This window comes from Halichoerus grypus, chromosome 5 (genome assembly GCF_964656455.1).
Source record: "Halichoerus grypus chromosome 5, mHalGry1.hap1.1, whole genome shotgun sequence".
Classification (NCBI taxonomy): Eukaryota; Metazoa; Chordata; class Mammalia; order Carnivora; family Phocidae; genus Halichoerus; species Halichoerus grypus.
Window position 1 is genome coordinate 163,630,664 of NC_135716.1, and position 72,089 is coordinate 163,702,752.

A 72,089-nucleotide genomic window follows, 5' to 3' on the forward strand; every position below is an offset into this window, starting at 1 on the left:
GGGACCAGACAGGCATTCTGAGATTGCTCTCCAATCCCCTGGACTGCTTCTTTCCTGGGGGTAGTTGTCCATTATCTTTGGCTCTTCCTTTATTCTCTTTGTCTGGCCAGGTGCCAGGACCTGACGATCCCCCCCACAGGACTGTTATCACCTGAGAGGTTGTTCAGAGCATCTGCCGAGTTTCCTCCATTGGGATTGAGGCTGGGGGCTGGATCTTTAATTTTTTTCTGTTTCCAGCAACTTCTGCATGTTTAGTTCAAGTAAACAATAGTGACCATTGATTCAGAGCGTCCCGTGAACCCGTTACTTGATTGACCATCAAATTCGATCCTCACACCAACCTTGTGTTACAAATGCCGTTTTTACCCGTTTTACCGAAGAGTTGGGTGTGGCTCTGGGAAGTTAGGTGACTTGTCTAAGGTCACGAGGCTAGCAAACAGCTGAATGGTAAGCTAGTAAGTAGCATGGACCTCTCTCCTGAATGCCAGAGTCACATGTCCAAATGCCTACTGGACACATGCATTTGAATGTCCAATGGGCATCTGAGAATTAACATGTCCAAGACTCACTTCCTGATGTCCACTCCCCTCCCATCTGCTAGGCTAATTGCAACTGCATCTTTCAGCTGCTCAGGGCAAAAACTTTGAGTTATCTTGGACTTCTTTCTCATACAGCCTAGCTCTAATCCATCAACACATTCGGTCAGCTCTTTCTTCAAAATACGTACAGAATTGACTACTTCTCACTATCTCTGTTGCTCCCTTTCTGGTCCAACCCATCATCATCAGTCACTGTTTTCCCTGCTTCTGCTTTTGCCCTCTTAAATCTATTCTCAGTGGATTCAGATGTCAGCCCTCTGCTCGAAACCCTTCAATGAGCAAATTGATGAGTGAAAGCCAAAGTCCTTACTCTGAAGCCACGAGGTGGTATCTGAGCTGGTTTCCTGAGACTTTCTCTTATGTCATTTTCCAGTCTCTCTCCTCGGCCCCATCACTCAGCTACACTCGATTTTCCTCGGACCATGCATTCCTACTTCACAGCCTTTGCATGTGCTGGTCACCCTACCTGGGAATTTCTTGCCTCAAATACCACATGACTTGCTTCTGGGTCTCTTTCAGGTCTTTACTCCAATGCCACCTTGTTGCTGGGGCTTTTCCTGGATACTGTATCCAAAATTTCACACCCTACGCTGATATTTCCTCTTCTCCTTCCCTATGTTATTTATTTTTTTTCTCCTTAGGATTTACCATCATCTAAGATAATGCATATCCTGGTTTATTTTCAGTCTTCCTACTAAAATATATGTTCCATTATAACAGTATATGGTCCAATATATGGTCACTTTTTTTCACTGCTGACTCTCCAGCTCCTTTAGCAATGGCTGGCACATACTAGGGGCTCAAATATCTGTTGAATAAATGTATGAATGAGTGAATTTAGAGGGAGAAATGAGGTCTGTTGCCTCAGCCCATTGCTCCATGCTACCGCTCCAAACTTAGTGTCTCTGTGATATACAAGTAGCTATTGGATGGTGCTCAAACCAGGCTGGGGTTCTTGGGGAGTCAATAAATAGCACCCTCTGGGCTTCAAAAAGTTCTGGGCCATTTGAGAAATAAGATGAGGAAATAAGGCATATGGAGACCAAAATAGCAACCTTAGTACTGATAGAGCTGATATTGGAGTTTTGTCTGTGGATAGGTGTTTCCTAATTTTGACCCCAGAATTGGACCAACTTAACCACACATTCACAGGCAATGCCTGATGTTGCAGAATTTAAGGCATAGAGAAATAAGGAGAATGCCTCCTCCAGGAAGAGAGGAGCGTGCAGAGCTGCATATATCCATTCTTTATTTCAAATGCTCAGAAAAATTAAATAACCTCTCTCCTTTAGGGGAGGAATGAGTTGCAGGCAGAGAGAAGCCAAGAGTATGACACTCATGGATGCCTTTCTCGTGGAAGGGAAATATGAGGAGGAGGCCATGAGTATTTCCCATGTAATAATCCCCACCTTAAGAAAAGTAATAATAGCTTTATTGATACATAATTCACATACTATAAAATTCACTCTTCTAAAGTATACAAGTCACTGGTTTTTAATATGTTCACAGAGTTGTACAACCATCACCACACTCTGATTCCAGAATATTTTCGTTGCTCCCAAAAGAAACCCCATACTTACTAGCAGTCACTCCCCAGTCCCCACCAAGCCTTGGCAGCCACTAATCTACTTTCTATTTCCATGGGTTTGACTATTCGGCCATTTCATATAAATGGAATCATAAAATACATGACTTTTGTGATTGGCTTCTTTCATTTAGCATCACGTCTTCAAGGTCATTCATTTTGTAGCATGTGTCGGTACGTTGTTCCTTTTTATTGCCAAATAAAATTCTATTTTTTTTTAGCTAATGGACATTTTGGTCATTTCCACCTTTTTGACTCTTATGAATGCTGCTGCTATTAACATTAATATACACATTTTTGTGTAGATATGATTTCATTTCTCTTGGGGATTTCAATTCTTAGGGGTGGAATTGCTGGGTCATACAGTAACTATGTATAACATTTTGAGGAGCTGCCAAATTATTTTCCAAAGTGGCTGCACTATTTTACTTTTCCACCAACAGTGTCCAAGATATATGAAGGCTCTATTTTTTCACATCTTTACCAACACTTGTTATTGTCTGTCTTCTACTTCTTGCCATCTTAGTGGGTATGAATTGGTATCTCACTGTAGTTTTGATTTCAAGCTTCTTTTCATGTACTTATTGGACATTTGTATATCTCCTTTGGAGAAATGCCTTTTCAAATTCTTTGTCCATTTTTAAATTGAACTGTTTGTTTTTTATTGTTGAGTTTTAAAACTTCTTTGTATATTCTAAATACAAATCCCTTATTTGGTATGTGATTTGCAAGTTCTCCCTGCTGTGGGTTATCTTTTCACCATCAAGAGATGGTGTCCTTTGAAACACAAAAGTTTTTAATGTGTAGAAAGTCCATTTTATCTATTTTTCTTCTGTTGCTTATTCTTTTGGTGTCATATTTAAGAAATTATTGCCTGACCCAATGTCATGAGGATTTACTCCCGTCTTCTTTTAAGAGTTTTTGGTTTTAGCGTTTACATTTAGGTCTATGATGCATTTTGAATTAAATTGTTTATATGGTGTGAATAGGGGTCCAACTTCATTGTTTTACTTATGGATATCCAGTTGTCTTCACATTTTTGTCTAAAATTAATTGACCATAAATATAAGGGTTTATTTCTAGACCCTCATTTCTATTCCATTACTCTGTACGCTTATTTTTATACCAGTACCACACATTATTTTAGCTATGTAGTAGGCTATATAATAAGTTTTGAAAAAATTTTTGGCTAGGGGCGCCTGGATGGAGCAGTCAGGTAAGTGACTCTTGGTTTTGGCTCATGGTCGTGGTCTCAGGGTCATGGGATTGGGCCCTGCATGGGGCGCCGTGCTCAGCATGGAGTCCGCTTGAGATTCTCTCCCCCCTCTCTCGCTGCCCTCCCCCCCCACCAGTATGCGTGCTCTCTCTCTCAAATAAATAAATCTTTAAAAAAATTTTTTTGGGCGCCTGGGTGGCTCAGTCATTAAATGTCTGCCTTCGGCTCAGGTCATGGTCCCAGGGTCCTGGGATCCAGCCCCACATCGGGCTCCCTGCTCAGCGGGAAGCCTGCTTCTCCCTCTCCCACTCCCCCTGTTCGTTTTCCCTCTCTCGCTGTGTCTCTCTCTGTCAAATAAATAAACAAAATCTTGAAAAAAAAAAACTTAAACATTTTTTTTTTTTGGCTATTCTGTGTCCCTTGAATTTCCATACAAATTTTAAGATCAGCTTGTCGATTTCTACAAAAAAAGCCAGCTGAGATTTTGATAGGCATTGCATTGAATACGTAGATCAGTTTGGGAGCCATTACCATCTTATTCCCCACAATGCCATCTGTTTATTCCAATCCATGAACATGAGATTTTCCCCCATTTATTTAGTTTTTCTTTTTTAAAATGGGGGGGAGGGGCAGAGGGAGAAGGAGAGAGAGAATCTTAAGCAGGTTCCACGCTGAGCATGGAGCCTGACATGGGCTGGATCCCACAACCATGAGATCATGACCTGAGCTGAAATCAAGAGTCAAATGCTTAAATGACTGAGCCACCCAGGCGCCCCTAGTTTTTTTTTTTTTTTTTTGCAACAATGTTTTGTGGTTTTCAGTATACAAGTCTTGTATTTCTTTTGTTAAATTTATTCCTAAGCATATTCTTGTTGTTGTTATTGTAAATGAAATTATTTTCTCAATTTCATTTTTAGATTGTTCATTGCTAATTGTTATGGATTGAGTGCTTATGTCCCTACAAAATTCATGTTGAAATCCTAAGATCCAGTGTGAGGAAGGAGGACCCTTTGGGAGGGTGATTAGGCTCCACCCTGATGAATGTGTTTAGAGCCCCTATATCAGGGACCCTAGAGAAAATCGCCATCAGCAACCTGGAAGAGGGTTTTCACCAGAACCCAACTATGGTGACCCAACCCTGATTTCAGACTTCCAGCCTCCAGAACTGTGAGAAATTTTTGTTTTTTTGTGCCAGTCTATGGTATTCTATCATAGCAGCCCGAGTGGACTAAGACACTAATGTATAGAAATTCAGCTGATTTTTGTGTATTGATCTTATATCCTGAAAATTTGATGAACTTATTTATTAGTTCTAATAGTGTGTGTGTATGTGTGTGTGTGTGGGTGTGTATTCCTTAGGATGTTCTATATATAAGTTCATGTTATCTGCAAATAGAAATAGTTTTACTTCTTACCTTCTAATTTAGGTGCCTGATCTCCAACTCTTATCCTGTCTTCTTTCTCCCACATAACTTTTAGGCTAATCTCCCTAGTGTTTTGCTTTAATTTGGAGTAGGAATTTGGAGACCTATGTTTCAAGCTAAGTTTGGCTGCTGATCCATTCCTGTTTCTTTCTTTTTTTTTTTTAAGATTTTATTTATTTATTTGACAGAGAGAGAGAGACACAGCGAGAGAGGGAACACAAGCAGGGGGAGTGGGAGAGGGAGAAGCAGGCTTCCCGCCGAGCAGGGAGCCCGATGCAGGGCTCGATCCCAGGACCCCGGGATCATGACCTGAGCTGAAGGCAGATGCTTAACCATCTGAGCCACCCAGGCGCCCCCCATTCCTGTTTCTTTAGGTACAAAATTCTTTGAAGAAATGACAACTTAAAATGAAATTGTATATGAAAATTATAAGTTTTTCCCCCTGTATCTACTACATATCAGGCCCCGCATTCAACAGGGCTATCACAATGTTCATCTCCAGAGGGCAGCCATCACATAGAAGGTAATGTGAATAATGCCCCCTTGAGGTGTGCAACAAGATTGTCCTGATGCTAAATGCTTATCTTTGATCCTCACAATAAAGTCATGAGATTGATGTTACTAATCCCATTGTAGATATGAAAAATTCAGAGTAGCTAAGTGATTTACTCAACGTCATACAATTGGCAAATCTCAGAGACTAGCTTTGAACTAAGTCTTTCTGATGCCATTATATCAAACTGTCTTTCAAAAAATATTATTTTAAAATTAAAAAATTACCTTGAAAAAGTAATACACGTACACAGTAAAGAATTTAACATTACAAAAAGATAGAGCGGAAGTAGTTCTCCTTCCTATGGCCGTGATCCTCAGTCCCTCCTTCCCCAGAGGCAGTCATTTGTATTAGTTTCTGCAGTTTCCTTCTGATTATATAAAAACTTACTTCTATAATTATACAGATATTTATTTCAGACACATACACTCGCACTTATTGACTCATACATCTTGCTTTTTCTTTTTAAGATTTTATTTATTTATTTGAGAGAGAGCGAGAGAGAGAGCTTGAGCAGGGGGAGGGAGAAGGAGAGGGAAGAATCTCCAGCAGACTCCACTGAGCACGGATCCCGAGGTGGGACCTGATCCCACGACCCCGAGATCATGACCTGAGCTAAAATCAAGAGTTGGATGCTCAACTGACTGAGCCATCCAGACACCCCACATCTTGCTCTTTTTTTAACTTAATGAATCTTGGAAATCATTCTATAGCAGCACATACAGATCCACCTCATTTTTAAAAAAAGTTTATTTATTTATTTATTTATTTATTTATTTATTTATGTTAAAGTAATCTCTATACCCAGCGTGGGGCTCAAACTCATGACCCCGAGATCAAGAGTCACATGCTCTTCCGACTGAGCCAGCCAGGTGCCCCCAGATCCACCTCACTTCTAAAACAGCTGCATACGATTCCATTTTGTCCAAATGTTCCCACACAGAGGGATATTTAGATTGTCCCAGCCTCTTGTTGTTCCTAACGATTCTGCAGCAGACATTCTTACATGAATTTATCTGTACATGCCATACTGCTTTGGGAAATGCATTAAAAAGCGAAAGGAACCATACAAGGATAAGGGCTTTTATGATCGGGATGATTGCAGTTGTCTTCCTGCAACGCTGTCTTCTACTTTCTCGAACCCCAAACCCATCAGTGCTTTCTAGTGGACAGGAAAGCTCTCCATCACGGGCTCTAGCAGTTGGAATAGAGCATCTCCCAGGATCCTCTGGCTTGGAGGGGACAGCACTATTCAGATGGGTTTGCAGTCGTTAGGCTAAGCCTGGTTAAGCCCAGGTCATGGTCTGTTTTGGGATGAGGTGCTGAGCTACTGATACTGTGGGCAGCACATTGATGACTGCAAGGGTAGCCAGAAGTCACACCTGGGAATGACCTTGGAGGGTGCAGTGGGTGCGTGGTGCAGCTACATCAGGCTCTGATCCGTTCTGACCAGGAGAGGGCAGTAGTGACCTGCCTAGCGCTTCTGCCGGACTTCTGGAAGGCTTAGGCTTAGGCTCCTTTCCCTATAACAAGTTTCTTCTGTTGGGAGCCCCTCCACGGAGGACTGAGCAGCCAGGTAAACCTCTCTACTCTTGATGAAGAAAGATGTGTTAGAGGAAATCTGGTAGACCGTGTGTCGAGGACAATATAGGAGAAAATAAAATCAAGGTAACCTCCCCTGCCCCATGAAAATAGCTTTATTTTTTTCTCATAAATATAATACACATACATTATAAAAACTTCAAACAATATATAAGAACATAAAGAAGAAAAAAAACCTGCCTGAAATCTTATGGCAAGAGATAACCACTAGCCACAATTTTTACAATATTTTTGTAACCTGTCTTTTTCACTGGGAACACGTTGTGGACATCTATCCTTGTCAATACCTTTAATGTTAGAGGCCTCAGGACTTGTGCTTACATAAACGCTTCTTAAATTTTTCCACCCAAGTTACCCCAAAGGCAGAGAAGATGAATGAAAGCATTGCTGGGTGGTTGGTGTGTGAGACCGTGCTTGGAGTGCTGGAATATTGTAAGAAACAGGGAGAAAATCCTTTGACATATTGGGCTTTTACCTGAAAATTCAGACAAATTTTGCACTAAATTCCGAAACATTTTTAATTCCACTCCATGTTTGCTTTTTATTTAAAAATATTGTTTTTTCTCTTCCAAATCTTCATAATATTCTGTTGTATGTATGTATGCACCATCATCTATTAAACAAAACACAGTGTTGGACATTTAAGTCACTTCCAGTTTTTCTCTAATATAAACACCACTGCAGTGAGCATCCTTATGCATATATATTTTCTCGTCTGACTATATGATTAGAATAGAGTTCCAGAATGGACACGTTGAAAAACAAAGATATTTCTTTCCTCCTCAATGCTTTTGAAAAATTGGTACAAATGAGTTGAAAAGGGTGCTGATGGGGAGAGAGGTTGCACCTTTAAGCTCCTTTGTTGGTCCTGAGGGGGACCCACCAATGGACTGGCTCTGGGCTCCCGCCCAGTCTCTCTCCTGCATTCAGCTCACACCAATTACGTGGCTTCCTGGTGCCCCCAACTGTGCTAAGCTCTTCTTTCCACCTTATCTCCCATTCGGTCTTCACAACCAACCCAGTAGGGTAGGCATTATTATTCCCGTTTTACAGAGGAGGAAGCCAGGTCAGTGAATCCAGGTATTTTGGCCACAGTTACAGGTAGTAATTGGATGTGAGGGGGGTCTTGATTCAGGGAGCTAAGGTCTTTGTCAGCCTAATGAACAGGACACTTAGCAGCAGACTTGTTCCTGGGATTGTTGTCTAAGGACCATTTAGTTACAAGTGAAAACAAAGCAAAACAGGGACACCTGGGTGGCTCAGTGGGTTAAGCGTCTGCCTTCGGCTCAGGTCATGATCCCAGGGTCCTAGGATCAAGCCCCGTGTCAGGCTCCTGGCTTAGCAGGGAGTCTGCTTCTCCCTCTGCCCCTCCCTCTGCTCATGTTCTCTCTCTCTCAATAAATAAAATCTTTAAAAAAAAAAAAAAGCAGAGGTGCCTGGGTGGCTCAGATGGTTAAGCTTCTGCCTTCGGTTCAGGTCATGATCCCAGGGTCCTGGGATCAAGCCCCACATCGGGCTCCCTGCTCCGCGGGGGGCCTGCTTCTCCCTCTCCCTCTGCTTCTCCCCCTGCTCATGTTCTCTCTCTCTGTATCTCTGTCTCAAATGAATAAATAAATCTTAAAAAAAAAAAAAAGCAAAACAAAACACAAAAAGAGCTATTTTAAGTTAAAAAAAGGTGGGGGGTAGGTGATGGCAGGGGAGAGAATTATGAACACTGAGAAATCTCATGGAACCCAAAAGGAGAAATAATTAGTCTCAGGAGGGATGAGGAAGCAGCCCGCTCTCTCTCTCTCTTTCCCGGCTCTGTCTCTCTGGGAAAACATGGCCTCCAACCTTGGCTTCCATGCTTGTGGCAGCCTTATTCTCCTTCAGCAGGTCAGCTTCTCTGCTGCTCTGTGAATGTGACCTTCTCCCAGCTCCCAATTTTACATCCCTCAGTTTAAGCATGCAGCTCTCTCAGTTCTAAACCAAATCCCCAGGAAAAGAATTTGATCTGATTACGCTGCCATAGTGTCCACTTCTGGGTCCCACCAGTTGTGGCCTGGGGTCAGAGTTCCATGGTACAAACATGGTGGTTAGTCTGGTCTGTGGGTAGGGGCCAGTTCTTAGAGAAAGGGGATCCTTGTGGGCTTGGCAAACTCCTATAAGCGTGTAAGTCTATGTCCACTATGATTGCAACAACAGAGGAATTTACTGTCTCTAACAGACTAGTCAAGGGCTTGGCTTCAGGCACTGCTAGATCCACTTGCTCAAAAGATAATGTTAGGAACCTATCTCTTTTCCTTTCTCAGACCTTTTTCTGTGTTATTCCTAGGTAAGCTTTCTCCTCACGGTGGTAATATGACCACTAGCAGCTCTCGCCTTATCATCTCATGACCTAGCTTCCTGTGTGGAAGGCAAATTTCTCCTTTCCAATAGTCTCAGCTCTGATTGGCTTTGATTGAGTTATAAGCCCATACTGAACCAATCACAATAGTCAGGGGACAGCTGTCTCTGATTGGCTAGCCCTGATCATATGACCTTCCCTAGAGCTGAGGGGGGTCAGCACAAGGGGGGGGGAGGGGAGAAGGACAGTTCCCCAAAGGGAAAATGGGGTGTTATTAACAGAGATTCTAGAACGTACTGTTTTAAGCAGTAGATTGAGATTTGTACCAGTAACATCCAAGGACATGTTAAAGAATCCTGGTGGAGGGCGAAGAGATGTCTTTCATTCTTTTAGTCAATATACGCTAATTGAGAGTTCTTTTTTAAAGATTTTATTTATTTAGAGAGAGAGTGAAGGAGTATGAGGAGGGGGTGAGGAGCAGAGGGAGAGAATCTCAAGCAGACTCTGTGCTGAGCCTGACATGGGGCTCAATCCCACGACCCTGTGATCGTGACCTGAGCTGAAATCAAGAGTCTGAGGCTTAACCCACTGAGCCACCCAGGCGCCCCTATTTACATGTGCTCAGCATTGTGCTAGGCTCAGGGGATACAGGAGTGAATCAGATAGACAAGGTCCCTACTTTCACAGAGCCTAATTCCAGTAGTATACTAACAAATAAACGTTTCTTGAGCACCTACCATGCACAAAACATACACTTCCTTTCTCTTCTCAATACAAAGAGAGATGGGGCGCCTGGGTGGCTCAGTCGTCAAGCGTCTGCCTTCGGCTCAGGTCATGATCCCAGGGTCCTGGGTTGGAGCCCGTATCAGGCTCCCTGCTCAGCGGGAAGCCTGCTTCTCCCTCTCCCACTCCCCCTGCTTGTGTTCCCTCTCTTGCTGTGTCTCTCTCTGTCAAATAAATAACATCTTTAAAAAAAAATACAAAGAGAGATAAAATGTGTTTTTTCCCTCTAGGAATTTACAATATACCAAGGCAGATAAAATAGTAATAAGAGCAAATGGTAAAAGCCCAGAGACTTACGCGAACAAGTGAGAGCGAGGGCTGCTGGGTTGAGGCAGGATGCTCCTGCTGCTGACGGGAATAATAATATTGGCTAATGTTCATTCAGTGCTTACCAGGTGCCAGGCACTGTGCTGCTTCCTGAGTAATATCTCCTTCAAACCTAATAACACTATTAAAAATGTACCCCATGTCACAGAGGAAGGAACTGAGGTTCAGAGAGGTGAAGTGACTTGCTCAAGGGCACACAGCTAAGGAGTCACAGAGTTGGAACTTGAACCCAGGTCTGTCTGACTTCAGAGCCCATAACTTTATTATATTGTGCCTGGCCTGGGAAGAAGGGCAGGTGATGTTGGGCCAAGAGATGTGGGCGTGTAGTACACCCGGGACAAGGAGTCAGTAGGAACAGGCTTTGTTCTCTCTATGCAGAGGGCTTTCTCTGCTTCTCCATACCCATGACAGAAAGTGGCTGTCCCCAGCTTTGGGTCCAGTGCCTAAACCTGACTCCCTGGTGCTGATTATAAACTGGCAGCCCTGTAGGCCAAATATCATGCACAAGGTATGCTTAGCCAGTGGCATTTGAAAGAATGACTTAGTGCCCAAAATTCAAAAATTGGTAAATTTCACATTAAAAAAAAAACCCTGGAAAATGAGAATATCTGACAAGTCCGGGCTTATATTCCCATGGCAACCGTCTGTGAGCACAGAGTAGCAGCTGCTACCTTTAGACAAGCACATACTCCCCATTTGCCACAATCGCCCATTCCCCATTGTCTCGCCTTGGGTTGTTGCACTCGTTTTTATTACTGATGCAACCCTTGGGGGTGTTTGGACTAGAGTCATTGTATCCCAGGCCACAGTCCCAGGAGATAGAATTCAACTCAACTTGGGTCAGATGCGCACCTCTGGTTCAAAACACTCTGGTGATAGCAGGGCAGGCTTCAGTGAGGTCAACATGGGGGCTTAGGGGGACCTCTTCAGCAAGGTCTGTGGGCAACAGTGGGTCCTCAGGAAAAGGACTCTAGCTGGGCAGACACTCCAAGACAAGTCTAGTACAAAGGGGGTAGAAATGAAGGCCTAGAGCCCACTTATAAGACCTGTAGTAATTTAGGCTTCAGGTCTTATTGAAGGCCTGAACAGAAGCATTAACCCTGGGGATGGAAAGGAATAGGGAAGAATGAGAAGATGTTAAGAGCATAGTGATTTGTGGACAGGGAGGGGGGCCAGGGTGACGTGTGAACCTCTAGCTTGGGTAACAGGGTGAAAAGGTGGTGTCATTCATCAAGGGAGCACATTCATCAGGGGAACACAGGAGGAGGAACAGGTTTGGGGGAGGGAGATAAAGAGTTCACTTTGGGGCCTGTGGGGTTTGCTGTGCCTGGAGTCATGCAAATAGAGCTGCCTGGTAGGCAGGTGACATGTGGGGGAAGATCTGAGCTGGAGATACTGGGAAGTCACTAGCAAAGAGGTGGAAGTTAAAGACTTGGGCACAGGTTAACTCTGGAAGGGGAATGCAGACTAGGAGGGAAGAGGGCTAAGATCAGAACCAGGGAGCAACTTTTAAAGCATGGAGAGCAGCCAAGAACCCAGACCAAAAAGTGCTGGTTGCAGAGCGAGGAGGAGAACCAGGCAGCTGTGGCCTCAGAGAAACCCAGAAAGGGGACTTTACAGAATAGAGTGGTCAACAGTGCCGGGTATTTAGAGAGGGCAGGAAGGAAAGGCCTGGAGATAGTCTTTGTCAATTAAGAGGTCATCGCTGAGTGTGATGGCAGTGGAGTGGCTGGGTTAAGTCTCAGGGGCTGAGAAATGAGTGGGTGGGGAGGATGGGAGGACAGGGTGTCGACTCTCCCTAGGATTGGGGTGTGAAGGGACGGAGGAGAAAGTTTGTCCAAGATCTTGTGTCAAACAAGATTCCATGGGAAGGCCTGGCCATGGGCTGGAGACCCAGGTGCAGCCAATGTCTTGTTCCGGCACCAGAGGGCCCCGGGAAGCTCTCAGGTGGCAGGTGCTGTCTTGTTTGTGGAAGCTGCGCAAAAGGAAAGCTCATCCTAGGGGCCGACAGAGGGAATTGCCCTAAGAGGAGGCCCCGACTTTGTGGCTGGGTTTTCCCCACTCTGCATCTGGTTTCCTTGATCCACCGATTACCTTGGGCCGGTTTTGCTGAATGACTCAGGAGCCTGAGCAAGTTTTGCTACTCGGTTTCTGAGCTCTGGGGGAGGGGAGGTCAGATTCTTTCCTGATAACCGGGAAACAGTCATTAGATATTGAAAGGACAATTAGGCCCCAGCTTCAGGAAAAAAAAAAAGAAAGAAAGAAAGAAAAGAAAAGCTCTTTAAGCACTAGAGAATTCTAGGGCTTGGATCTGGAGCAAAAAGCTGATGCTGGGATGCTTTTTGTCTCTGCTTCCCCCCAAGGTCTGAATAAAAATAACAACATCTAACAGTCATTGAGCACTTTTACCATTGCCCTGCACTGTTCTGTGGGCCTCTGAAGTCGACTACTCTTATTATCCCATTTGACAAGAGGAAGTTGAGAGGTAGACGTGAAGTGGCTTGCCTGGGGCATTCAGCCAGTAGCTGGAAGAGCTGAAGAATTGACTCCCCAAAGCCATGTTCTTTACCACTCTGCAACCCTGCACTTCTTAGGATGTCTCTAGGTGACCCAGCAAGGCTGAGGGATTGGTGAGGGGCCCCCCAAACAAACATCCTACGCAAATGATTGGAAAACAAGCTTCTTTCCAGCTAGGATTTCTATTGGGAAGGAAGAGACAGGATCCTCTGAGCTTGTTCAGAGGCTCCATGTCACCTGAGACCCCCTTCCGTGGCTCTCTCCCTCTCAGCTTCTAAGTTCAAGGATAAAGGGCCTATTCATCAGGACTCAGGGAGCTGGGTCTGGAAGCTGGCCCTGGCATCAGCCGGGGATTAGTCCCTCCCTCCTGGAGCCTGCCTTCCCTGCCTCTCCCTCAGGACTCACACCTGGTATCTCTTTCCTGTGTCTCTGAGCCAGGGCGCATGAGGCCCAGGTGGGCACAGTATGGCTTTGTCACACAATTTTAACTTCGTGTGCTGCTTGCCCCTGCTGTCGGCACACACTTCCTGGGTTCCTGTGGAATCCAGGCTCCCATAAACACCCAAAGAGAAGGAAGTGGGCCAAGCAATGAGCCTGTGATTGCATCAGGGCTGACGTACTCCCTGCCTCTCCCCACCTCACTCTCAGGGGAGCCCCATGGGGGCAGGCCCAGGCCCTCCCCACTTCCTTCAGCCCCGGAGAGAGGCTAAGGCTAAGCTGATAAAAGGGAATGCTGGGGAGGGAGGGATGCAGACCTCAAGCTGTATCCTTCTTGGCCTGGGAGAGAAATAGCCAACACTTTGGAAACCTAGAGAAGGCACAAATGTGGAGCGGCTGGAGAAAAGGCTCCAAAAAGGCTGGGAAAAACAGAATGCAGACCAGGTGCCATGGAACAATAACAATGATATCTGACTTAGGACATATCAGGCACTGGATCAGGAGCTCGACTTCTGTAATGAGAAGTAAGCAGCATTTTGCTACATGCGGATGCTATGTGGTTTACATGCGTTATCTCATGTAATTCTAGCAATACCCTTATGAATTAGAATGATTATGGTTACACTTTTACAGGTGAGGAAACTGGCTCAGAAGGGCGGAAGTTCAGAATTATCCAAGGTCACTCAGTTCAGCATTGGAGAGTCGAGGTTTGAATCTGGGTCTATCTGCTTTTTGCTTCATCATTATATATTAACGACTGTAACTTTTCTCAACGAGAGTCAGGTGGTTATCATTAGCTTTGGTTTACAGATGCGGAAAGTGAGGCTCAGGAGAGTGAATTAATTTGCCTGGGGTCATAGTGGAAGTCTCAGTTCTTGTCACCCTTAATCTGATGCCTTTGTGCTCAAGGGGAAGCAATCCTTGCCAAAGCGTTCCTAAGAGTGCTTCTCAATGCCATGTGGGTTTCATATCGTTTCCCCCCTCCCTAGAAGGTCATCTCTCTGGGCGGTGATAGAGGGGGCACCTGCTTCTGGGAAGTCACTCATACTGGCTCTGCTGTCTCAGCTCCCCATCCGGACTGTTGCCTCTCTGAGGGCCAACTCTGGCTGTTCAGGCATCTCTCTGTACTTGCTAGTGCTGGCGCAGACGAGGGCTCATTTGAATGAACGAGCGGAATCATCAAGGAGCTGGGACTTGAACTTAGGTCTTTTGGGCTCTGCCAGAGCCATTTCCACTCCTTGCCCTTGCTGCAGGCCTCTCTCACCTAGTGAGGCCCTAGTTACACAAGCTCAAAAGCAAATAGCCAAGGGGCGCCTGGGTGGCTCAGTCGTTAAGCGTCTGCTTTCGGCTCAGGTCCTGATCCCAGGGTCCTGGGATCGAGCCCCACATCGGCCTCCCTGCTCAGAGGGAAGCCTGCTTCTCCCTCTCCCACTCCCCTGCTTGTGTTCCCCTCTCACTATGTATCTCTCTGTCAAATAAATAAAAATCTTTAAAAAAAAAGCAAATAGCCAAGGCAGGCCAAGCTGACTCAGAATCCTTCCCTTGCCTCCCCTTTCCTTTTCCAGAAGCCAAGGAGAAACATGAAAGCTCAAGTGCGCCCTGAACCACTTTCACCCCCAAGTCAAGGAATGCAAAAGGTGAGGAGTCGCCATGGCAACAGCAGGGCCAGGTGTGGTGGTGAATACATAGCCCGTGCCCGCAGCATCAGCGGGGAGGGCCTGCCCAGTGCCTGTCTGAGGGTTTGCATTTTCTGGCTGTAGGGGAGCTGCATTTCCTTTGTTCCTCTTAATGGGGGCATTACAGGAGACTTTTGCTTTTCGTTGCTTCCGTTTTCTTAGAAGTGGAAGGGGAGAAAAAAACCCCATTTTCCTCCCCTTCCAACCCATTTGGAGAAATGCCAGGAAAACACCAGCCTTCCCATCAGAGGCTCTGTTGCCACTGGTCATGAAACCCTATCATCTGGGGCACCTGGTGGCTCAGTCCTTGAGCCTCTGCCTTGGGTTCAGGTCATGATCCCAGGGTCCTGGGTTCGAGCCCGTATCAGGCTCCCTGCTCAGCGGGAAGCCTGCTTCTCCCTCTCCCACTCCCCCAGCTTGTGTTCCCTCTCTCGCTGTCTCTCTCTCTCTGTCAAATAAATAAATAAAATCTTAAAAAAAAAAAAAGAAACCCCATCATCACCTAAATTGCTCTATTTTAAAGGTTTGTGAAAACAGCATCAAATTGATTTTTCCCATATCACTTCTGTTATTTCTGTGGTTTCTCTTCTTCGTGCTGCATTTCCTGGGAATAGGAGAGCCAGTCTAGATGAAAACTTGAGGCACTCTTATATGCTTTGGGAAGCAAAAAATGAAAATGTTTGAGGGGGTACCAAATCGTTTTTCTTTCTTTTATTTATTCAGGTATTTATGTATTTATTTTTTACCTTGGGTCTGTTGAAAAAGATTTGGTTCACAGATACCAAACTTAATTTAACTTTGGGACTTAATCACTGTTGAGCAGAGGATCTTTTTTTTTTTTTTTTAAAGATTTTATTTATTTATTTGACAGAGAGAGACACAGCGAGAGAGGGAATACAAGCAGGGGGAGTGGGAGAGGGAGAAGCAGGCCCTCCACTGAGCAGGGAGCCCGATGCGGGCTAGAACCCAGGACCCTGGGATCATGACCTGAGCCGAAGGCAGACGCATAACGACTGAGCCACCCAGGTGCCCCAAGCAGAGGATCTTTTAACCACAGGGATGGAAAGAACCTTAGAAGTCACTTGGCTCAGCTATAACACTGTATGTTAATTATACCTCAATAATAATGATAAAAGAAGTCCCTTGGCTCAGAGGTCCCCAGACTTTTAGATGTCATCAATAGTCAAAAGTTTGAAAAATGAGGACGATGTCCCAGCTGTGGTTGCCAGCTTTTAGTTCAGTCAGACAAGAATATTAAAGAAAAACAACTATCATGTACTACAACCACTGCTTCATAAAAGAAAAGACATTTTAATACAAAAAAAAAAAGGAAGGGTGTACTCTCAGAACGACTGTCTTTTTTTTTTTTTTTTTTAAAGATTTTATTTATTTATTTGTCAGAGAGAGACACAGCGAGAGAGCAAACACAATCAGGGGGAGTGGGAGAGGGAGAAGCAGGCTTCCCGCTGAGCGGGGAGCCCGATGCGGGGCTCGATTCCAGGACCCTGGGACCATGACCTGAGCCGAAGGCAGACGCCTAACGACCGAGCTACCTGACATCTTTGGATAATTGAAGCTGTTACTTCTTTCTCATCATCCCTTTCCCTTCTTAAGACTGGTTAATGTCCCTCCTCCAGGCTCCCTTATCTCCCCTGTGGTTACCACCCCTGGAGTGTTTACCTCATGGGGTTGTAATGGCCAGCTGACACATCCCTCCACAATGAGACTGTCAACGTCTTGAGGGCAGAGCTCATCAGGAACTGTTGACTGAAGGAATGGATTTCTCCCCACGAGACCAGTGATTTTGTGAAACAAAGGAAATAATAATCATGAAAATAACCAACAGTTATTTAATGTACACTATTTCTGGGGCGCCTGGGTGGCTCAGTTGGTTAAGTGTCTGCCTTCGGCTCAGGTCATGATCCCAGAGTCCTGGGATCGAGCCCCGATTCCGGGCTCCCTGCTCAGCGGGGAGCCTGCTTCTCCCTCTCCCTCTGCCTGCCACTCCCCTGCTTGAGCTCTCTATCTCTCTGTCAAATAAATAAATAAAATCTTAAAAAAAAATAATGTACAATATTTCCTAAGGACTTTTATGAGATTTTGATCAGGAACAGGCTGTTATGTCAAGGCCCTTGGAAGAAGACGAAAATGGTAATTTATAAAGCCTGCTGTTGTAAAAGGAACGGTTTCTCTGGGAATTTATCATACAGAATTCCCCTAAAAGGGCTCCGAGATGCATGTACAAAAATGTCCATGGCAATACTGCTTGTAATAGCAAAATATTGGAAACAACCCAAATATCTATCACTAGGGAACCTGCTAAGTAAATTATAGTTCGTCCATACTATGTAGGCAGCCTTTCAAAGAATAGAGTAGATCTAAATGCACTGACATGGAAAGACATTGACACTGACATTGTTAAGAGAAACTACCCCATTTTTGTGAAACATACACATGCGCACAGGTGTGTGCATGCATGTGTAAATGAATACACTGAAAAAAATATGAATGTGCAGAGAAAAATCTAAAGGAACCATATAATACAAATTGTTAAAAGTGGTTCCCTCTCACGGGGCGCCTGGGTGGCTCAGTCGTTAAGCGTCTGCCTTTGGCTCGGGTCATGATCCCAGGGTCCTGGGATCCTGCGGGAAGCCTGCTTCTCCCTCTCCCAATCCGCCTGCTTGTGTTCCCTCTCTCGCTGTGTCTCTCTCTGTCAAATAAATAAATAAAATCTTTAAAAAAAAAAAAGTGGTTCCCTCTCTGGGTATGATTGTGGGGGACTTTTACTTTATTAAATATTCATCTCTATAATTAAAAACTTTTTATAAGAAGCATGTCTTATTTTTTAACAGCTTTATTAAAGTATAACTTACATACCATAAAATGCATATATTATTTTTAAGGCTGTGGGGAGAACAGATTATTTATTTATTTTTAAAAATTTTAAAGATTCTATTTATTTATTTATTTGAGAGAGAGCAGGAGCGGCGGGGCGGGGAAGGGGCAGAGGGAGAGGGAGAAGCAGAATCTCTACTGAACTAGCAGGGAGCCCTACGTGGGGTTTGATCCCAGAACCCTGAGATCATGACCTGAGCCAAGTCAGCCGCTTAACCGACTGAGCCACCCAGGCACCCCGAGAACAGATTTTTTTAAAACACCACCGGAGGGGCAGCTGGCTGGCAAGGTGATGGAGCATGCTACTCTTGATCTCTTGGTCCCGAGTTCAAGCCTCACACTGGGCGTAGAGCTTGCTTGGAAAAAAAAAGAAACCACCCCTGGAAGGAGAGGCTTCTGACATTGAGGCTAATATCTAGTCTTTTGTCCCTTTGCCTGTATTTCTGTTCCCTTCCTCACAATGGTTCCCCCTACCCCTTCTCAGGATCTCGGTATCTCTAAGTGGCTTCGGACATTCCTTTTCTTTAGCTGGGCTTATAAAAGGAGGCATTGCACTAGATGATTTCTGCTGTTCTTTCAGACATTAATTCAGGGAGGTTCATAGTCCTCCTCTCTCTCTTCCGCCAAAACTCATTTTTAGGGAGGCTCTCGTAATCTTGTTCTCATTACACGAAAATGGCTGGTGAAATCCAGTTTATTTTTCTCTCTTGTAATGTTTGCATTTTAACAAAAGATGAACTACCATTTTGACTTGAAACCAAGTAAGAAACCTCCAATTGTGCAGTTTTTATGCACACAGCTGAGGATAGGGTAGGGGATATGTTTTGGGGGCAGGGCAACATTTTTGAAAAACATAGCAGTAGTCAAATTAGGATCACTGGTGTGGAGATGGGTACTCCAGGTTACCACTAGGTAAAATGGGACCCACTATGGAGGGAAAGTCAAGATTCTGGCCATAGCACTTGACAGAATTAAGACAACTGTGTACCATTGGGGAAGGAATCTTCTCAATTTCAGAAAGTGACCTTGATTGTCCCATTTAACCTGGTGCTTTGATGTCTCAGTGTGCAGAAACATTATCACAGTCAGAGAGCACATATTAAACATTTATACACACACAGATAATCTAAGTCACTCTGAAAGAGGTTGCCATAATGAAAAGAGCTTACACTGTTAAACCAGTGTTCAGGTGGGTAGATTGTAACCACATTCTCATTAGGAGAGGCAGATGGCATAGTGGTTGAGGGTGTGGGGCTCTGGAAAAATACTCCCTGGGTTCAGATCCTGCCTCTATCATATACTGGCTGGGTGACTTCGGTCAAGTGGCTTTGCTGTTATCACAGTTTCCATACAAGGATAATAAAAATTTCCATGTCCTGCCATTATTGTGAAAATTAAATTAGTTAATTCGTATAAAATGCTTAAAACAACAGTCCTTGGCACATAGTGAGTGCTCAATAAATGTTAGCTGTGAACATCATTACCTCCTAATCCCGTTGTTGGGAGTTCCAGCTCCAACAGCTCTTGTTTCAATTATTAACAGATTTACATTTCCCAACTGCTAAACGGGGAAACTAAGTCTCGAGGTTATGAGAGAATGCGGTGAACTGAACCCAGCGGGCAGGGCAGGTTAGAGTACTGGGGAGTCCACCGCCGGTTCTCGGTACCTACCACCTGGAGCCGATCCCAACCTTGTCCTGCTGCACTTGCCCCATCTTTAGGAAGATAAAATAAGGTGGCTGAGCTATGTTTCTAAACCTTTCCCCCTCCCTCGCGGCCAGTTCCTGAAGTCGTTTTCTCACTGGATTTCTGGCTGAAATCCAGCTACACCTGACTGCGGTGGAGATGGGGATCCTGAGAGCTGGTTGGCCGCGGGAAGGTTCCCCAAGGAGGCCGCGGCCTTCCAGGGCACTCAGGCCCGAGCCGGGATTCAGCCGCAGCTCTCCAGCTCCTACCGGCTAGAGGAGAGGGACCCACCCGGGAGCGAGCCTGGCCGCCTGTCGGAATTCACAGCTCCTCACACTCCCCGCAGGGCTCCCCCCAACAGCACGCACGCCTGGGAGCAAACTGCCGGGGTCTGTGCACCACTCCCCGGGGCTTCCCGCAGCAGCTGATTGGCAAGGGGGTGGGGGTGGAGGGTCCAGCAGCGGGCGGTAACCGGGGCCCTGCCCCCTCCGCCTCCGCCCCAGTACAAGAGGGCTGTAAAATTCCGGAAGAGAGATTAGAGGCAGGGGATGGGTGGGGCGGTGAATCAGTACATTCTTTCCTCCCCCTGCCTCCTCCTCCCCGGTTATCACTTTGGGAGGGGTTGGGTCCTCTAGGCCTTCTCCTGACCGGTCCACAGGGTCGGGACGAGCGAGGCAGTGCTGGGCGGGAACCTCCCAAGCTCAGCTGAACTTTGTAGAGCCTGGATCGCTTATTTTGCAGCTCATGACCCCATCTGGTATTGGGCTGGGGAATTTTGGTCCTTGCTTCCAACTGGGTCCTTTCCGTAAGAGTAGCTCGTAGGTCTGTCGGTACATTTGTTAGTAACTCCCATTTACTCTGAGGCAAGGTCTGCGCTGGGTCAGTCTCGTCTTCCCGAAACTGCAAAGTAGCCATACCTTATCTCTTGTGAGAGGCAAGGAATCTGAAAGCTCAGAGAGGTTAGGTAACTTGCCCAGGGCCTCACAGTGGCGGAAACAGGAATAATCCCAGCTCTATTGGTTTCATGCATTTCCCACCACATCCTGCAGCTTCCTTTAGCTCAGGACATTGGAAAGCAGCACTTGTCAGGGGGTAGGGAAGTAACGCACGGTCCACCTGCACCCTGCTGGGCACTGCAGTTATATTGTCATTAATCATTTGATTTTTTTTCACAACAACCCCCTGAGATAGATGTGATCACCATGACCATATTACACATGAAGAAACTTTAGAGGGGCGCCTGGGTGGCTCAGTCGTTAGGCGTCTGCCTTCGGCTCAGGTCGTGATCCCGGGGTCCTGGGATCGAGTCCCACATCGGGCTCCCTGCTTGGCGGGAAGCCTGCTTCTCCCTCTCCCACTCCCCCTGCTTGTGTTCCCTCTCTGGCTGGCTTTCTCTCTGTCAAATAAATAAAATCTTTAAAAAAAAAAAAAAAGAAAAGAAACTTTAGAGGTCAGGAATTTAAGGGGCAGAGCTAGGATTCCTGTACAGTCATAGTACAAAACAAGGGTTAATGTTTACATAGTGCTCCACAGTTTATAAAGCACTTTCAAGATCTTCATTATCTTCATTTCAGGGCTATCCCATTTCACAGACGAAGACAGGTTCATTCATGAAGTTAAGGTCACAATGCTAGTAGTAAGTAGCCGAGCCTGCAACTTTGAGATAAACTCTGTAGGGGCACCTGGGTGGCTCAGTAGGTTAAGCGGCTGCCTCCGGCTCAGGTCATGATCCCGGGGTCCTGGGATCGAGCCCCATGTTGGGCTCCTTGCTCAGCAGGGAGCCTGCTTCTCCCCTGCCTGCCTTTCCAACCCTGCTTGTGCTTGCTCTCTGGCTCTCTCTGTCTCAAATAAATAAATAAAATCTTAAAAAAAAAAAAAGAAAAAAATTCTGTAGAACCAGTAGTAGCAAAGCTTATTCCATGGAAGCATTCCACAGTGCCAAGTACCATTCTAATAATTGTAATAATAGCTACCATTTATTGAACACTTACTATGTGTCCAGTGTGCTTCGACCTGAGTTATATATACTACTTCCTGTGATGCTCAGAACAACCTTTGGAGGCATCCTGTTACCTTTGCCATTTTACCGATGGGGAAATTGAGACTAGAGGCTGTAACTTCCCAAGGCTAACCAGGAACTTAATGGCAAATGTAAGGTTGCCAGATGAAACAGTCTAGAGTCCCAGGGTGGGAGCCAGGCACCTGGTTTGTGTCCCCACCTCTGTCTAAAACCACGTCTTCAGGGGTCTCCGGTTCTTTGCCACACCACCATTAATTACTTCTTCTTCTAACTCCTGGCCGGCCCACACAGCTCCCGCTCTCTGGAAGCTAACGCTCTATAAAATCTATAAAATCGGCCCAGAATACCGCCAGCTTTGCCTCACAGGGGCACTGGGAAGATTAATAAGCTAATGGCAATTGGAAGGTTTCAGCAAAGGCACTGGATAGACTCGGGGCACTCATTAGGTGTGAAACTCACTGCCAAGGGCTGGTTCGCACCGTGCCTGCAGCCCAGTTCCTGATCTGTTTTGAGGTGTGCAGCCTTCCCTGGGAAACCACTTGGGTGAGGTCATTCATGTCAGGGGTTAGAGCATTTCCCCGCTGACCTGGAGGTATGGTGGTATCATGGTCTCAGGTCTTTTGCTCTCAGTGGGGGGGTGTTCCCAACATCTCAGAAAGGGTTCCAGCCTACTCTGAGAGACACCAGTTATTGATTGCAGTCAGAGATTAACATTACGATTTTTTTTTTAATTTTATTTATTTATTTGAGAGAGAGAATGAGACAGAGAGAGAGCACGAGACGGGGGAGGATCAGAGGGAGAAGCAGACTCCCTGCTGAGCAGGGAGTCCGATGTGGGACTCGATCCCAGGACTCCAGGATCATGACCTGAGCCGAAGGCAGTCGCTTAACCAACTGAGCCACCCAGGCGCCCTAACATTACGATTATTTGGGCTTCAGAGGCAGACAGCTGTGCTGAATCCTGGGCCTGCCACTTGATCTCTCTGAATTTCCCATCCCCTTTAAAATGAAGGTAATAATACCTTCCTGATTTGGAAGGTTATTTTGAAGAGTAAACTTGATAATACATTTAAAAACAGCACGCCCCGGGCTTAGAATAGAGTAGATGCTTAATAATTGGTAGCCACTATCACGGCCATTATTGTTTTCCTTATGTTGTTATTGTATTATTTACTGACATTTTAGGGCCCGGCTGAGAGCTAGATGAGGGAAGACTCATTCATTTGTTCAACCATGTACCAGATTGCCCCAAGTAGGTCAGTCTAAGGAGGGGAGAATCATGAAAATAGGCATTTACAATACACTGTAATGAGTGCTATGATAGGGGATTGCGGAAGGTGTTTTGAGACTTTAGTGGAAGAATCAGTGACCGGGAGACTCAACCAAAGTTTTGTGGAGGAGGTAGTTCTCTGTTTCAAGTCTGTGCTTCCAGGAAGTGGAAAATGCTGCCTGCTGGAGGCAGGCAGAATGCAAGCAGCAGCTGAGCCTCTGCTCCTCATCCAAGGGCCTTGATTCTGATCTGCAGCCCCTCCTTTCAGGGCCTCTTAACTCCCACGCAGTCCTGCCAGCCAGCCTTGCCCTGGAATACCCTCTCCTGGGCCACCTGCTGGTGGTGAACATCTTGGGTTCTGTTCTGTGGCTTGATGTGGCTGAGTCATAAGACCTTTCTTTTTACTGCTAAGCTCTAATAGAAGCCTTCTGGTCAGGAGCAATGCCCCAGGTCTACCTTATGGGGACAGCCTAATGATGCCTACTGACCATTGCTTCTCCCCACAGGGCCAGATGGACATGTGTGTGGTCATGGCGGAGGGGAAGCAGCCCAAGGGGCAGGAGTCCCTTCTAGATAGGTGCGGGTTCTGGGCAGGTAAGACTTCCTAGGGTGGATAGGGAAGACAGAGCCCCCTACCCCCAACTCTCATGGGTGAGCCTCCCCTCCTCCTCCCAAGCCAGTCTCCAGCCTCTTTCTGGCTGCCGTCAGACCCGCCAGTGGCCCAGACCAGTGTCCCAACTCACCGGTGACCACATTTTCCAAACCAAAACTCAGAACTCGTGGTCTGACAAAGAATTAAAGAATTTCTGGTCACCTTCCAAATGCAAGAGAGAATACTGGAATCTCTAGGATAATCTCTGTCGTTAAGGGGGACATTTGGTTGGAAACCTTTAAATTCAGGATTTTCTCTTTATCAGGCATTTCTCATACATTATGTCATTGATACGTGAAAAGAGCCCCATGAGGTAGCTGAAAACTATTTCCATTTAATAGTTTAGAATACTCAGAAAGAGGAAATAACTTGCCCAAGAAGCTAGGTCCCCAAAGTTTGAATTGTGTGTGTGTGTGTGTGTGTGTGTGTGTGTCGCGCGGGGATGGGACCGGGAGAGGCGCAGAAACATCCTTCGCAATTGCAGAACTGCAGACGCACGCACGCTATTTATTTGGGGCCTCGAGGAAGGGCAGCCAAGAACTGAGCTGCCCTGGTTGTCACTTCTGAGTTGGAAATCCCCGAGCAAAGGGCTCGGTCGCCGCCCCGTCCCATCAGGATCTGGCCCCAGGCCTCACGGCTCGGGATGCCGGAAAAAGCCCTTCGACCTTGCAGGTCACACCGCGGCCGCTGGCCCTCGCCTCTGCCCAGGTGCGGATGGGATGGGGGGGCCGCGGCGTGGGCGAACGACTCCCCTGGCCACGTTCCGCCCCCTTCCCCGGTCACATGGACGCGCCTTCCGCAGCCGGGAGTGCGGAAAGGAACGAACCACGAGGAGGAGAAGGGGGAGGCGCCGAGGGCAGTGGGTCAGCGCCCCGCGGGGCAGTGGGCGGGCCCAACCGCCCCGCGAGCCGGCACGTCAGCCAGTCAGCGGGCGCGGGGGGCGGGCCAGTGGGCGCGCGCGCCGCGCCCCGCAGCGCCCCCTGAGGGGCGGCGGCGGGAGCTGGTTCCGGCTGCGCGCGCAGCGGTGGTGGCGGCGGCGCGATCGGCCGGGCTGTAACCGTCGTCCGTCCGGTAGCGGCTGGAGCGGCAGCGGCGGCCGGGCACGGCGCGAGGCGACGCCACAGGGCAGCGGCGGCAGCGGGGCCAGCGGCGGCAGCAGGAGACGCAGCGGCGGCCGCAGCAGCAGCAGCAAGACGGACTCGTGGACACGCGCCGCCGCCGCCGCCGGGCCGGGCCGGGTGTCGCGCGCCGAGGCTGGGGGGGAGTCGTCGCCGCCGCCGCCACCGCTACCGCCGCCGCCGCCGCCGCCGAGGTGACTGAGGAGAGAGGCGCCTCCTCGCTCCCGCCGCCGCCAGACTTCAATGCCCAGTCCCCAGCTCGCCAGCGTGAGTGCGCTCCTCCCGGGCGGCCCCCGCGCCGGCTCCCGGGGCCTCGGGGAAGGGGAGGGCGGGAGGCGCCGCAGCCATTAGTGCAGGCCCGAGACACGTCCCCGGAAGGAGGGCCGGGCCGGGCCGGGGGCGGGGGGAGCGCGGCCGGGAAGCGTGGAGAACGAGGGTGGGTGAGGAAGGGGGGGCCGTGCGTGTGGAAGAATGTGGATTGTGTGTGGGGGGAATGTGCGTGCCTGAGGGGGACAGTGTGAGTTGGGGAGAGGGCTGGGTGTGCATGTGGGGTGAGGGAAGACGGAGTTTGGGGGGGGGGAGTGTGGATGAGATAGTTGGGGGCCGTGTCCGGGGGCAGTGTGTGTGTGTGAGTGCTGGCAGAGTGGAGAGGACAGTGGGGGTGTGGGGAGGAGGGCGCGTGGGCGAGAGGGTAAATGGGGGAGAGTGAGGAGGTGGGAAGGGGAGAGCGTTGAGTGTATGGGGTAGAGTGGGGGAGTGTGTGGGGGGAATATGAGTGCAGTGTGAGAGAGGGAGGCTGGGGAGAGGGTGAATGGCAGATGAGGGAGCGTGGAAAGGGTGTGCCTGCGATTGTCCAGTGTGTGAGCGGGCATCCTGGAGGCTCCGCGTTGATCGTGATCGCTGTGTACGGTGGTGTCCTCGGTGAGGGAGTTCTTTCCAAGAGCGTCTTGTCCCTGGGTTCTTGGGTTCCAGTATGAGGAAACGGTATAGGAGTCTATGCCAGTGGCACTAGAGTCTTCTGGCTCTGGGATTTTTAAAAGAAAGGTCATGCTTTTTCGGGGGCGGGGGGAGGGTAAATGTTTTCCCCCATGTTTTATGACTGTAAATTTCTAAATTTGTCAAGGACGTGGTCGCCATCCCATCCTCGTCCGGCGCTCTGAGAGCTAACTAAAACAGTCTTGTCTATTGCCCAGGATCCTAGGCTCTTGCCTGTAGAGTGTTCAGAAGCATAGACTCTTTTGTAAAGTACTGCTAGTTTTTCAGGTGAAAGGTATTCTATCGTTAGGTAAATGGAAAAAAAATTTATTAGGTATTAGCTCTTTTCTACCCTTCTGGAGAAGAACTCTAAACAAAAATAATGTAACGTTGATGATGAAGAAGAACCAGAGGCTAGTTTATTATTCCCTGGAGTTTGTCAAGAAACAAAAAAAGTGTCTAGCAGTTCTAGCAGCACTGTAGGCAAGCTTGTCTCTTTGGAATCCCCAAACTGCTGGGTTAGAATATGGTAGTTATTTGCTGCCATGCTCTGTATTACAGAGTAGTTTCAGACAGGAAGTGAATGAAGTTATGCCTTGTTCAGTGTGCAAAAGGAAATTAAGTATACAGAATGACACATTTTTAAGGCTTCAGAATTACTTACCAGCATGCCATTGTGTTGGTGAAGATGGTGAAGATTGTTTGCCTGTATTCTAATCTTGACATTTAAAAAGTTGTTTCATATTGGATAGTGAATGTATATTATTATGGACTTTTGCCAGATTCTTGTGTTGTGGAATTAGGGGTTCTTGATAAAGAGTTCCTTGATAATGGATTTTACACTTTAATGATGAGAAGTTTCTTAGAAGTTGGGAGTCTTTCAAAGGGATAAACAAAGACGGCTGATAGTAGGCATAATAGAATTATAGGCCAAAACATTGATATGTAATTAGAAGTCAGAAATTATGTTTTTCCTCAATCATTAGCATGCTTTGTGCTTTCAGAAATACTGAATAGTATTGTTAACTAATATTTAGTGGGATACTGAATTAATTAGTATTAAGGGCCTACTATGCACCAGGTATTTTTATACACTCCCTTTATATATAATTCTCACACTCTAAAGGTGGTAGGGGTCCTCATTTGCATCTATTTGGCACATATTGAGTGGTTTCTATTTGCTAGGCACTTGGGATACAGTGATGAGCCCTCAGTGATTTACAGTGATGAGATGAAGAGATATAGAGACTCAAAAGGGGTTGAGTAACTTCTCCTAGGTCACAAGATAATAAGAATTGGAGATGGATTAAAAACCCAGGTCTGTCTGACTCCAAAGTCCTTGATTTTTCCACTATACCATTACCACCCTCGCAATAGGTTGTCTCACTTTGAGGTTTCTCAACCACACAGTGACCTAGCAGCTTGTACAGATGAGAAATGTTGAATTTAATGCAGAAGACTAGATGGCTGGAGGCAAGGGGATCATTTAGGAGATGCTGACTTGAGGCTCTTTGGGGCCTAAGCTAGGCTTTTATGTGGGTGGGGATTCTGCCTTGAAACTCTTGGGGCCCCAGGGTGTGTGCTTTGAGACATAATTTTTATGAGGCACCTGGGATATGTCTGGGAGAGGAAAGTCTGATTAAAGAAACCCAGCAGCCTTTTATGTTTTTTATTTTGGGGGAAAGAGGAAGAGTATATTTATTGGGGTAAGAGTCAACTAGAAGTTGTCACTCCTATGTGAAAGTCTTTCTGTTCAGCTGTATGAGATACTTGGGAGATTGTGAAGATCAAGTGAGAAAATAGATGTGGAAGCACTTTGTTAATTATAAATTGAACTACAGATTCAAAGTATTATTACTACTAAGACCTTTCCTCTTAGTAAGGCAACAGTTTGTTATATTTAGTAACTGGAAAAAGCTAGCGTTTAGGACACCTATACAAATGAAAAATTGTTTAGAACTGCTGAACTGGGTCTATTCTGACTCAGAACAGCAAAAGTCAAGCCACTCCCTCCATGAGTCAGTCAAGTAATATTTAATTTGAACTAACCAAATTTATAAGCAGAAACCATTTACAACATCATTGAACTGTGGTGGCACTAGGGAAGAGTAAATGTTTGAATGCTTTTGATACAACTTTCTTAAAAAGTTTGAAAGCCCCATATTTATATTTCCTTGAAAAGACATTTGTGTGAAGCAAGGTAAAATACTTACTTTTCTTAAGAGTTAACTCTTCATTCTATTTAACATTTTGTCTTTTAAAGGTGGCATTTCTGTATGTAGTAGTTATAGAATTTTGACACATAAAGTTTAAATTTAGTAGAGGTTTACTTAACAGGGTTTGTACTGTTCCTTTTTGTTGGAATGTGGAATTGGTAACCAGTGAAGCCTCTAGAAAAAGCATTTACAAATAAGATGCAGAAGAGCAGTACATAAATTTATAGCTGTTGCTCTTGGAAGAGCAAAACTTAAGTTAGAGTGAAACCCAAGTTAGCTCAGTTTGTTCAAGTGCTATGTAATCAGCTATACTACTTATAAAAGTTGGGGATCTTTAAAAATTTTGAGCAACTGGAAATCAAGATCCAAAATTTCAACATGGTAGACTTAGTTATGTTTATTGAGTAGGGCAGTGGTAGATATCTTGAGGTCTTAGGACACCTTATGAACTCCAGCATTATGCTTTAGGTTTCAACATTCTGTTCCTTGAGTCTTATAATGCTGAATCATAAAGCATCTTATTTAAAATTCATAATAATCCTTTGAGTAAGTGGCACTTTCAGTTGTACAGATAAGGAGATTGATTTATAGAATCAATTGTTGAATTCCAGGTTTTGAAATTGAAGTTAAAGATATCAGTAAATAGATGGCAGTAGATAAAAAAAGCTTCTCTTTGGGGCTTAAGGTACTTAAATCTCTTGCTAAACTTTATTTTTGAGTTAACTCTGCTCATTATATAGGAGTTTAGTGGACATTAAAGAAGTTGGCCTTTTTGTCTGAAATTTAGTTTTTAATTTTTTAGGGTTTTTGTTTTTTTTTTTAATAAGGATACTTCAGTTACTTGCATACTTTTTTTTGGTCTTTTGGGGATGTTGCTTTGAGATTTTTCTTAAGGCACTAGTTGGGTTATATAGAAACTGATGATGATTCTCTAAATTTATAAAGTGAGAGTCTGAAGTTGCAGTTCACATAATTTTATATCTTGGGTTTGTTAGTGAAGAGTGGATACCAGCAATTATAATTTTCTTGGGAAATGGTGATTTGAGTCTGTTAATCTGGGATGTTAGAAGAGCCTTTTATCGATTTTCATCTTTAGGGGTAGTATATGTATAGAGGTGTCTGGTAGCTTTCTCTAGTTTTGTTTTATTGACTGAACCACATTTTCTAGTTCCTTTGGCCACTGTCTTGGGACTTGCAGCCCTATAGGATTGCTGGGTGTAGAGCTCAAGTAGATATGTTCTTTTGTTTTGTGTTTTTTGCTCCTTGGAGTTGTAGAGGTCTAGGCTAAACCAGAAACTGTCACTACTCTAGCACCTCTCAGAAAGAAGCTGCACAGCCCTGCAGGCTCTGTCCATTTTCACAGTTACCCTGTGGAGTTACCAGGACCCAGGTGAGAAAATTACCTTCTGCACGTGTTAATGTGGTTTCCCCCGAACTATCTCTTCAATCAACATAGACTGACAGGGCACAGAATCTTTCCTGGAAAAATGACTATGAGGAGTTGACAGATTATACCAACAGTTTTTATATGATTTGAATACAAATGTTTTTTGTTTGCCTGCACTGATTTCTTACCCATAGGCTCTGTAACACAGCATCAACTCCATTGTCAGTGGCCTAGAAACGAAATCTCATCATTTGAGTATATATTTACATTGCACAACATTGCCTTTTTAAACTCTAGAGAATTTTAAGCTCTTCTCTGACCCTTTTTTTGCTAGTTGAGCCTGTTTTGAAAAAATATTTTGACGATTAGAATGGTCTTTACCTTTAGGGATATTTAATTCCTTTCATAGTATTTTTGGGTTGAAATTTCATTCTTCTCAGAAAATGTTAATTCTTTTGGCATAAAATGAACACATGATATATTTGCTTTAGCAGATCAGATAAATTGCTTTGTGTTTTTATTTCTGCAGTGGTCAAAAATGTTGGCTCTTAACTAATGTATCATTTGACAGGAATTCAAATTCAGTCTGCTTTCTTGTAGTCTTTTAGTTTTAGTTGAGATTTGAGCATAACTTTTTTTTAGTCTTTTACAGGAGACATTCACTAGGTTGTATCACCACAGTATCTGTAAATTGGATTTATATACATACATTGATGTTTATTGTTTTTAGTAGCAAAACAAATTGATGTGTTTTCTACTTTCTGTTATTGGTGAAAAGCCTATCATGAGGGAACAGAGTGACTGGTTAGTGCAGAAGGATATGAGTCATCGGCAGGATTTGTCAGCAAATTGAGAAGGATATGATGGAGAAACAATAGATTCTAGTGACATTATTCTTCATTCCACACGTGTGGTTACAAACAAGTTTCCTTTTGGTGATTGGTTTAAATTATTCAAATAACTTAGATCGTTCTAGATGAGGAACACTTCAAATTTAAGTCATAGACTATACCCTGAATTGTTTTTCTAGTGAAATGAGATCTTCATTTGGAGGTTATCAGCAGGTAGAATTTAGTTAAACTCATATTTGTTTACTAGGAAAAATAATTCACCTATGAGGTAGGAGTTAGTAAGTTGAGAGTCTATTTTTGTGAAGCTTGTTGTTAATTATGGAGCTGCTCAGTAGATCAGAAGATGCCCACCAATGTGGCATATTTGTTTTCTCTCATTGAGCAGAGAGTTGCTCCCTGACTACTACTCATACTTTTAAATTCCTGAGAGCTTTTATTGCATTTGAATTGGTTTGAAATTCTCAGCATGGTCAAGGCCTCCTAAGAGTTATCTAACCAAAGACTCCTTTCCTTTATCAGGCTACCACGGCCCTTCACTGTTTCTACAGTCATGTTATAAAAGTTTTACCTTTCCTCGGAAGTCCTAATTAACCCTACTCCATTTCTGCTCATACTTTGTGTCTTCAAAGTATATAGCATTAGTATGAAATTTTAATGTCCTTCATCAAACATTTTTCACTCACATGGATTCTCCTAGTATCTTGATCCTGGATAGTGTTTGTATGGTATGCGCAAAGAGCTCCACAATGCTTGTTGTAAGCTTGGATATGCTGCATTTTAGTATCATTCAGAGGTGACATATTGTCCTCCATCTCAGTATTTGGAGGAAGAGGACAAGAAAGATTAAATTTTGTATTCTTTAAGTGGGAAGAGAAGGAAGGCGAATCCATGTTGAACTAAGCTGGTGAGCAAAGAATAATTATCCCTTGACATGGCATTATAGAGGTATTTCACCGTTTTTACTTCACTTCCGTGTTTTAATGTGAAACAACTGCTTTCACTGTATGTTTTTTAAAGATTGTGAATGTTGTGTTTTACGAAAATAAACATCAAGCCATTATTGGACAATTAGTGGGTAGACAGTATATTTTAAAAGGCCACCAGCAGCTCCAAATAGAATGATTTGTGGTTCTTGACTGTTTATCTTGTATTATACTCAGTACATAGAGAGATGGCTGTGAAGTACAATGTGATTTATAAAAAGCAAGTTTAGGAGAGGAAGTGACGTGTAACTTAACAGGTTTTAGGGGAAACTTGGACCAAAATGCCCTAACAGCAGAAAAATTTCTGGGGCTCAAACAAAAGAATTTATGCTGACAAGATGTAATTTGGAATGTTTTTATTCTGTATCCTGTACATAGAGCGCTTCCTTCCCTTCTTGGTGGTGGTGGATATTTGAACAGGACTTTTGAATAATGCCCAATGCATTTGACAAAATGGGGAAATGAAAGAGTTAAGCTGACCCATAAACTGCTCAGCTCTAAAACATGTATTTTAAATAATGCTAACAATAGCCGGGAAGTTCTTACTTTGCATGCTGCTCCTGTGCTGTAGGTTATTTTGAAAGGTGATTCAAATAACCTTTTCCCAAGTATCTATTTTGCAACCTCAGGGAACTCACAGCTGTTACAGTCATTCTAACTGTCCTGATATAGCTTAGAAAGTATTTCAAAGTGGTGTTAACAGGATGAATCCAGGTGTCCTTTTGGATTTCCTTTCCTTTCCTTTCCTTTTTCCTTTCCTTTCCTCTTTTCTTTTCTTTCTTCTTTCTTTCTTTCTGGATTTTCACCACTGAATTTGCTTTTTTACTGTTGAAGTTCAGAATCTCAAATACATTTCTTTTTTAATGAACTAATAAATTTAGTGGTTCTGGATTAATGTATATATAGTGATGCTGGAAACTAAATTAAAATGATTAAGACTTAAATTGTTCTCCAGGAAAATTACTTAGCCTTTTGAGGTTAAAGGAAGGATGTAAGAAAAGAAGAAAACAAATACTAGAATTTAATTATGTGGGAATGCTGCTGAATTTGAGAGTTTTCATTGTATAAAGAAGGTTACCACAGTTATTTAGGAAAAGAATGTACTTAAACTTTATAATAAAGAAGCTTGGGAATCTTAAAGTGCACATAAACTAAAATCTTTAAGCATAAAGCCCATAAAGAGGGATAGCCACGATATCTTTGCCCGGAAATGAAAAGTGTGAATAAATAGAATCAATTTAATAGAGCTAAGTGTTTAGCTTAATTTTTAAAAAAATTCACTGAACTCAATAAGATTAATGCCCAATATTAGAATTGTGCTGGTAGGATTTTTAATGGTATTACTGGTATTCGAATAATTTTTAGAAAAAGTGAAAATTGGCCATAGTCCTGTTACCTTCATTTAAATTTTATTTATGGAAGGAAAAATAACACTTTTGGACAAGAAATTCAACTGGAGAATTGCTAATCTTTAGAGGAACAGTAGAGAATTGAAAAGTAAATACTTTCAAGTGTGGCATGAAAATATTTAATGCAATTTTTGTCATATAGTTATTTGTAGAGGTAGGAATTACTAGAAAATGACAAGTACTTCTAATCACTAGGGTACACACAAATTTGAAAACCACTCCCTTTTCATTTGAGTGGGAACAGGGCCCACAGGACTTCAGTAAATAACGGTCACTGTTCTCAGAAGCAGGTGCGATTGTTGGTTAATTGCTTTCCTTTCCTTTCTGAGTGGCAGGCCATGTATCTCATGCTGGTTCTGAAATGTTACGATATTTTCCCACCATCAAGGTCATAATTTCGTTTTATATAAGTGATTATTGATTTCTGTACTGGAACTTGATTCTCAAGTTCCCTCCTTAAATGAGGAAGTGGAAAAGTGGGAATAACCAAGAGAGTAACTATGAAACTTTTTTTTAGCAGTGAAGAGCTATTTTTAGCTTGTTTACAGATATTTTGGATCCTAATTTGTGTAGAATTTAATGATACCTCTTTCCTTATCAGCTCCCTGGGACTGTATATGGTAGGGGAGGGGAACTAACATTAATTTGAATTGTCTAAATTCAAAGAGCCAGATGTATACAGTTTTAGTTTGATGAATGCAACTAGAGGGATGAACAAAGATAAGTAGCAGAGAGAGTAGAACTATTATTTCCACAAGGCTCTGATGAGTTGGGAGTAGGTTATGAAAGATGAGTACGATTTCAGTTTGAGACCAGTTAACTAGAAGATTAATTAGCAAAGTTCGCTTTAATAAGTCTTTAAGATATATTTTTCCTCAAATGGTCGGAATGCAGTAGATACAGTAGTATTTTACAGACGAATTTTCCTACTTTTTTGCCTTGATAGTTGTGAGGATTTTATTGGTCTGTTGTTTGAATAATCTCTGTATTAAGTTAGGCTTCGTACAGTTCTTACAGTTACTCAGGGCCTTGACTCTTTTCACAGGCCCCACATCCAGTCTGTGGACAAATCTACTTTAAAGTGTATCTTTTTCTTTTTTTTAAAGATTTTATTTATTGATCTGACAGAGAGAGACACAGCAAGAGAGGGGAACACAAGGAGGGGGAGTGGGAGAGAGAGAAGCAGGCTTCCCGCAGAGCGGGGAGCCCGATGTGGAGCTCGATCCCAGGACCCTGGGATCATGACCTGAGTCAAAGGCCAACACGTAACGACTGAGCCACCCAGGAGTGCCCCCCCCCCCCTTTTTAAGATGTTATTTATTTGTCAGAGAGAGGGCTGTTCCTAGAACACTCCAAGCATGGCCCCACCTCATAACCTTTGCAACAGCTAATCCCTTTGCCTAGAATGCTCCTTCAAATATCTGTTTGGCTCACACCCTCAGGTCTTGGATAAAATGTCATTTTTTTCAGTGAGGCCTTTCCTGATAGCCTTATTTAAAATTAGAAGCCCTCTCTTTTCTGGCACTAGATTCCCCTGCTTTGTATTTTTCTCCGTAACAGTGGCATATTTTATCTTTTTCTGCCTTTAACTAAAATACGAGATCCACTCTGACAAGAATTTTTGTTTGTTTACTGCTCTTGCTGCACTTTAAAGATGCATAGTACGTGTCTAATAAATACTTGAATTATTAATAAATTCCTAATTAGTCAAATTGTAAGGAACATGTCTTAACTCTTCATGAGAATGAATTCTTTACTCTTGGTAGATTATTCATACTTATTTTAAGAGAGGTGCAGGTGTCTTTGTTAAAGTGAGATGAATTTGTTTTAGGAAAAAATTGTTGCAAGGTTTTAGCCTTATATGCAGTATAATGCTTTCATGTTGCCTGTTTGTACAAACCAAGCTGACTCAAATTTGCATGACTTCCTGTAGAACTTCTGGTAAGAAAAGTAACAGTAAATGTATGCCAACTTGTTTTTCCAGACTTTTGCTTTTAGACTTTTTTCTTAGATCTAGACTTCTTTATTGTGTATTTATATTATAATGTATTGTTTTAATTTAGTGAATCCTGGCATAACCCATCAAATTAGAGAGTTTATTGTATCAATTACTTTAACTTGGAAATAGAGAATTTCTGAGTGGAAAACTTGATGTGAGTGGATTGATAGGATTTTTAAAAGGATGCCTAATAAGTTTGGGTTGCCCTCAAATTCTCTGTATATTTAAACTTAGAATTACAGTTGCCATAGAAGAACCTGAATTTTACTCAATAATTTAATATCTTTTTTTTTTTTAAGATTTTATTTATTTATTTGACAGAGAGAGACACAGTGAGAGAGGGAACAGAAGCTGGGGGAGTGGGAGAGGGAGAAGCAGGCTTCCCATGGAACAGGGAGCCCAATGCGGGGCTCGATCCCAGGGTTCTGGGATCATGACCTGAGCCGAAGGCAGACGCTTAACGACTGAGCCACCCAGGCGCCCCAATAATTTAATACCTTTAACAAAGAAGAAAACTGTCTGGATTTGTGTAGGTATAGTCCTGCCCTGGGACCAAGAGTGACTTAGCTCTTTATAATCCTATGGTTATAGCACTTTCGAGAATGTGGTTAAATTGTAAATCATTGTAGGGTTTTTTATCACCCTAGAATTAAAAAAAAAAAAAGGTAATACATGTACATGGGAAAAGCAAAACATTTCAAAAGGGATGTATTATGATAAAGTAAATCATGTTTCTGGCCTCCAGCTCCAGTCCCCTTGACCCCGACAACCAGTTACCTCTTTGTAATTTTCCAGGTAGTTGATGGGTATGAAAGCTATACAACACTCACAAATATTTCTATATATACTGTTCATACTATCATGTGCTCTTTGCAGTTATTAGTGTCTCTTAGCCATCTTTCCATATTTCATATAGATGTGGGGTTTTTTTTTTAAAGATTTTATTTATTTATTTGGCGGAGAGAGAGACAGCTAGAGAGGGAACATAAGCAGGGGGAGTGGGAGAGGGAGAAGCAGGTTTCACACTGAGCAGGGAGCCCGACGTGGGGCTCGATCCCAGGACCCTGGGATCATGACCTGAGCTGAAGGCAGACGCCTAACGACCGAGCCACCCAGGCGCCCCTGTTTTATTCTTTTTAACCTCGGCATAATGTTCCACTTTAAGAATATATCATGATTAAATGATGGTTATTGTATTATTTCATGCATTTCGTTTTTGAGTCTCATCTAGGTTAGATGTTAGCACTAGAGTATTGACACAGGACATTTAAACTCTGACATACCTCTCTTCAAAGTTTTAAGTAGTCTCTGTTGTGTTACTGACTTAGTCTTAGTGGTAGTACACTATCTTAGCTTGGTTGGCTTCTTGCTCGCTTGTTCTTCCAGCCTCCTCCTCTTACATTCTTTTTCCTCTTTCCCATTCCTTCTTCTCCTTCTTAATTTAAAAGGATTTCTCTGTCACAGGCCATTCTTTCTAATCCTGCAGTGAAGTTATCTTCTTTGCTTAAAAATGCAAATGTTGCATAGGAAATGGGAATGTCCAAAATTTAACGTTTTAAAAGTTAGGTTCTATAAAAGATAAAATTACTTAATGTCAGAGAGACGGGTTTAGAAGAAAGTTTTCCTGTAAGATGTATAGGTGCTGAGTTTATGCTAAAACACAGGGCTTTAACTTTTGAGTACCTTCCAGCTGTGGTAGGTTATGATATTTTTTTACAGGCTGTTTGCTTTGTGTTCTTATGTCTGTTACAGGAATTAACATTAGTTTATCTGAATTTATAGGTGTAAGAGCATTTAACTTTTTTTTAAAAAGATTTTATTTATTTATTTGAGAGACTGAGATAGAGCATGAGAGGGGGGAGGGTCAGAGGGAGAAGCAGACTCCCTGCTGAGCAGGGAGCCCGATGTGGGACTCAATCCCAGGACTCCAGGATCATGACCTGAGCCTAAGGCAGTCGCTTAACCAACTGAGCCACCCAGGCGCCCAAGAGCATTTAACTTTTGATGAGTAATTGAACTCTTGGGGATGGGAGAAGGAACAGAAGCTTGTTTTTATCATGTATCTGTTAACATTAATAGAACATACTGTTTCATTTGGCGGAAATTCCTTTGCTGGGGATCTCAGTATGGTGTTAAGAATTGAAAATCTAATAATGAATTATCCTTATCCTTGAAAGTGGTCCTTCCAAAATGAGGTTGGAGGAAAAAGATGGGATAAAACTTGTTCTGTTTGCTGAGCGGACAAACACTGGAGAGTAGGTAGAAAACTTAATGCTAGAGCTGTAACCTTTCAAACCTGGCCATCACTACAAAGCAGGTCTTTCAGTGCTTTTACTCAGCTGACACACATATTAGCTGTGATAACATCATTAAACCAAAGGGATTCAAACAGGTTAGAATTTCCTTATGTTTTGCTTTTCACTGCATGCAAACCATTGTTCTTTGAGTGGTTACTTTAATAATTTTTTCTCCCCTTATTTAAGGTCACAGAGTTGCAGATCAACATCCAAGCAAATATTTGAAGAAAAGTTACAGCTACATGAAAAAGATTATGACTTGAAAAATATGTGGATACCTCCATAGTCAAAGCTGAAGGAAAAAATGAATAGAGTTAGGAGACCTGGGTTCTTGTCTTTGATCTGCTATTAATTAGTGATGTGGTCTTAGTTAAGTCATTTAACCTCTCTTGCTCACAAATATCAATTTGTTTTTCCTTTTTCTTTTTCTTTTCTTTTCTTTTTAAAGATCAGAGTCCTTGGTCTCTAAGTTTCTCCTAGCTTTAAAATTCCTTGACTGCACAGGGAGTACTCTATGAAATGTGTAATCTAAGGTGGCTGTTTTGGGGTTATATTTAGGAAAGTGATGGTATATATTTTTATTTTTCTTAGTTTGAGTATTAGAAGTTTCATGATTTTACTGTAGTGTATAACTTCTGCTGAGGTTTTGAAGTTCTTAGAATGCCATTTTGAATTTCGAATTTCTTATGTATCTTTCATATTTTAGGAACGTTTGAGTTTTGTGCTTGTGTCCATGGTAATATTGGCACAAGTATGTAACTTTAAAAATACAGTGCCATAAGAATATCATAAAAAGACTTGTGGATAGAATAGGTTTGAAAGTTTGTAAGCCTTGGTTCTTTCTTAATTGTATTTTAGTTTCCTCCTGAAATGGTTCTATGGTACTTATCTTTCATGTCTTTTTCTATCTGGTCACAATCATCTTTTCAGAGACTACTAAATAAGCATTTATTGGTGCATTAGAGAAGAGGCAAGTGAAAGAACTTAGACCTTGTCCCTATTTCCAGAGCTATCTATTTATTTATGAAGATTTATTTATTTATGTAATCTCTGCACCCAACATGGGGCTTGAACTCATGACCACAAGATCAAGAGTCGCTTGCTCTACTGACTGAGCCAGCTAGGTGCCCCCAGAGCAATTTATGATTATGTTGATACTCTGACTGAGCTAACTATAAAGATTACTGTGTTTCAGTACAGCAAGCCCAAAATAATATTAAAAATTCTGCCACTTTTCTTTCTCATCTTGTTTTTGGTATGGGTAGGAGAATGTTGTGTGAATCAGTGACCTTTAGATGCTTTTGTACTCTTGAGATAGTGATGTGATGTGAGAAATAGTAAAAAGGTAAACTGGACTAGGGGCACCTGGGTGGCTCAGTTGGTTGAGTGTCTGACTCTTGATTTCGGCTCAGGTTGGTGATCTCGGGGTCATGAGATTGAGCCCTGCATCAGGCTGTGTGCTGGGCGTAAAGCCTTCTTGAGATTGTCTGTCTTTCTCAAAAAATTAAAAAAAGGGTAAACTGGACTAGAAATGAGATGATGGGATTTATGCATTAGTTGAGGCAGCAGGCATTACAGTACATTGGAAAGAACATTGGACTAACAAGACATTCACCTTAGACAAGTCACTTCACTTTCTGATCCTCTTTCCTCATTCCTTGTAGGTAGTAACAACGACTTAGAGTTGTAAGGGAAATAAATTAATTTTTTGAAAAGTACTTTATGGACTAGTGTTATAATTGGGGGCCAATGCATATACTTTGGATAGAAGGAATTACATCCTCAAAGTGGAATTTTGGTAAATGCCCTTCATCTACTTACAGATGTATCTTATTTTATTTTATTTTCTTAAGATTTTATTTACTTGACAGAGAGAGAGAACACAAGCAGGGGAAACAGCAGTGGGAGAGGGAGAAGCAGGCTCCGACGCGGGGCTCGATCCCAGGACCCTGGGATCATGACCTGAGCCGAAGGCAGACGCTTAACCGACTGAGCCATCCAGGCGCCCCTACAGATGTATCTTATCTTAAGCAAAGTGTATATGTGAAGGACTTAACCATCACAGCAGAAGAGTAAGATCATTGTGAACTTTATGAAGAGTCTGTGGAGGGAAGGTTTCTTTAAGGATCTTTTAATAAATCTTTTAAATGAATTTAAAAATAAGGTCACTTAAAAATGACTTGAATGGGGCATCTGGGTGGCTCAGATGGTTAAGCGCCTGCTTTTGGCTCAGGTCATGATCCCAGGGTCCTGGGATCGAGCTCTACATCAGGCTCCTGGCTCAGCGAGGAACCTGCTTCTCCCTCTCCCTCTGCCTCTCTCCCTGCTCATGCTTTCTCTCTCTCTCTGTGTCTCAAATGAATAAATAAAATCTTAAAAAAAAAAAAATGACTTGAGTTACAAATAACCTAACAGAAATTTTGTTGAACCCCCTTTTGAAAAAGGAAAGACATACTTTTGAATTTTCTGACTTAAAACTCTTGGTATACATTTTTATCCTAGTCTTCGTAGATGACAGTAATTTAGAATTAGTGGCATTTCAGATGTCTTTGGACTCACGGAGAACGTATTCTTGACTTTGAGCATCATGTTTACTGTGCTGTCAATCTCCAGTTCATTTTACGTATGTTTTTCTCCTCTAGGTTTTTCGTTGGAATATACGTTGCACATTTATGGCGATTCTGAGCGTGAGGGCAGACTTCTGCCAGGCTCAGCACAGCGTTTTCGCTGACAAGTGAGCTTGGGGGTTCTATGTGCCATAATTAACATTGCCTTGAAGACTCTGGACACCGAGACTGGCCTCAGAAATAGTTGGCTTTTTTTTTTTTTTATTGCAAGCATATTTCTTTTAATGACTCCAGTAAAATTAAGCATCAAGTAAACAAAAGTGGAAAGCAACCTACACTTTTAACTTGTCTCACTAGTGCCTAAATGTAGTAAAGGCTACTTAAGTTTTGTATGTAGTTGGATTTTTTTGGAGTCCGAAGGTATCCATCTGCAGACATTGAGGCCCAAGTTGAATTTGGATTCAAGTGGATTCTAAATACTTCTGCTTACCTTGAAGAGAGAAGCTTCTTAAAGAATAAACAAGTTGAATAGAGAAAACACTGATCAATATTAGGCATTTTAGTGGTCTTTTTAATGTTTTCTGCTGTGAAACATTTCAAGATTTATTGATTTTTTTTTTTTTTTCATTTTCCCCATCACACCCACACACGCACGCTCACACTTTTTATTTGCCATAATGAACCGTCCAGCCCCTGTGGAGATCTCCTATGAGAATATGCGTTTTCTGATAACTCACAACCCTACCAATGCTACCCTCAACAAGTTCACAGAGGTAAGATTGTAGTATGGTCTACTTTTTGGATTGATTTATAGGTAAAGTTACAAATGAACAGTATTATGAAGAAATCTCTTAACACAAGGCCATTTATTTCATGTTTAGAATATGGATGGTCATCCTACCAATCTTTGTTTGAATTGGGTTGAATTAGTTACAACAGACTTTTAAAAAAGAACATTTATGGAATTTGGGGAGACCTTAGAGATTATCTAGTAGGTTTTTTTTTTATATCCTTTCTACATAGTTAGCAGTTCATATTTTTAGTAATAAAAATAATTAACATTTATTGAACTCTTAGTATATGTATCCAACATTGCAATAAGCAGTTTTATGCATTGTATCATTTACTACTGAAAATAGCCCTATGCGGTATAGGTACTGGTATTATCTCCCTCCTACAGATGAGGAAACTGAGTTTCAGGGCAGTTTGGTAATTTAGTAATTTGCCTAAAGGTACACAGCATATGGTAGAACTGTCTCTTGACTCAAAAACCCGTGTCTGCCTCAAATATTCTAGCCAGTTTTGATAAAAACCTACTCCAGACCTACTTAGCAATAGTAAACATCATATACAAGGGTCAGAACCTTACAGGGAGGAGAGGTATTATAGGTAACATTTTTTAAAAACTTTTTTATTGTTACGTTAATCACCACACATTACATCATTAGTTTTTGATGTAGTGTTCCATGATTCATTGTTTTATAGGTAACATTTTTATGTCAGATCCTTCATTTTCTCTGCTATATTTATGGAGTAGACTTAGCTGAATGAACTCCTAGGGATTATTAATCTACCCCTCGCATTTTACAGATGGCAAAACTGAGTTCAGAAGAGGTTTTGACTTGCTTAAGGACACAAATATTTACTATAAAAATTTCTTTTTTTCTTTTTTAAATTTTTTTTTTAAGATTTTATTTATTTGCGAGAGAGAGAATGAGAGACAGAGAGCATGAGAGGGAGGAGGGTCAGAGGGAGAAGCAGACTCCCTGCTGAGCAGGGAGCCTGATGTGGGACTCGATCCCGGGACTCCAGGATCATGACCTGAGCCGAAGGCAGTTGCTTAACCAACTGAGCCACCCAGGCGCCCTACTATAAAAATTTCTATAACCTTTCCGTGAATGGCAACTATGGAGTTCATTTTAATAGGATTTTATCTGTATTTTGAAATGTTTTAAAATTACTGACTGCATGTAATACTAACAACTTTCCTGAGTCTGTTTTAGAAGAAGGCCTTTCTGTGAAAAATAAAGTTCTTTAGCAATTAAAATAACTTTACTCTTTAGATAATCAAATGATGGATGGACACTTCTTGTAGGATGTCACTATTCCTGCTCTTTATACTTCTAATTCCCAGAGCTTCTTAACTTTGTGTACACAGTGTACAAGTTGATTCCAGGCCTGTGTGCCCTTAGGTTGTTCAGTCATCTTTAAGCCTGGTTGAATTATGTGATACTATTTTCAGCCTGTGGATTCCTTGGTCATAGACTCCAAAAGTGGCAGAGGCCACTGTCCTGCAACTATAAAAAGATGTTGGTGGCCCATTGAAGATAGGTGGTCACTGGATTAGGCATTACAGTAGGAAAAGTTTTAAAGGAGCAAGGCTTCTGGCTGTTGTAATGGTATGTTTGTTGGCTTTGTAATATACCACTTTTTAATCTTAATTTCAAGATTACTTTTGTTTCTTTCATTTTATCTTATTTTTTTAAAGATTTTTAAGTAACCTCTACACCCATTGTGGGGCTTGAACTTTAAAACCTCAAGATCAAGAGTTGCATGCTCCACTGACTGAGACAGCCAGGCGCCCTACTTTTGTTTCTTTAAATTAAAAAAGCAATAAGTACTTACTGTGTAAAAATCAGAAGATACACATAAACAAAAGACAATTTGAAAATTCTTAACTCTTAATACCTGGCTTCTGGATGTTTTTCTCTGCATATATGTGTATATTTATTTATATATATATATAGATAGGATCACACTCTCTCTCTCTATATTTTTTAAAGATTTTTATTTATTTATTTGACAGAGACACAGCGAGAGAGGGAGCACGTGCAGGGGGAGTGGGAGAGGGAGAAGCAGGCTCCCCATGGAGCAGGGAGCCTGATGCAGGGCTCGATCCCAGGACCCTGGGATCATGACCTGAGCCGAAGGCAGATGCTTAACGACAGACATCCAGGCGCCCCAGGATCACACTATATTTTAAAAAAATCTTCCCCCAACCTTTTTAATATTATTTTTATAGCTGTCATAGTGTCCTGTATGGATGTGCCATACTCTGTAACTGTTCCCCTGTTTTGGACCATTCATGTTTCCATCTTTTTACCATTCCAAACAGCCCATGCTGAACACACTGGTACCTAAATCTTTGGGTATATCTTTAATTACTTTGTTAGTATAAATTCTCAGAAGTAGAATTTCTAGGTCAAAGTTTATATGTGCTTTTATAGTTTTTGTGATATGTTACCAAATTGTCCTTTATAAAGGTAATTGTGTTGATGCTTCCACTAAGCTTGAGTGTCCATTCTATATGTTGCCACCATGAGAATGATTTTTTTTTTTAAAGATTTTATTTATTTATTTGAGAGAGAGAGAGCACAAGAGGGGGGAGCGGGAGAGGGAGAAGCAGACTCCCTGCTGAGCAGGGAGCCCGATGTGGAACTTGATCCCGGGACTCCAGGATCATGACCTGAGCCGAAGGCAGTTGCTTAACCAACTGAGCCACCCAGGCGCCCCATGAGAACGACTTTTATCTTTGTCTAAGAATGATGTCTCATTGCTTCAGTTTATAATAGTACATTTTCAAAGTTTTGGTTGCAGATTCTAAAAGTATGTTCCCTTATATTCTTCTTTAAAGGAACTTAAGAAGTATGGAGTGACAACTTTGGTTCGAGTTTGTGATGCTACATATGATAAAGCTCCAGTTGAAAAAGAAGGAATCCACGTTCTAGTGAGTGTGTAGTGTTTTAATTTTTCACTACAAACAACTAGTACCTTTTAAACTTAACTATTTTTAAAACTGGGCACTCAGTAGTATGCTTTTTTAAGCTTATAGGAGATACAGTGTTGATAACAATCTTTAAAAATGTTTGGATTGGCAGTTTTGTCCATTTGTGCCCTTGAAGTTTATATATGCAGAGTATTTTCAACAAATGAAAAGCAAAATTGAGTGTACACTTATTTCAAGAAAATGGAAATTTGTATTTTATTTTCTCTAGGAAATTATTGCAATATTTAGCTTTTGTATCTAGGCTACTGGTTTGAATCTAACTGAAAGTAATTTCCATCAGAAATTCTTAAGTCACATGGAAATACAGTTGGCCCTTGAATGTGGGGTTAGGGACACCAACCCCCACATAGTCAGAAATCCACATATAACTTTTGACTTTCCAAAAACTTAACTACTAATAGCCTACTGTTAACCAGAAACCTTACCAATAGCATAAACAGGCCATTAACACATATTTTGTATGTTACATGTATTATATACTATATTCTTACAATAAAGTTAGCTAGAGAAAAGAAAATTTTATTTAAAAAGAGAAAATACATTTATAGTACTATACTGTGTTTATTGGAAAAAAATCTGCATGTAGGTGGACCCACACAGTTCAAACCTGTGTTGTTTGAGGGTCAGCTGTATTCTGTCTGATTTTGCAAGTACTAATTAGTTACTATTTCGTGGATAACCTATAGGGGACAGAAAGGCTGGAGAAGAGGTTAAGGGAGAGGGAGAAGGCATAGTTTCTGATACTTTGTGGTAGGTTCTAAGAAGGTTTTCAGTTTGAACATGAAGTGATTGGAATTATTTTAAATTCCTCCTTAGTCCCTAAATACACTATTTCATTTATTGGAAACAGGAGCCTCAGGTTAGGTAAAATTTTGTACCTTCTTGCCTAAATAGTTGTCTAAACCGCAAGAGCATGTAATGAAATGACCTTGTAGTCTTAGGTGTCTTAGAGTTCTTTGATTTAATCGTGGGAAGACAGTGTTGTAGGAAGAGAACTGGAGAGTTTTTAAGTAGTTGTTTAGGAAGAAAGTAATAAGATACTGGTACAAGGTTATGTTCCTATTTTTTATTGAGAGGTAGTTCTGTAGTCTTTATGCATTGGTCAGTAGTTGGGAAGGCAGTTCATGCAAAGAAAATAAATGTCCTGTTGGTAAGGCAGTTGTCTCATATCTGATCCACAAAGTTTCCTCACCTCCATTTTGGTGAAAACAAAAAACTAAATAGCCAAGCATTATGTTTTTTAAAAATGTATTTTAATAGAATGGTATGGTAGTAATTTGCTTTCATTCCCATTTCTAAAGGACTTTAAGGTGCCCTGGCTGGAAATCACTGGGGATACATATAAACATGTATAAAACGTAACCCTGTGTTTAAAAATATAAAAACAAAATTTTAACTTCTGAAACTAGGCTGACTACGAGTTCTTTTTCCTGTATTGTGAGTATGTTCTCCAGTGGGCAGATGAGAAATCAGTTTGTTTTGACAGATGGCATGTGTGAGAAAATGAACTGTGGATTGACTGTAGTTTGTTTGAATTAATAATGTTGGTAAACACCTTTATGAGATAGAAATGAACTAAAGCTTTAACTTGAACCAGTTTGTCAAAGATAATGGTAGGTCTGGGATTTATTCTACACCTTTAAATCTACACTTTCGATTTAAGTAGCTGTGATCAGATAAAATTAAAGGTCTAACTTAAACTTTTAAACAAGAAGGACATTTAGAATTAACCTTGGAATTTCTTTGCTTTTTCCAGAGATTTTAAGTGGATTGTTAATCTACTTTTGCTAAGTGAAGAAGGTTTGGAATACTTTATAGATTTTATTTATTTATTTATTTTAGAGTGAGAAAGAGAGAGTGCGAGTGTGGGGGGAGGGGCAGAGGGAGAAGAGAGAAAGAATCTCAGGCAGACTCTGTGCTGAGTGGGGAACCTTATGAGGGGCTTGATCTCATGACCCTGAGGTCATGACCTGAGCCGAAACCAAGAGTCAGATGCTCACCTGACTGAGCCACCCAGGTGCCCCTGGAATACTTTATAAGAGGTTGTCCCCAAAATAAGACCTTACAAATCTTTTGACTAATGTTCTTGCAACTCAGAGGCATATTGGAAAAGACTAACGGTGGTTTCAGTTGTCACTTTGAAGTTCAGACAGTTCTAAATAATTATTTTAATGATTTTTTTTATTTGACAGAGAGAGAGATAGCAAGAGCAGGAACACAAGCAGGGGGAGTGGGAGAGGGAGAAGCAGGCTTCCTGCGGAGCAGGGAGCCCGATGCGGGGCTCGATCCCAGGACCCTGGGATCATGACCTGAGCCGAAGGCAGACGCTTAACAACTGAGCCACCCAGGCACCCCTTTAATGATTTTTTTTGATAGAAACTGCTTTATATGAGTAAGTGAAGCATGTTTCATATTATTGTTACTTAACTGGGTGTATTTTAGGGAGTATTAGAGGAAGTAAGCTCTCAACTAAGGTACTTGCTTACTGGTTTTACTGCTATTTACAGTTAAACTTAGTGACATTTGTAATGATAACACTGACAGCCCTTTAATTATGGGGTGTAGTTGACAAATCAAACATAATGTGTTGTCACGGCTAATGGGCTACATGAAGTGTTCTAGTGGTGCCCATAATGAGTGGAGAATCAATTTAGTGCTTTGTCACTTTTCTTTCTCTAGCATCTTAAAGTGTCCTCATCCAATCTCATTAGAATAATCTTATGTTTTAAAAAAAATTCCCAGCGTTTTTGCATTTCTGTCCTTGAAGCTAGATGGGAGAGAGGGAATGCAAAATGTGAATTCCCTTCCCCTCGTTCTTTAAAGCTGATTTATGTTGGTTTCTTAGGCCCTTTTGCCAGGTAGAAAGGAAGATAAACCCTGCCTATATGCACATGGGGTTGGTCTTAATTAAAAAACAACCCAAGGGGCGCCTGGCTGGCTCAGTCAGTAGAACATGCTACTCTCGATCTTGGAGTTGTGAGTTTCAGCCCCACGTTGGGGGTAGAGATTACTTAAAAACACAAACATACACAAATCGATGAATATAAAAAGAGAAAGGGATATTTGAGAAAAAGGTCTCCATTTGCTCAGGACCCTATCATGTGGCACTTGTGCTTGTTAGATGGGATCTGTATAATTTAGGCAGAGCTTTAAAAATATTTACTACTTGGTTATTTATTTATTTATTTTTAAAGATTTTATTTATTAGAGCGTGTGCACAAGTGGGGGGGGGGCAGAGGGAGAGGGAGAAGTAGACTCCTCACCAAGCAGGGAGCCAGACACACGGGAGCCAGACACACGGCAGAGGGAGAGGGAGAAGTAGACTCCACACCAAGCAGGGAGCCCTGGGATCATGACCCAAGCTGAAGGCAGATGCTTAACTGACTGAGCCACCCAGGTGCTCCCCTCCCCTTTTTTAAAATAGACAAGCACAAAGATGGTAGTATATTTCTGTTATGATATGCTAACTACTGGAGATTTCTTATGAGAGAGCCTTTCTCTAAAGAAAAGGCATCATAGCTTAGAACTATTTGGGGGATAATCCTCAAAATATTCGTAGAGATCAATGAGATACTAGTTGGTATGCTTCTTTGCCAGAGTGGACCTTTAAATTATATTGACAGGTGTTGTATTCTCTCTTACTTTGCCGAGGCCCTAATTAGAGTTTTCTCTATAATGTCTAATTATTGCTTTATTCAGATAAAATATTTGAAGAACACTAGTTTCTTATCACTCTGATAAGAGATTTCTGTAAGATAAAATTAGATGCTTACAGTGCTGACAACATGTCATTGAGAAGGCTGAGTTCCTTGGCACACATGGATTTTGATCTTAGAAAAAACTTTTCAGCAGTGATGAGAATTGTGTTATTAAGAATAGGTATATATTGGGGGGCCTGGGTGGCTCAGTTGGTTAAGCATCTGCCTTCGGCTTAGGTCATGATCTCAGGGTCCTGGGATCTAGTCCTGCGTCGGGCTCCCTGTTCAGCAGGGAGTCTGCTTCTCCCTCTCCCTCTCCCTCTGCCCCTCCCCCTGCTTGTGTGCTCTCTCTCTCTCAAATAAATAAAATCTTAAAAAAAAAAAAAGAATAGATATGTAGGGGCACCTGGATGGCTCAGTCGGTTAAGTGTCCAACTCTTGATTTTGGCTCAGGTCATGATCTCAGGGTTGTGAGATTGAGCCCTGCATTGGGCTCGGTGCTGGGCGTGGAGTCTGCTTAAGATTCTCTCTCTCTCTCTCTGCCTCCCTCTCTCTACCCACCCCCTAAAAAAAAAAAAAAAGAAGAATACAGTTAAGTTAGATCCACCCTGTGTTCTATACAGCTATTCTGCATTAGATACTATCCTGCAGAAAATAACAATTTAATGTAAAAGATCTTTTCTTTCCAGGATTGGCCATTTGATGACGGAGCACCACCCCCTAATCAGATAGTAGACGATTGGCTAAACCTGTTAAAAACCAAATTTCGTGAGGAGCCAGGTTGCTGTGTTGCAGTGCATTGTGTTGCAGGATTGGGAAGGTAAGCTCTTACCTTTTTGTCCCAGAATTCATTATCAAAAATTTAACTTTGGTAGAAGTTTGTATTTATTACACCAAATATTAAATTGCCTGAAGGAAAAGAAAATGAGAGCAGAAGCTGGTGTAATGGTTTTTAAGACAGCTTTTTGTGTTTCGTGGGTTGTCTGATTCTGGTGCCCATAATAGATTTAGTGGATGATGGCTCAGAAATTGTTTTGAAACTGATTTAATGTAATTATCTTATATTTGAGCTAAAAATTGGTTAATTCAGTGTGAGTTTTTATCCTTATTATTTCACATATTCAGAGGCTTAGGTCTTTGAAATGGGCAACAAAATTAAAATAATTTTAGATTCTGAAGAATCTATATGTGGTTAATTTTGGATTGAGATGAATGGGAAGTTAATAGGTGCAGAGCAGATGGCTGAACTTTAAACTTCTGAAAGGAGATGTATGGAGAATGAAAAGTAACTTTGATTTTAAAACCTTTTTCCTTGAGCATTGCATGGAATGGTGTTGCAACACTCTCATCAAGAGCAGATTAAATGCCAGTTTATGATGTGCACTTTGACTCAGAACATTAGTGCAGGCTGCTGTTGCCTCAAGGTGGTGGTGACTCAGGTTATTACCCCTGCTCAGCCCTTTTGTTTGCTCTTTTCCTTTTTGTGCAGTTTAGTATGGTACAGTTTCTTCTTCAGGGTCAGAAGTTCCAGTCCTTATTCTGAAGGGTGAAGGTAGTGTTCTAACTTGACTTGGGCAGTTTGGTAACTGGTAGCTATCCTAGCAGGTAGTCCAAAGTTGGTGCCATGTAGTGGACATTTTAAAACATCATTTCCCTTGCTAGATTTTTGTCTGTGTGTGTATTACTGTTATTTTATTGTTAAGGAATCTATTTCTGTGACTGTCCTGAAACCCAGAGTGGGTGTTAATAGTGACGAGTCCTGGAGGTAACTACAGCTCACCTGGACTTTCTGGTTATAACCACTGTCTTCTCTCTCTACCTCAGCTGTAAACCCAGACTCATGAGGCCTCAATCCCTGCCTTCCTATTCCTAGAAGATGCCAAATCCAACTATGTTGGAGACTTTTTCAGAGGAGAAGACAGCTTTGTCTTCCCAGAAGACAAACCCTCTACTTTGCTTTATGAAGCATATAGTATTCCCAAACCACAGACAGGTTGAGACCTGCTCAGGCCTCAGTGTCCCTTGTTAGATGTAAAAACAAAACAAAACAAAACCCACATACTTACATAGAGAACTGTTCCTAATGACCAATTCTCTGACACTCTAGTAGCTCACAGAAAGGATAATCTGTTGAAGAAATCTAGCCCCTTTTTAGTATTTGATGAGGAAAAGATATTAAAATGGATTTGTAATGAAATTTCTGAGATACTCAATATAGATGACACATTTGGTCATTTTTTTTTTCCTTACTGTGTGATGATGGTTAAAGACCAATGAATTTTTGATGACAAAAAATGTGTAAATTTGAGATAATAATGTGATGTTTTAAAGAATAAAGATCTTTTTTTTTTTTAGAGAGCGAGTGCATGCCCGCAGGGGAGCAGGGAGGGGCAGAAGGATAGGGAGAGGGAATCTTAAGCAGGCTTCATGCAGTATGGAGCCTCACACAGGGCTTGATCTCACAACACTGAGATCATGATGTGAGCTGAAATCAAGAGTCGGACACTTGACTGTCTGAGCCACCCAGGTGCCCCAAGAATAAAGATCTCTTAATGAAGATGTAGAACTTAGTGCTTTACTAAAAGTGGATGACACCATAGACACTATCATGATACAGACATTTTTACTGTATAGGGAAAACAGATATTTTGATATAAGGGAAAAAAGGAAAGCTCAAGCTTTGCATTGTTTTGGTAATACGTAATCCTGGGTTTTAAAAAAAGTCTTTCAGTGCGCCTGGGTGGCTCAGTCGGTTAGGTGTCTGCCTTTGGCTCAGGTCATAATCCCCGAGTTCTGGGATTGAGCCCCGCATCGGCCTCCCTGCTGAGCGGGGAGTCTGCTTCCCCCTCACCCCTCTCTCACTCACTCTGTCTCTCAAATAAATAAATAAAATCTTTAAAAAAAAAAAATCCTTTAATTCCAAAGACTTGTGGGTATTTACAAATGAGTTTCTCTCTGTAGGGCACCTGTGCTGGTTGCACTTGCTTTGATTGAATGTGGAATGAAGTATGAAGATGCAGTTCAGTTTATAAGACAGTGAGTATGAAGTTTTATGTTCAGAAACACATAAAGCAAGACCATACAAGAAGAAGGAATTATGGAAAGTACCCTTTGTAGTATGGAATAATTTGTCGGCTTAAAAGATTGATTGAAGAAATCAAAAGGAACAAGTGGTAGAGAGACTCGTAATAGTACTGTTGGCTCCCAGATTTAAAGATTTGCTAATTTAGCTGGCAAATTTGGACACTGTAGAATATGTCCAGTATATGACTTGAATATCTAGGAAACTTTAAAATGAATAGCTAGGTAGTAGTCTAAGTGATCTAGTGACTCTTTTAATGGATATCTAAAATACCTTCCAAATGCAGCTATGACCAAGAGGCAAGGAAGAATCCATAGAGAAGGAGTTAACCACCTGTGCCTCTTAAGTGACCTGTTCAGGCACAAAATCAGGATGGTATTGCTCAGACAATCTTGGCATCAGTCTGGAATAATGGGCCATGTTATTTTGTTGTCCAGAATTCTTTGGCAGTCACTATCTTGTCCTTTCCCTTTCAACCTTTTCTTTAAGAAAAAAAAAAAAGACTGATAAGAGGGCATGAAATGTATGGTAGCAGCTCTAGGAAGGTGACATAGTTCAAGGAATGCCATCTGTGCCTGCTGCTTCACACACTGCTTGCTCACCCATCGGCCCTTTCTCTTAAGTGATACGGTATAGGAAATAATGCTCTTTTTCAGCTGTGTGGAGTTAGAAATGCCTTAGGCCATAAATAATGCATTTCAGTGAGACAGCTCTTTTTTTTACATGATCAAGTTTGTCATTCTTGTATTTTCAGAAAAAGAAGGGGAGCATTCAATTCCAAACAGCTGCTTTACCTGGAGAAATACCGACCTAAGATGCGATTGCGCGTCAGAGACACCAATGGGCACTGCTGTGTTCAGTAGAAAGAAGTGTAAACGAAGGCTGACTTGATTGTACATTTAGAGGGAACTCTTGGTACCTGGAAATGTGAATCTGGAATCTTTAACTGTGTCACCAAAGTAGTGATGGATTCAGTACTCCTCAACCACTTTCCTAATGATTGGAAAAAAGCAAACAAAAAAGAAATCCCTCTATAACATGAATAAAATGTTTAAGAAAAGAAAAAGAGAAAGAAAAAAGGGATTAATTCAGTGAAGGATGATTTTGCTCCTAATTGTTGGAGTTTGAATTTCTGCCAGGACTGAATTATATCAAAATCTCCTGTCTTTTTTAACTTTTCAAAATAGGTCTCTGAGGAAAACCAGCAGAACATTAGCCTGTGCAGAACCATCTGTTTGGGGAGCACACTCTTCCATTATGCTTGGCACATAGATCTCCCTGTTGTGGGATTTCTTTTCTTTTCTTTTCCTTTCCTTTGTTTTCTTTTGTCTTTTCCTTTCCTTTGTTTTCTTTTTTCTTTTCATTTCTTTTTCTTTCTTTCTTTTCTTTTCTTTCTTTCTTTCAGTGGTGGTGGGTGATACTTTCCCCCTCTGCTCTTCTTTCCCCTTTCCCTCTTTTTTTCCCCTAATACATGTTGTAGATGGAATAGGAGAAGCTCTTGTTGCTGTAGGTGTGTGTGCAGTCTGGCAGCCTTAAGCCCACCTGGGCACTTTTAGAAAAAACAAAAAACAAAACAAAAAAAAGAAACAAAAAACACCAAAAAAAAAAAAAGCAGCGGCATATATATTATATGATCCAGGTGGTTTTTAGTCTTTACTGATGATGGGGTGTTCATGTTAGTTTCTTCTTGAAAACCCTATTCAGCATTAGGCAAAGTAGCCAAGAGCCTTTTGTTTTGGTTTTTATTTCGGTAAATTAGTGGGGAAATGGCATTTTAAGCATAGTCTTTCTTCTCAAAGAACTTAGCTGAGAGTCGAATTTTTCTCTTTTCCAACCAATGAAGCTAAGTGGGTATCCCAGAAACTTCTGTTTTCTGAAGGGGAGCACTCCAGGCCATCACTAAAGAAGTGTCCAGGCAGAGAGTTAGCACACTTTCTACACTTTCTAGCATTGTGGGTTTGTAGCATTACTCTGATTTTCTGTCTGATGATGTCAGAGAATGCTGGTAGTTTAAAATTTTTATTTAGGACTTGTACTATGAATTTTCAGGAACGGTGAAAGGAATAACAGCAAAGATAGGATATTTTGGACTTGAGAAATGCCTGTGATTTGTATTTTCCAAACTGCCCCATTATGTACAGTTCAGTTTAACCACTGATTGCCTTGTTATTTTCTTACTAGGTTCTTTATGAGATTAAAAAAAAAAAATTGCTGGTTCTAAACCAACAATGCCTAGTGAGTATGTGTCCACAGGCCATACGGGGTAGAAGAGAGACGTAAAGCAACCCAGTGAGCAGCAAAGAGACTGTTGTTAATGAAATGGTGTACTGTTACTTTCGCGGATTCTCTGCCAGGTTCAATGTGCTGATCTAGAGAAGCTGTTCTGCTCCTTCGCAGAAGGCAGTTGTGACCGGGCTGCATTGACAAAGCAAGTTGAAGGAGACCATCGGGGCTCTTGCACTCTACATCTAAATGTTAATAGTGCTCTGCTTCTAAGGATTTGAATAAAGGCTTAGGGTCATCTTGTCTTGCTGGGATTTGCTATGCAGAGTCATAAACTTCCCATTGTTTTAGGATCAGCTAGGCCAGTAGGAATGGACTGGGACCTTGTCTCACACTGACGATACCTCAGACGTTGGCTGGCCGTGTGAACTGCCTCTTTCCTATGCCGGAGTTGTTTTGATTTTTAACTAAATAAATATCTGTAGATTCTCTCCTCTCCCATCCCAGAAAACAAAACAAAATAATGCTTTTTGAAACTGTTTCTAGAATTTTAAAGTGAAAAATGATGGTACTCTCCAAAATTCTTTCAGAACATGACAAGAGATTCCTTTAACATAGGTTCAAGATCAAAACAGCATACCCTCTAAACTCAGACGTTTGTTGACTTCAAGGGTTTTGATCAATACAGTAACAAACTTTTTCCCTTTGACATGCTCTGATTTTTGTTTGTGGGGAGTGTGTGTGTATGTGTGTGTATGTGTGTGTGGTATCCAGCAGTATCAGTGCCTGCCTGAGATAGGGGAATTACATTCCTGGTTCCGTATGAGGAGAAGGGTGTATAAAGCGACACGAAACATTATCCCTCATTTTGTTTTAAATTACATACTAATGTTAATTGTTCTCAGAACTGGATTTTCTTCCTCAAAATTAAAAGTTTTTTTTCTTTTGGATTTAATGAAGTATTGCTAGCTGAAGCCAGTTTGACATGGTGAGAGAGATGTCAGACTGATGAAAGGTGTGCAGCCTGATTTAAAACCAAACCCTGAACCCTTTTAAAGAACAATAAAACTTATTTTACATGCTCTTTGTCTGTGTATCGTTCTCCACCCCAGGTTGAATTTCATTTATGTCTCCTTAGAAAACTTGCTATTCTCAAGGCCTGATCTGTTAATTACTGCAAGGAGGTGAAATAATTAGAGGTTGGGAAGTTCAAAGATTTCATGCCACCCAGGTGTTCAATAAGGGTAAACTTGAGTTGGGATACGTCTGGTACGTTTTGTGGTTTAGTTCTTGGACACAACACTGTAGGAATTAGGCATCTCGTCCCTTTCCAAGGGATTTGTTGATACCATAGATTTTGATGAAGCATTGCACCTTTTTACTCAAACTCTTAGCAGTGAGAAAGGAGGAACTTTATATATCATAGGACTGGGGTGTGGGGAATTTCCCTTAGACCAAGGGTAAGCATCCATCCATCCATTCAGAAAACAAGCTTAGCTGCTAAGGTACTAAGAATGAGAAGAGAAGACACTTCCCACTTTGGAGGATCTTAGTCTGGAAGAGGAGTTAGAGCTGTAGATGTTAAGAACAGAGTAAGCGGATACAATACATGTGTGACTTAGAGTTCATTGGTCCTCTTCCCTATTTTAAATTTCCCACCTCCCGGTCATTACCTACCTTAGATTCAGTGGACTGTTGTTAAATTCACTCTTGGCTACACAGCAAATTGCCCTGCCCCATCTCTTGCTTCATTATACTTGCCTGGCTAAACTGCATTTTTGGTTAAGTTCAGTCTGCCACCTTCTCTGCACTTGTGCGACTGAACATGCCGACTCTGTCTCTGTGTTTAGTCATGACCTCAGATAGGCCTTAGTACCATCTGACAGTCCTGCTACATTTCTTTATTTCATTTACTCTTCGACTCTCCTTGAAAACACTTAGATTTTAATACTTCGCCCATTCTCTCAGTTTACGGCCTTCCCCCCCCCCCCCAAACTTAGAAAATAGAAACAAGGAAATTTCCACAGGCTCCTGCCATCACATCTTCTTACTACCTGCATCTCTGCTTGTATGCTGTCTTTCCTCCAGGCACATAGATTGTCCATGCCCTTCATAAGGCAGGCTCTTCTAGTCGTGTACTAGATCCCATCCCCATTCCGAGGGCACAGATTTAGACGTTTGTTCATTAACTTCTCTCTGCTGGATCATTCCCATCAGCCTACCACATACTATTACTTCTTCCATGTTAAAAAAAAAAAAAAATCCTGTTTGGCCCACACTCATCCCCTTTGCTCTTTATAGCAAAACTCAAAAGAGTTCTCCAACTGCACACTGTTGTCTTGAACCCACTCCAATGAGGATTTTAATTCCATTGAAACTGCCCATGTAAAGATTACTAGAACCTCTATGGTACTTAATACAGTGGTCAATTCTTTATCCCTAACTTTTTTTTTTCCGACATGTTAGCATATAACATGGTTGATCACTCCTTTTTGAAATGCTTTCCTCGGGACGCCTGGGTGGCTCAGTCGGTTAAGCATCTGCCTTCCGCTCAGGTCATGATCTCAGGGTCCTGGGATCAAGTCCCGCATCGGGCTCCCTGCTCAGCGGGGAGCCTGCTTCTCCCTCTGCCTGCCGCTCCCCCTGCTCATGCTCTCTCTCTCTCTCTCTCTGACAAATAAAATCTTAAAAAAAAAAAAAATGCTTTCCTCATTTACTGTGTAGGAGGAATAGTACCCCAACCCCCACCCCATGTCCATACTCGAAATCCCTGGAACCTGTAAATACGCTACCTGGTAAAAGAGACTTCATGGCTGTGATTAAGGATCTTGAGTTGGGGAGATTATCTCAGATTATCTAGATGGGTCTAGTTCTTGAAAAAGCTGATGTGCAAGGTATCACTTCACATCCACTAGGATGGCTAAAATAAAAAAGATGGATGATGGCAAGTCCCGGCAAGAGCGTGGAGAAATTAGAACCATCATACATTGCTGATGGGGATGTAGAATGGTGCAACCTCTTTTGAAAACAGTTTGGCAGCTTCTCAGAGAGTTAAACTTAGAATTGCCATATAACCCAGCAATTCCAATATATCCAATAACCACTTCTAGATACATACCCGAGAGAATTGAAAGCATGAGTGGTTGCCTGGGGTTGGCTTGGGGGTGAGGATGTGGAGTGACTGCTCATGGGTATGGGGTTTCTTTTTGTAGTGATGAAATGTGGAATTTGTGGTGATGGTTGCACAACAGTGTGAGTGTACTAAATGTTACTGAATTATGCACTTAGAAAAAAAGGTTGATATGGGGAAAGTACATTTCAGGCAGAAAAACCAGTACAAGGGAGTGGAGGTATGAAAGAGCAAGGTATGTTTGGGAAAAGTGGCATGATTTGATATCTCTGGAGGGTATGGATTTGTGCCAGGCTGCTTCAGTCATCCTCAAACTCTATGAAGCATACTAGACGCTCCTCCCTTGTGCCTCCCTCTCCATCCCCAAGGCTACAACTAATTGGGTCAGAGATAGACTGTTGGCCCAAAGCTAACCAGTGGCCAGCAGGTTCTTACTTTTTACTGAGGGAGACTCTTAGATGTTGAGAAGCCAGTTAGGGCTAGTATATATGTTGGGTCCTATGTGAGCTAAGTAAACAAAGGACAAGGAGGAGGATGGAGTAGCAGCTTAGGGAGCAAAACTAAAAGACTCTGGCCTGGGAGTTGGGGAGAAATGCCTTGGCCCAGCCAAGTTCCACTTTGCCTTGAGGCCTTTTCAGTAGTTTCTGCCCCTTCCCCTGTCCCTTCTGTGAAATAGTTTGAGTCAGTTTCTTTTCTTTTCTTTTCTTTTTTTAAGATTTTATTTATTTATTCATGAGAGACAGAGAGAGAGAGAGGCAGAGGGAGAAGCAGGCTCCCAAGGAGCAGGGAGCCCGATGCGGAACTCAATCCCAGGACCCTGAGATCATGACCTGAGCCGAAGGCAGACGCTTAACCATCTGAGCCACCCAGGCGCCCGAGTCAGTTTCTTAATAATGAATAGAACCTAGACTTTGATTATACAAATAGCATGTTGAGTGCTGTGACTGAAGCACCTATAGGAAGAGTGATGATTTAGTGGCTAAGCGCTTGAGCCCCCACCACATACTACACAAACTCTCTGCCCTTACAGGGCTTACATTCTGGTTGAGATGAAAGAATAAACAGGGACACCAATAAGGAATATATCTGCAGATAACGATGGGTGCTATGAAGGTTGGAAGAAGGTAAAGCAGGTAAGGGGTTAGTGACTGGAGTTATGTATGGAGTTAGATGGAATGGTCAGGGAAGATCTCTGAGGAAGGTGAAGGAGCCTACTATGTGGAAATGCTATGTGAAGATGCTAGAAACACTTACCAAGTAGTGCCTCTAGCAATATGTGTAAACAGGAAGGAGTGAGCTTGGTATGCTCGCAAAACAGCCGTGTGGGTAGTATGGCTGGAGTATATATAGTAAGGAGGAAAGGCAAAATTTAGGCAGAGGCCAAATTGTGTTTAGTGAGCCTGGGAAGGTTGGGGTCATGTTGCAGAGGGTATTACGTAGTCGGAGCAAGAAATTTGCAAGTTTTTCTACTGTTTCTCAATCAGGAGGAGACATGAGACTCAACCATGTGGTTTATTCAAAATACCCACGCCCAGGCATGACCGAGGTCATTCCAAATGAGGGTCTCGAAGTTGGGAATCTCTGCTTTGGGCAATGGGGATCCTCTGAAGGTTGGTAAGCACAGCAGTTACATTGTCAGATCTGTGCTCAGAGTGGTTATTCAAGAAGCTCTTTAGAGACCGTCCCTGTAAACCCCGTGCCTGATTCGTATTATGCATGCAATAAATACCAGCTGAATGAATGAAAATGAATTGCAGAGAATAGAAGTTGAAAAACCATTTGTGGATAGTGGGTTGATGATAGCCTGTGGTAGGCCAGGACAGAGGTTGGAGCCTCATCTGAGGGAGCAGCAGAGGAGTAGGGTTGAAGACTATCCTTTTTCACAGCCCTTAGAGCCTGGATTACATAAAAAGATGACCAGTATATCTGCATTCACATTTCAAGGGATTAATTTACATCAGCTGGGATATCTGGCCTGGGAAAATGGCCCCCACCTCTGATTTTCTCTGCAGAGCACACTTGCAAATGAAACCAAATAGAGGGGCGCCTGGGTGGCTCAGTCGGTTAAGCATCTGCCTTCGGCTCGGGTCATGATCCTGGGGTCCTGGGATCGAGCCCTGCATCGGGCTCTGTGCTCAGCCAGGAGTCTGCTTCTCCCTCTCCCTATGTCCCTCCCCTCCACTTGTGCTCTCTCTCTCAAATAAATAAATAAAATTAAAAAAAAAAAACCCATAAAGAAAGCAAATAGAATTCCTCACTGCTCGCAACTTTGCCAACCACGCTAGAAGAATTCAGTGCCATCCGTGCCTTTGCTGTTTGGGGGTCAGGGCAGTGAGGAAGATCTGCCGAGTACAGCTGTGCTCAGAATCTCACCTACATTGTCTCATGTTATCTCCATAGGCTTCCACTCATTGCTAACCTCATTTTATAGATGAGGAAACTGAGAAGGGAAGTAATAGCAAGGAGTTGGCCAGGCTAGTATATGCATTCAGTCCTGATTTCTAAAATGCCTGGCTCCTTCTGCCTTAGCAGAATGGGAAGATGTTTGTATTCAGGATGTTGATGTGAGTCTTTGCACTCAGCGAGTTCCTGTTAATTGAGCTGCATCTTTATGAGTGTGTGTGCGTGGTGGGGAGCGGGGGGAGCACATGTATGCGTATGTCTAGTTCTGTCTAGTCAGCGGGTTTAACTTGTGCAAACTGTGTGTAATGGGCCCTACCAGGAACAAACCAGGACGTTTGAGCAGAGTGCTTTATAGTTTATAATTGGCTTCCTATTACTGTTGGCTGGTTCTCCTGCACATAGAGTTTACGCCAGGATTGTATTTGATTTAAGAAATTTTCAAATTGATTTTATCTTCAGTGCATTAATGCGTGGCCTAAATTCCTGCAGAGGCATTAGATAACCAGCCTGGACATGCTTTAGCAGTCGTAGCTGGATCTGAGCTGCCGATGCCCAGCTTTTATTCGGCATAGATAAAGCACTTTTCCGAAAACACTTTTCTACCTAAGCCCTGTGACATTTTTTTAGGGTACCTCAAGTTTAGGCCCCTTGAAATTGGAATATATTCCCTTGAAATTAGAATAAATTCCCCAAATCATGCTAAAACACACAAATGGGAATTTGTTAACACGGGTAGATTTAATCTTTAGCTTCCTGTTGGAATGGAACACATAAATATTCAAGGAATGGTGTGGAAATCAGCCTAATTTTCATGGGTGCACAATTGTAATGTCTTTTAAAATCAGGAAATATGAAATGTGACTCCAGTAACGAACATGCTGTAAATGTAGCCGAGTACATGAAAAACTGGAAGGTGTTCTGCAGCTTCATGAGGATTAGCATAGGTAAATGTTTTTAGGGGAAACATTGTTTTCAGCTCTAGAAGTACAGAATGGATCACAGCTGTATGAAAATACCAATTAATCATCCTCTAATGCTTTTATGCAAATGATTATATTTGACTTTCATTTAGAATTGCCATTAACACCTGGAACCTTGAGATTGATAACAGGTAAAATTTTAATGAATACATAAATTAAAGATTTGAATCATGTTTAGATTAATTTATAGCACTTTTATTCATTATAAGTCCTCCTGAAATGTAAAAATCACAGGATGAGACAGAAAATAGGGAAGAGGAGACAGCCTTTGAACTTAATCCATTTTTTTACTGGTGAAGAAGGATGACTTGGAAATGCTAAACTCTGCAAATGCCTTTTCTGCCCTTTGCAGTCATTTGCTCCAGTGATAGGCCTGTGTACTTACCACAGAAGACTTTAAAAATTTACTCATGCCCTGAGACAACACTGGTCTTTTTTTATTTTTAAGTGAAGATTTTCCGGGGTGCCTAGGTGTCTCAAGTTCGTTAAGCGTCTGCCTTCGGCTCAGGGTCCTGGGATCGAGCCCCACATCGGGCTCCCTGCTCACTGGGGAGCCTGCTTCTCCCCTCTCTCTGCCTCTACCCGCTGCTTGTGCTCTCTGTCAAATAAATAAAATCTATTTTAAAAAATAAATGATTTCCCTTCCTATACTAATCTCCCTTGCTTTAAAAAATATTTTTTCAGAATGAACATAAAAATAGGGTTGTTGTAGAAGTTTTGGGAAGCACAGAGGAAGTGAAGAAAAACTGCATGGTCCTGCAATCCAGGGAAAACTGTTGTTAATGTTATGATGTATTCCTTTTACCTCCCTCCCCGCCCCCGATGTGTAATTGTAATTTTATAATTATGTATTTTGCTTTTTTCACTTACATAGCCATGGTAATATTTACGATTTATTGAAACTTCACCACGTGCCAGGCACTGTGCTTAGTGTTTTAGGTGTATTATCTTTTGAGTGTTAAGTCATACTTTTTTTTTTTTTAAGATTTTATTTATTTGACAGAGAGAGACACAGCGAGAGAGGGAACACAAGCAGGGGGAGTGGGAGAGGGAGAAGCAGGCTTCCCGCTGAGCAGGGAGCCTGATGCGGGGCTCTATCCCAGGACCCTGGGATCATGACGTGAGCTAAAGGCAGACGCTTAACGACTGAGCCACCCAGGCGCCCCTTGAGTGTTAGGTCGGATAAGGAGGCAGGGGTGTGGGGCTCAGAGGGTACATAGCTTGCCCAGTATCACATGTCTAGGAAGTGGCAGAGCCAGAATTCTAACCTGAAATGTCTAACTTAGAAACCCTGATCATATCACTAGGTTCCCCTTGCACCCAATAAGAGGAAGCTGTTATTATTAACTGAAACCAAGTTGTCCCCTGAGGACACTGCTTTCTCTGGGACCTCAAAAATGAAGGCTACTTGTTCTTCCGTGACCCCTGTACTACAAAGGCCAGTGGGAATGAGGGCTCAGCAATCCATGGCCAAGTCCAGACCATTGCTCTTCCATCCTTGAGTAACACCAGCTTGAGACAGTGACCATCAGGCTGTTACAACCACTACCCCTCATTTCTGCTGTCTTCTGCTCACCCTCCCCATCACAGTGCATGGAGTTCTTTGGGCCTTGGAGGCCACCCCTAGTCATTCTCATCCTGGGCAAATTCAGTGCATCTTCTAGCCCCTCAGCACTGAAGGCTTTTGCTACCTTCACTCCAATGACCCGTTCCCAGGAGTGAGACTGTTCTGCCTCTGCTGGAGTCAGGAGGTTGAAGGGGTGTGTGTGTGTGTGTGTGTATGTGTGTGTATACCCACACACATAATAATTTACTATAAATTTTACTGATACAAAGGATGTGTAACATACAATTTAAAAATAATAAAATACGTATTACTCTTTATTGTAAATTCCATGTAGCCGATTGATTCTTTTTTATAGATTTATTTATTTGAGAAAGAGAGAGCATGGTGGGGGGGGGAGGGAGGAGGAGCAGAGGGAGAAGCAGACTCCCGGCTGAGCAGGGATCCCGATATGGGACTTGGTTCCAGGACCCCAGGATCATGACCTGAGCTGAAGGCAGACGCTTAACCGACTGAGGCACCCCCCCCCCCAGTTTTTTAAAAAGATTTATTTATTTGTTTGAGAGAGAGAAAGAGCACTCAGGGAAGAGTGGAGGGAGAGGGAGAGAAGCAGACTCCCCTAAGTTAAGAGCCTGATGCAGGACTGGATCTCACGACCCTGAGATGATGACCTGAGCTGAAACCAAGAATCGGATACTTAACCAACCGAGCCACACAGGCACCCCCAGTTGATTCTCACGGAATGCTTTTGTTGATTTTTGCCAAACTCTTATATCCTAACTGGTCTATGGTTGCACTTGACAAACCCAACATAAATGTTGGTTGAAATTTTTCTCTATGTTAAAGATTCAAAAGTAAAAAAATGAAGACATGTTAAAACTTCACTCATCCATCAATGATGTGAGTGACTTCTTTGCAGAACTGGTAATAGTTTTTGAATACTGGAAGACTATTTCCTCAATTTTTGGCGTCATTTACAATGTAATGGCTATAGACACTATGTACTTTTAAGTTTAATATGCACTACTACCATTTTCTCTATTACTTTCTTAAGTGTAGACAATCAACAAAAAATCAAATTCTGATCTGTAGCACTTGCCAGTTTCCATGGTATAAATACCCTCCCCGCCATGGCCAATTGCAAACTATCAGTAGACGTCACTGAACAGGGACCTGGGAAGAGAGGTGCAGTTGTAGTACTTCTGCCATACAGAAACAACAAATAATAGCACAGATAATAGTAAAATGTAGTAAATAATTAGGGAGAGATGAGTTTGAAAATTTATGACCTTTGTCTTTAAATATAATTTATTTGATTGTAAGTTTTTACAACTTAATTTTAAATAATGGCTGTATTTAACAACCAGCTTGCAAATTCCTAAAATGTACCAGTCAGTTGGTATGAGCTACCCCAGCACAGCACTGTAGAGAGTCATCTCTGCACCTACTCTTGGACGCCAGCCCACAAAGCTATGTGTCCCACTCTATCACCTGCAGCTCATCTGCTTACCCTCTGGTTCACTTTTTATTCAACCCGCAACCCACCACAAGCTGACTTCTGTCCTTTCTATGACAGACCCTGTGCTAGTAGGTAAAATCTCCTTTTCCTGTGCTGGCCCCCCGAATTCCAGTTTTCCCCAGGGCTGTGCTGTGGGTTGGTCTGCTTGTCTCTTCCCACACATCTTGCTTAGGTGATCTCACTCAACTCCCCGACATTAAGCACCAAGAAGGCTCCCAAATCTGTAATTCCTAACCACCTCTCTCTCCGGAGCTCCAGATCCATTTGTCCAGCAGTCTACTGGACATCTTACTTGAGTTGCTTACTTACAGCAACTCAAACTCAGCATTTCAAGATTGTATTCATTCCCTCTTCAGCCTTCAACCTCCACCCCTCAAAGCTGACTTTGCCCCTCTTTTTCTTGCCTCTGTGGATGCAGATGCCTTTATTTGCTAAGTCAACTGAGCCAGATACCAGGCTCATCCTCCATCCCTCTCTTTTTTCATTGCCCCCATTTTTCACACTGGTACCATATCCAGATTTACTCATCCATCCATCCATCCATCCATCCATCCATCCATCCATCCGTTGAAACTTACAGCAAATATTTATCCAAAATGGCTGTGTAGCGTATTGGGAGAGCATGAGAGCTTGTAGTCAGCCTGCCAGGCATCAAATCCTGGCTCTGCCATTTACCTAGCTTTGTCATCTTGGGAAATTTGCTTGACCATTCTGTGTTTCCGTTTCCTTAATTATAAAGTGAGGATAATAATAGAATTTCCTCACAGAGAGCTGAAAGGATGGAATGGGCTGCTCTAAGTAAAACACTTAAAACTCAGCCTGACAGAGAGGAGCCTGGGTGGTGCAGTCGGTTAAGCATCTGACTCTTGGTTTTGGCTCAGGTCACGATCTCAGAGTCGTGAGACTGAGCCCAGCGTCGGGCTCACACTCAGTGGGGAGTCTGCTTAAGATTCTCTCCCTCTCCCTCTGCCCCTCCTGCCGTGTCAGCAGGGTCATGTTCCCTCTAAAACCTGTAGGAGAATCTCTCTTTGCTTTTTCCTACTTCTGGTGGTTTGCTGGCAATCTTTGGCATCCCGTGGCTTACAGCTGCACATCCCCGGTCTGGGCCTTCATCATCACGTGGCCTTCTCCCTGTGTGTCTCTGTCTCCTTATCAGGGCACGAGTCATATTGGATTAGGGGTCCACCCTACTACGGGATGACCTCATCTTAACGATTACATTTGCAATGACCCTGTTTCCAAATAAGGTCACATTCTGGGGTACTGGGAGCTAGGATTTCAACGTATCTGTTTTGGGGGCAGACAGTCCAACCCATATCAGGCAGGAACTATGATCTAGGAATTCCATCTGATCCCCAACCTTCTTACCTCCTCTCTCCCTATAGCCACTGTCTTAGTTCATTCTGTCTTACGACACCTCCTGACTAGCCCCTGGTCTGGCTCCACCATCGCCCATCCTCCACGCGGCTGTCAGAGTGATCTTTCCAAAACATAAACTTGATGTTTGGAATTCACCTCCGTTAGAAGCTCGTTGAGTTTTCAGGTAAAGGTTTAGCACCAAAGGTTCTTCCTGCTCTAGCTCCTTCCTGCCCCGCGGCACTGAAACTTACACCACAACCCAAAAAACTGTTTGTGGTTCTCCAGGTGTATCATTCTCTTTCATAGCTCTGGGTGGGTGCCGGCTTTCTGCCTCGCGCGCCCGCCCTCACATTTCTTCACCTGCCTGGGGAAGCCTTCCCTGACACCCTCCCCACCCCTCTTCCGAGTTCCTTTGGCACCCTGCGCACACCCTGAATATAGGAATCACTGAATTTATTGTTTTTCTTGTGTCTTGCTGGCAGGACAGAGTGCCCCTTGAGAATAGGGATTGTTTTTGTATCCCCTATTATTAGACATTAATGTCACTTTCAATCTTTTCCCTATTGCAAATAATACTGTGGTGAGTATTTTTACGTTTAGATATCTTTTTCAAATTTAAAATGATTTCCTTAGGCACAACTCAACAACAAAAAGACAAACAACCCAATTTTAAAAAACGGACAAAAGACTTGAATAGACATTTCTCTGACGAAAATAAACAAATGGCCCATAAGCACATGAAAAGATGCTCAATGTTACAAGTCCTTAGGAAAACGCAGATCAAAACCACAATGAGACACCACCTCATACCCACCAGGATAACCATAATAATTTTTTTAAAAAATTGCTGGAGGGATGCAGAGATGGAGAAATTGGAACATTGCTGTTGGGCATGTAAAATGGTGGACCAGGGTGGCGGTCCCTCAGCAGTGTGTACATAGACTTGGTGCATGACACAGAAATCCCACTCTTAGGTACATGCCCCAAGGAGTTGAAAGCAGGTATTCAAACAAAAACGTGTACACGAGTGTCTGTAGCAACACTATTCACAGGAACTGAAAGGTGGAAATGCCCCAGACGTCCATCAGTGGATGAACGGCTAAACAAAATGGGGTCTATGCAGACAATGAAATAGTGCTCAACCACAGAAAGGTATAAAGTACTGATCTAATACTGCAGTGTGGACGCACCTCAAAAACATAATGTTAAGTGAAAGAAGCCAGATACAAAAGGTCACATAATATATGATTCCACTCATGTGAACTATCCAGAATAGATAAATCCTTAGATGCAGAATGCGGATTGATGGTTGCCAGGGACTAGGGGGAAGGGGAGAATGGGAATTAACTTTAAGGGTACAGGTTTTATTTGGGGGTGATGAAATGTTTTGGAACTAGGTAGAGTAATAGTTGCACAACATTGTGAATGTACTAAATGACATGGAATTGTACACTTTAAAATGTTTAATTTTATGTTATGTGAGTTTTACCTCAATAAAAGTTTATTTTATTTTATTTTTTTTAAGATTTTATTTATTTGACAGAGACACAGCGAGAGAGGGAACACAAGCAGGGGGAGTGGGAGAGGGAGAAGCAGGCTTCCCGCCGAGCAGGGAGCCTGATACGGGCTCGAACCCAGGACTCTGGGACCACGACCTGAGCCGAAGGCAGACGCCTAACGACTGAACCACCCAGGCGCCCCCCAATTTTTTTTTTAAAGAATGCAGTGCTGATGCCTGCTTCGATACAGATGAACCCTGAAAACATTATCCTGAGTGAAAAATCCAGACACAGAAGGTCATGTCTTGTATGATTCCATTTATATGAAATACCCAGAATAGACAAGTTCATAGAGGCAGAAAGCAGATTCGGGGCTGCCAGAGGCTGGGACAGAAGGGACTGGGGAAGTGGCTGTGTAATGGATATGAGGTTTCCCTTTGGGGTGGTGAAATGTTCTGGACCAAGATAGTGGTGCTGGTTGCACAGCATTGTGAATGTACTCAACGCTACCGCGTCGCACACTTTAAAATGGTTAAAATGGCAAGTTTTATGTAATGTGTACCACGATAAAAAATATTTCCTAAGGAAAGATTCTCCGAAGTGAAGCCAGAGTCAAAGGATGTGGTGTATCACCAAACTTCTCTTGAGAAGGGGTCGCTCATTGCCCTGCCACCAGCCCGCTTCACCGATTTGATGTAACATTGTTCCTCTTCGGGAAGTTCCTCCTGCTTCCAAGCATAAGCTTAAATTGAATGAGAACATCTGTAGAAGCACACAGCCAGAGTTAACAGAGTTTAGAGCTGGGAGAGGCCCAGAGGGCACCTAGGGCCCTGGGCTGCATTCTTAGCCGACCAATACTTAGTAATGACCTTGCTGTCCTGAAGTAAAATTCACAGAAAACCTACCTAAAGTCTATACGATGTAGTGCTTGTGCTTTAGATGATATAAAATTTGGAACAAACCGCCTAAGTTCGAATCCTTGCTCTGCTGCTTATTAGTTGTGTGAACTGGGATCTGACTCTGTGCCTCAGTTTCTTCATCTATAAAATGGGGGCAATGACAGCGGCTATCTCAGAGGATTGTGTTGAAGATTAAATGAGTTTATATATGTAATAGGTTCGGGATTGCAATCTCAACTGTAAAAAAAAGGAGAAATAAACAGAAAGTAATTTATAAAATGCATTTTAAATCTGTAAATACCTATGCATGATTACCCTAGGAGAGACTGAGATAGGTGTTTGCACCTATACGTAGAATTACCCTGGATGCTGCAGCTATAAATGCGGACTGATAGGGGCATGTTGTGCTTCAAAAACTCTGAGCCTTGCCATTGGGACATGCGCTTCCAAAACCAATTCTTGGGCAGATCTTTTTTTTTTTTTTTAATTTATTTATTTATTTGAGAGAGAGAGCATGAGCGGGAGGGGCAGAGGGAGAGGGAGAGAGAATCTTGAGCAGACTCCGTGCTGAGCATGGAGCCCAGTGCGGGGCTCGATCTCAGGATCCCGAGATCACAACCTAGGCTGAAACCAAGAGTCGGGTGCTTAACTGACTGTGCCACCCAGGGGCCCCATTTTTTAAAAGTAATCTCTACACCCAACATGGGTCTCGAACTCATGACCCCTGAGATCAGGAGTCGCAAGCCCTACCGACTGAGCCAGCCAGGCGCCCCGTAGGCAAATCGTTAAACAGATGAAATCTTTTGATTTTCACTTGAGTTGCATTCCTGGGAAATATTTTTTAAAAACCAAACTTGTATGTAAAATGGAGTTAGATTCCAGGCTCAGATAACTTTACAGGTTTTTCATCTTCATAAATGTGCAGTGGGGCATTTGAAAGTGGGACATGGGACCATTCGTCACTGTGTGGGATGGTCCTACATATTTCTGGATGTATAAACCCCCAGCCCCCTCCTCTAAATGTCAGTATTCTGTAGTGGGTGTTTCCGCCCCCACTGAGAACCACTGAAGCTATTCCAACCATCTCCTTTTCCAGACCTCCTTACTGGGACTCAGAGAGGGAATTTAAAATAGGCACATATTCCTTTGACTGCTCCTTCACTGCGTCGCCATCTTCGGCCACGTGATCACTGTGGGAAGGGCCTTGTCGTAAGCAGGACTCCGCCCTGGCCACATTTAGGCACTTTATTCCTGTCCTTGCCTACACACCATCTTTCTCCCCTCTCGCTCTCCCTCCCTCTGCCCCAACACCCAAGCTGTCACCACTCCTGTGGGCTGCACCTCCCGCAGGGCGACCACTGGTCCCCTGCTTCCTCCCCTGCCCCATGACAACCTGTTCTTCTCATAGCAGCCGAAAAATCACATCAAGCCAGTCCTCTGCTTTAGCTGCTCCAGAGGCTTTCCAAGACACTGGGAATGAGTTGTGAATTCCTCTCCCGGCCCTGCAAGGCCCTCCGAGACCTGCCCTCATCCCTTTCCATTCTCCTAACTAAGCTCCAGCCACAGTGACTCACACACCTTGTCTCCAGGCTTTACACCTGCTCTGCCTTCTACGGGGACCTAACCTCTCTTCAGCCAGATCTTTGGGAGTTGACTTCTTATCCTTCATGTCTATTCAAATGTCACCTCCTTAGAGACCATCCTTGGCCAGCTTATCTGCAGTTACGTGTGCCCCATCACAATCTATGCCGTTGCTCTCATTTTTGTTCTTCAAAGTGCTTATCACGATTTGCAGTGGGAGTGTCGTTTGCTTGTCTCCTCCCTGGACGATAAGCCACACGGAAGCAAAGACTTCAATTAGCGTCATTCTCCACAGGACCCTGGGACTGGGCCCGATGCCTGCAAGAGCTGCTCCATATTTTTCGAATAAATGAATTAAAGCCCACACACAACCTTGAATCCTTCCCCATGAATTTTGTAGCTTGACTCAGAGAGAAGTTCCTTCTTTTTTTGGATGCCTGGACCTTAACATATAAAGCTCAGAAAGTATTGGCAGCTGAAGGTTCTACCTTTTAGGCCAGAGAACTGGAAAGGAATCGCTGGGTGAGAAGATTAGAGAAAGAGAGAGAGGAATAATGTGGGCATATGGAGAACCAGAGACAAGAGACAAAGATGGAGAATGAGCATCTTTGCAGCAGTGGTAGGTGGCCACCAGATGTTCCTGGGGTCTAGCTGCTGACCTGTTGTGTCCCTCTCTCGTGTGTGTGTGTGTCTGTGTGTGTTTGTGTGTGCTCACGTGTATGTCCTGTTGGTTAAAAATCAATTTCATGGGATAAAATTTATATGGAACGAAACCCTGATTTTTAAGTATGCAAGTCAATGAGCTTTAACAGGGGTTCCTGGTCAGCTCAGTCAGTAGAGCACGCGACTCTTGATCTTGGGGTTATATGTTCAATCCCCATGTTGGGTATGGAGATGACCTAAAAATAAAATTCAAAATGGAACAAGACAAAAAAACAAATACACAGTCATGTAACTACCACCACAATCAAGATAGAGAACATTTCCTTCAAACCAAAAAGAATAACCTGTTTCTGGAGTTACACATGATACCCTGAGATTCTTTTTTTAAAAACAGCTTTGTTGAGGAATATTTGATATACGGTGAACGGCATATATTTAAAGTGTGTAATTTCGTAAGTTTTGAATATGTGTGCCTCCGTGAAACCCTCACCACAATCCCCATTTACCCCCAAAAGTTTCCTCTTTGTAATCCCTCCCTCCCAGTCCTCTGTGCTCCTATCCCTGAGCAACCACTCGTCTGCTTTCTGTCACTGTAGATTAGCCTGCATTTTCTAGAGATTTATATAAATGAAATTATGCAGTGTGCATTCTTTTCTGTCTGGCTTTTTTTCTCTCAGTGTAATTATTTTTAGATTCATCCATGTTGTGGCAAGTATCAATAGTTCATTCTTTTTTACTGCTAAGTAGTATTCTGTTGGATGGATGTGCCATGATTGGTTTATCTATGTATTGATGGGCATTCAGGTTGTGTCCCATTTGGGATTATTACAAATAAAGCTGCTGTGAACATTCCTGGACAAGTCTTTATATCTTTGTATCTCGCTGCTTGTGCTTTCTCCCTCTCTTTCCCTGTCAAATAAATAAATAAATAATTTTTAAAAAAAGATTTTGTTTATTTGACAGAGAGAGACACAGCGAGAGAAGGAACACAAGCAGGGGGAGTGGGAGAGGGAAAAGAAGGCCTCCCCCCAAGCAGGGAGCCCGATGTGGGGCTCGATCCCAGGACCCTGGGATCATGACCTGAGCCAAAGGCAGACGCTTAATGACTGAGCCACCCAGGCACCCCAATAAATAAAATCTTTAAAAAAAAAAGCCCTTCTCTTACCCATGTTCCTAGCCACTGAGTTCCTGTCCCCAGAGGCTACCACAATTCTCCACCCCAGTCCCTTGTATGTTCTTCCAGAGATCCACACATATGAAGATTTGCATATACAAGCACGTATGTGTATATATTTTGTGTGTGTGCATAGCACTTTTTACACAAGTGCTAGCAGGCTAAACACACTCTGGTACACTTTGATTTTTCTTCTTTACATATCTCAGGGTTTAGTCCACAGTACAGTGAAAAGAGCCTGCTTATTCTTTTTTAATATTTACATAAAATTCCATTACACTTATTCAACCAGTTGAGGCAGCATTTGACCACTGGTTTTGGTAGGACAATGGGATGACATGGAGAATAATTTTAGTTTGCACAGTAAGTAACAACAGAATTGCAAGTGGAGTCTCTTGGCCCTCTGAACTGTAATATAATCTCAGTGAAGGCAGAGTGAAGGGAAGGTAGCATTTCTAAGCACTTGATACGCTGAAGGATTCATAAAATAGTGGTTCTTAACTTTGGTGTCTTTAAGAATTACCAGGGGAGCTAATTAAAAGTGAGGCTAAGCAGGCTCCCTCCTCCTCCACCGCCCCAGAAATTCTGGTTCATTGGAGCCAGCGGTGAGGGGGAGCACAGAATTCTAACACAAGTGGTCCTCAGACTAAACTTTGAGGAAAACCATGCTGTGCAAAGGGAATAGAGCTTTCCACTGAGGAGTAACTGAATAGTTCATGAATTCAAATCATTAAAATAATTTCATTCCCATATTTTTAAACCTGAAAGGAATTTCTGAACAAGTAAATGGTCTTCTCAAACAGTTCAGAAGGTTATGTAGTCTCCTCACACCTGCGTACGTCCCAGCTCCCTCTCTCTCTGGAGACAACGGTTTCCTGTCAGTCATTACCTTTGAAGAGACCTGAGGTCCCTACCGCACTGCAGGGAGCACCATTGTGGCTGAGGAAGTAGGCCTTGTCCCTAGCTAGAGGCAGTGCGAGGGCCCGGGAAGGGCCACAAACTTGGGTTGGGAAGCCCTGGGTCAAGTGTCTACTTAAATGTCAGCGACTCTCTGTGGGCCAGGCACTGGGCTCAGGATTTTCCAAGCATTATCTCAGTGAGTCTTACACCAACCCATTTTACAGAGCGCAAAACCGAGGCTGAGAGGGGGTTAATAATGTGCCTGGAGGCTGGCGGGGGGGGGGGGGTCACGTGGCCAAGTTGATGGAACTGGGATTTTGAATTCAAAGCTAAAGCTATTGCTCTTAAAACTCTGTTTAAGTGCCCTTAACCATTTAGTCACTGGGCAATTTTGGGAAAACTCTTAACCACTCTCAGGTTCTTGGGAGTCCATGACACTTTATGGAAACCGCTCATTCCTTGTCTTTCTTTCCCACTGCGGGAGCTCTGCGAGGACATGGCCCTGTCAATGCAGATGAGAAAATCACTTTTTCTAAATACCTACATATCAATAAAATCAAAATATCCATAATTAAATCACCAGAAAAACAAGCTTCTTGACCTTGCTCTGATCTTGTCTGCCTACATTTTATATACACACATATATTATAGATACATAATATGTAGTATTATATAGTCAGCTTAATATATAACATATATATATTATGTATATATATATAATATAGGCAGGCAAGATCATTATATGTATGCATGCACTAAATATATAAAAATAGTGTATATGCAATTATATATATGTACAATACATATATTATATATATAATTATTATATATTATTGGTTGACTCGGGGAGTGAAATGCGGGTGTAAATGGCCATGCCACTTCTAAGCTGAGTCACGCTAAGGGTTAGCTTGTGGGCTGCCATCTTTCTCTTTTCGTTCTGTCATGAATCCAGCAATGGCCCTGAGAGGGGCTGTTCTATTAGCCCTGGCGTGAAGGTCATTTGGAGGACGGACAAGCTGACCTAGCATGAGTGAGAAATAAATATTTGTCAAAAAAGAAAAATTGTCTCTGAGATTTTGGGGCATTTGTTACTTATAGCATAACCTAGCCCATCCTGATATGGTAGCCTTGGACATGCTACTTTGACCTCTCTGAGCCTGACTATCCTTTTCTATAAAATGGGAATAACTGTGACTTACTTCACTCACAGGGCTGTTTTAAGGATTTATATAATGCAATGGATTTCAAGCACTTAGCCTAATTCTGGGAGCTCAGCGACTGCTTGTTAAATGTTAGCCGAATCTCAACCTAATCAGCAATTGGAGAGAAGCCAGACAGAGACTGATGGATGGTGACTTTTATTTAAAATCTGGTAAGACAGGGGCGCCTGGGTGGCTCAGTTGGTTAAGCGTCCGACTCTTGATCTCGGCTCAGGTCATGATCTCAGGGTCGTGGGGGGTCGTGGGATCGAGCCCCGTGTTGGCTCTGCACTGGGCGTGGAGCCTGCCTAAGATTCTCTCTCCCTCTCTCTCTGCCTCCCCCCACAATAAATAAATAAAATAAAATCTTGTAAAACACGGCTGTCCATAACAGCAGTATTCACAGTAGTCAAAATGTGGAAACAACCCCTATGTCCACCAACAGATAGATGGATAAACAAAGTGCACAGACATGCAGTGGAATATTATCCAGCCTTTAAAAAGCAGGGAATTGTGACCCATTATGCTACGTGAAATAAGCCAGACGCGAAAGGACAAAGAATGTACGTGTCTACTTATATGAGCACCCAGAGCAGTCAAATTCATGGACACAAAAAGTAGACTGGGGGCTGCAGGGGCTGAAGGGAGGGGGGAAAGGGGAGTTAGTATTTAGTGGGGACAGTTTCAGTTTGAGAAAATGACAGAGTTCTGGACACGGGTGGCAGTGTTGATTGTACAACAATGCGAAGATGCTTAATGTCACGGAACTGTACATTTTAAAATGGCTAAAATGGTAAATTTTATGTTATGTATATTTTATCACAATAAAAAAAAAGCTTTATCAAGCTTCCCTTTCATTTGGAAAACCCAAAAACCTCATTCGTTTTTTGCTCTGCTTTATGTCGAGTCCACCTCACTTGGAGCTCTTGTTCTGGACCACACGTTTTTATCTTTTCCTTTGTTATTATTTTTGTTTCATATATCACAAATAGTAATTATTTAAAAGATTAAAATACAGATAAGCAGGGGCGCCTGGGTGGCTCAGTTGGTTAAGCGTC

General features: G+C 42.6%; 1 protein-coding gene across 3 annotated transcripts; it reads left to right on the forward strand.

Moving 5' to 3' along the window:
• Positions 1-24,571: 24,571 nt before the first annotated feature.
• PTP4A2 (protein tyrosine phosphatase 4A2) lies at positions 24,572-53,243 on the forward strand. Of its 3 annotated transcripts, none has more exons than XM_036081840.2 (6): positions 24,574-24,954; positions 39,447-40,144; positions 43,006-43,098; positions 47,546-47,676; positions 49,818-49,892; positions 50,693-53,243. In XM_036081840.2, exons 2-6 carry the CDS (start codon positions 40,049-40,051, stop codon positions 50,799-50,801), a joined length of 504 nt encoding a protein of 167 aa, XP_035937733.2. In that variant the 5' UTR covers positions 24,574-24,954; positions 39,447-40,048; the 3' UTR covers positions 50,802-53,243. The 3 variants fall into 3 exon arrangements, with proteins under 3 accessions (XP_077929610.1, XP_035937733.2, XP_077929609.1); XM_078073483.1 differs by lacking the exon at positions 24,574-24,954 and adding an exon at positions 38,858-38,876; XM_078073484.1 differs by lacking the exon at positions 39,447-40,144 and having other exon boundaries at positions 24,572-24,954.
• Positions 53,244-72,089: the final 18,846 nt, after the last annotated feature.

Coding starts and splice junctions, on each gene's coding strand:
- PTP4A2 (XM_036081840.2), top strand. CDS start 40,049: ATGAACCGTCCAGCCCCTGTGGAGATCTCCTATGAGAATATGCGTTTT. Junction 40,145..43,005: donor CCCTCAACAAGTTCACAGAG/GTAAGATTGTAG, acceptor TCTTCTTTAAAG/GAACTTAAGAAGTATGGAGT. Junction 47,677..49,817: donor TGTGTTGCAGGATTGGGAAG/GTAAGCTCTTAC, acceptor TTCTCTCTGTAG/GGCACCTGTGCTGGTTGCAC.